Source organism: Bubalus bubalis, chromosome 12 (assembly GCF_019923935.1).
Source record: "Bubalus bubalis isolate 160015118507 breed Murrah chromosome 12, NDDB_SH_1, whole genome shotgun sequence".
NCBI lineage: Eukaryota > Metazoa > Chordata > Mammalia > Artiodactyla > Bovidae > Bubalus > Bubalus bubalis.
Window position 1 is genome coordinate 79,818,937 of NC_059168.1, and position 72,089 is coordinate 79,891,025.

The 72,089-nt window shown below is 40.7% G+C and overlaps 1 long non-coding RNA gene across 1 annotated transcript; it reads right to left on the reverse strand.

Moving 5' to 3' along the window:
* Positions 1-5,401: 5,401 nt before the first annotated feature.
* On the reverse strand, positions 5,402-33,641 carry LOC123328611. Its single transcript, XR_006543539.2, has 3 exons — positions 32,560-33,641; positions 32,100-32,194; positions 5,402-10,705 (listed from the first exon to the last, which is right to left on the reverse strand). It is a non-coding gene; the product is annotated as an uncharacterized LOC123328611 (long non-coding RNA).
* Positions 33,642-72,089: the final 38,448 nt, after the last annotated feature.

A 72,089-nucleotide genomic window follows, 5' to 3' on the forward strand; every position in this document is an offset into this window, starting at 1 on the left:
TAATTCTCAAGTTCGGTTTACCATAAAATAGATTCACATGAGTTCTGAGTAGCTGGGAAAAGAAGTTGAAAAATAAAGTGTATTCAGTTTTACCTGGGTTGGTCTTTTAAATGGCCCAACACAACTTATTCAATGCCTCTGCAAGGGAGTATGGATTTTACCACCCAGGAAAAAGCCAGGTCTCTGGACACAGAACACTTTCTAACTCAGACTCTCTGCCTTTCAAGTAGGCAGGAAGGACCACCTCATTCCATCCTCAGCGTTCTAGGATCCCGTGGTTGGTCTCCAAAATCACCAGTACAAATTCAACTTATTCACTTGTTTAACAAAGATTTACTGAACAGGGACTGCATGTCACTTGCTGGGGACACATTAGTGAATAAGGCAGGCTTACTCTCCCATCTCCTGGAGTTTATGGCACACCAGGCAGGAGCTAGAGGATGCTGTGGATCCGAGGGCAGTAGGGATCCTTTTGCATTCTCTGTTTTTATACTTAATCTGTAGCTCTGCTCTGGTCTCCAAACCAGGACTGGGCTCTGAACTGGCTAATAGGCTCTTCTGTCCCTGCAAGTGTGGATGAGCACACGAGATGAGTAGCATGGTGGCTAATTGCCTTTTATTTTTTTTCCTCTGAGGCGCTGCTGCTGTGACCTCTCTTCCTTGGAAAGCTGGATCTGCCAAGTTCTAGGGAGTTCTATGTGGCATCAGGGGAATTTGGAATGAGAAAAACCTGTTTTCCCCATGTTACCAGAGACCCCCTCCTCCCTGACTCATCTGTAAGCCATGTGGCTCCTTAAGGAGATCTGTCTTCTGTTCTCATCCAAGGTGATGCTCAAATGGTCAGGACCCAGAGAAAGCCAATGCAGTCATGGCATAAAGAACCCCTTCTTTAAGGGCTGGAACTGGCAATGCTATTAGCCATGGGGCAAAGCAAGTTCCTCCTACCAACCAGAATGTCAACTCTGTCTCTCTGATGGTCTAACTTCTGTTCTAAGAGTCTGTGCTCCTGCCTCCAGTGGAAAGTTTTTCCTAACACCAAGCTCACTCCTAGCTTTTATTTGCAGCCTTCATTGAGATCTGCTGCATTCTGCTTCTTTTTGCAGTAAGACTGCCAGATGCTTGTCTCAGGTCTTGTCCCTTACAACACGTTATTGCTGTTTAGTCGCTAAGTTGTGTCCGACTCTTTTACGACTCTCCTGGACTGTAGCCCATCAGGCTCCTCTGTCCATGGGATTTTCCAGGCAAGAAAACTGGAGTGGGCTGCCATTTCCTTCTCCAGGGGATCTTCCTGATCCAGGGATTGAACCTGTGTCTCCTGCATTGGCAGGCGGATTCTTTATCACTGAGCCACTAGGGAAATCTTTACAACACATGAAAAGAACAAATATGCAGAAAATTCTCTGTGACTTCAGTGGAAGCCACTAGACTGTACTTTCTTTAGCAGGAGGCAGGTTAGTACAGTACTTCCCTGGTGGCTCAGTTGGTAAAGAATCCACTTACAATGCAGAAGACTGCTTGCAACGCAGGAGATACAGTTTCAAACCCAGGGTCAGGAAGATCCTCTGGAGAAGGAAATGGCAACCCACTGTAGTATTCTTGCCAGGATAATCCCATGAACAGAGGAGCCTGGCAGGCTCTAGGTCATGGGGTCAAAAAGAGTCAGACACAACTGAGCAATTGAGCATATATACACAGGCTAGTATAATGCTTAAGAGGGTGACCTCTTGAATCAGACTGCCTGGTCAAAATCCTGGCTTCATCACCTACCAGCTGTCTACTTTTTGGCAAGTTGCTCAGCCTTCTTGTATCTTTGCTTTCTCATCTCTAAAGGGGAAAGTAGTACCTACCTCTACCATACTTGCAATAATTGAATTATTTAACGCATGACAAGTATATAGAACAGCACCTGACACTTCAGTAAGCATCGACAAAGTTATTATTATTCTTACTTCTAGGGTTGAGACACCTCGAAGTAGTTTCTCACAGAGTTCTAGATGAATAGATGAATAGATGAAAGAACTTGGAAGTAATTTGATCCCATCTTTCACCGGAACTTCATGACTGACTGGTAAAAAGATAACAAAGCAAGATTAAGGTTTTCAAAATATCTTAAAATCCTTTGTACCTCTTCAAATATCAGCTTATGAAAAAGAGCACAATTGGACCCAATAGAATACTTCCTCTTGAAGCCTTGGGTCACCATGTAAGCACTTTGACTTTACAGAGCCGTTGTGCTATACAGGTGAAAAGGCCATACGGAAAGGCCCTGAGACTATATGGAGAGAAGAGGAGGAGGGAAGGAAGGAGGGAGTGAGGGATGGAGAAAGAAAATGAGAGAGAGACAGAGAAAGAGCGACAGAGATGCTCTAGTAAGCCCCCACTGGCTTTGGACCAGCTCCTGCTTTCCCAGCTCCTGCCTCTAACTTCCCCTTGCCAGGACTGTCTAACCCATCTCTCCCCAAATTCCTGACCTTTGAAAACTGTGAGATATAATAAAATGGGTGTTGTTATTTTATGCTACTAGGTTTCGTGATGATTTGTTAAACACGAAGAGATAACCAGAACAGATTTTTATTTCTCAATCGGAATCTTTCTTTACTCTCTCTTTTTTTTTCTGTACACAGGAATGAGTTCAGAAAGGAGACGGCTTAGAGTCTTATTAGAACTACCACCTCTTTCTAGAGTGTTGGCACATTGATTCTTACCTGTAAGAATTCAAAGAGTGTGTTTTTACCCCAACAGAAGAAAAACAGAAAATGCTGCTTGCTTTAAGTATAATGCCATTGAATCATGGTTTATCATTGAGAAAAAAGAGAAAAAAAAAAAAAAAAAACGATGCTGTAGGACCCTGTGAAAACTGTCATGTATGTGCAGGTCCTGGACTCGGCTGGGCAGCTGGAGACACCTCCTTCTCACGTGCCCACTCTCCCACAGGCTTTGTCCCAGGGTTCCCAGGGAGGTTCCGACGGTAAAAGTGAACCGCATTCCTCCTCGGACCACTTCCCAGTTTGACAAGCTCCGAGGAAGCAGCACATAAAGTGGTACAGGAAATGCAAGACATCTGTACTGGAGCCTGGGAACACACTTTCCCCGGTCCCCTTGCTGGTGTGGTCCTGGCATGGAGCGGGGCCTCTGGAGAAATGAATTAAAGCAACAAGTCCAGTGGAGAACATGGGATTCCACTTCCATTCATCTTCCTTATTTTGCAAACACCACATTCTGCAAATCCCATGCCAGTAAAGCTCTTGGATCAGCCCTCAAATTCTTCTGGATCCTTCAGGGAGGAGATGTCAGGGCTGGCCAAGAATCTAAGTGGAAACTGATGACAGAAGCTGACATTAATCAGCTACACAGTATGTTCTTCCCAGCAGGTTTCTTCCAATAAATCAAAGGCCAGCAAATCCAAGGGGTGTTTAGCCATGAGAGAGCAACTGTTTGCTGTTCTCTTTCCTTGCTAAAGATGATGAATTTAATGTTTAATTGAATCCAACACTGGTGGCCGTGGGAGTGTTTGCAGTAGGTGTTGGGTCCACATACCACATACGGTCCCATTTCCTCCCGGGCCAGGGGCTTTGGGCGAACATCCCCTGCTCCACATGGCTCATCGTTTATATTGAAGTTTTCTGGCCAAACAGAGCCACCACCCTATCTAGTGATCTGAAACAGACTCACTCTTTCAAGTTGGAATCCTCGGGCTGTTTTGGTGACCAAATAATTCTTTTCCTTCCTCTAAGACCTAATTAAGGTACTTAAAGATATTAATGTAATAATGCCTGTTTAAAATCCAGCGAGGGCCAAGCTCTTTCAACATCAGCATGTGCTGGAGGGGTAAGATGCAGGACTTGGAGAAGGGGAGAGTCTTGGGTCTGAGGCCATGCCCCACCCAGCCTAGCTGTGCCACTATAACCACTTCTTAACCTCTCTGAGCAGCTTTTTGTTATCTTTAGAAAGGATTAGATCGAAAACCATTGATTTGTGGTGAAAATAAACAAAAAAGAGCTGTGGAAAGGCAGTTCTTATACTGAAAAATTACTTTGGCAAAGTAGGATTTCTGTGATTTGCCCTGTTAATAATATTTGCCAAAGAACATGAAGAAATGGAGTGACTCTTGCAGCAAGAAGCTATGCAGAAGTAATAGACCCTTGCTGAGAAGAATAGAGAAGCAAAACTCTCTTCTAGGGTAAATATCTTGATGGAGGTAACATATTTATCTCCAAGTCGAGGCCCATAACAGACCTATCCTAGGCCAATAAATGGCAAATCTGTGGAGAAAAATTCCGCTGATTGCAGCCAGATCACAACTTGGATAATTAAGGCAAGTATTTCTTGGGCATGAATGATAATTAAATTGAAAAGTTACTTTGCATGGTTTTGGAAAGTAGACTGATATGTGTCTGAAATTTTTCAACTTTTACTCCATAAAAGTCTTGACTTTGGCAAGAAAATGAATATGAAGTCTGATATTCTGTATTTCCTTAATAATTGCCAAAATAAGACACTCAAAATTACTTATATTTACATTTTTCCAAAATATCACTTTTGTTATTACTTTAAAATCCAGAAATAAGCTGGGTAATTATCATATTTATCTTCATATACAGAAACTGAAGTTCAGATAGGAAAAGTGATTTGTCCCAGGTCCTGTAGATATCTGTTGGCAGAGTCCACTCTGGGACCAGCTTTTCTGAATCCTCTTCAAATCAATCTGTGCATTATGCTTCAAATGGTCATCTTATTTGGGCTTAATTGCCTAAGATGATTTTGTGACATGCGTCAAAACTGTTAAGAATTTCATCGTAGACATCTCACGAAATGGTATCCAACTAGCCTGTATATAGCTGGTAACCACACCTAGACATATGTTTATGAAACTGACTACGGATGCATAAGATTCTTGCCCCATTCACTTTCTTCTCTGAAAGAGATGGTGTCATATGTGTCCATATAAAGATTTTGAAGTTGGAACAAATTCTTGTTGGATCACTGACTAGCTGTGTGACCTTAAATGAACTTCTCTCTGGATCTTGATCTCTTCTTGTATAAAATGGGGCTTATATCTTTTGGATTAATTTTATTGGTGTATAGATGCTTTGCAATGTAGTGTTAGTTTCTGCTGTACAACAAAGTGAATCTGCTCTATGTTTCTATCAGTTCAGTTCAGTTGCTCTGTCATGTCTGACTCTTTGCAACCCCATGGACTGCAGCACATCAGGCTTTGCTGTCCATCACCAACTCCCAAAGCTTGCTCAAACTCATGTCCATTGAGTCAGTTATGCCGTGCTTACACATCTCCCCTCTTTTTTGGATTTCCTTCTCATTTAGGTCTCTAGAGAACATTGAAAGGGCTTCCTTGGTTGCTCAGAGGTAAAGAATCTGCCTAGAATGCAGGAGATGTGGGTTCGATCCCTGGGTCATGAAGATCCCTTGGAGAAGAGCATGACAACTCACTCCAGGATTCTTGCCTGGAAAATCCCATGAACAGATGACCCCTATGGGGTCACAAAGAGTCAGACGTGACTGAATACTCACATAAGCATGCATGAACATTGAAATGAATTTCCTGTGCTGTACAGGTAGATTCTCATTAGTTGTCTCTTATTCACACAATATCTTCAGTTTATATATGTCAATCCCAATATCCCAATTTATTTCACTCTCCCCCCAAATGGGGTTAATATTACTCAATAGGGTTGATGTCAGATGAAACAAGCTAACGTAGCCTAGTGTGCTCAGTCACTCAGTCATTTCCAATTCTTTGAGACCCCATGGACTATAGACAGCCAGGCTTCTCCTCCATGGGATTTCCCAGGCAAGAATACTGGAGTGGTTTGCCGTTTCCTCCTCCAGGGAATGTATGCTTACCTCTTTATAATCATCTGAGTCTCAACTCTAGATTCTCCTCCTCAAGAAAGACCTTTTCAGACCCTAGTAGCTAAATAGCCTCTCCCTCAGCATCCATTGCTATTAATGCTAGCATCCTATTTTCCTTTTTTGGGAAAACTTTTCATTACATGAATTTATAGAATTAACTTATTTGTTAATGAGTTTATCTTTTGTCTTTCTTTTTAAAACTGCAAGTTGCAAGAGAGGAGAAACTTGACTCTTACTGCTTCTCAAGGACAGCAAGATATAGTTAAACACCCAGTCAGGGGATGCTGCTCACATTGTATTAAATGTTAAAAGCAGCTCCTTATCTTATATTAATACAGTGCAGTCTCTTTGGTCCTACAAGTGGCAGCCTTGCTGCTTTGCAATCAATGCTTAATAAATCTTTCTGTGCACAAAGTAAGTGTACAATCATAACAGAAATTGTATATTTCTTGCCAGGGCCTATGATAAAGCCTGGAAATGCAGTGACGAATAAAACATAGTCTCTGCTTTCCATACTATAGCATTGAAATTCTTGATTCCTGTAACGTGGTTGTAAGATACAAATAAAGCAAAATAGCTAGCTTCATAAAACTTTCTATTTATAGAATCCATTTTGAAAAACATTTTACTATTTTGCATTGTTTAGCTTTACCATGATCATCAAAACTAACATGATTTCCTGCAAAGTTCTGTGCTGGTCACTGTCAGGGTACAGAAATGATTTAAGTATGGTCCTGTATTTGCCATACTCTAAACAAATATTTTCAATTTTCAGACTCAGAGATGATAGAAGATTTTGGTTGGCTGATGTCTAGGATACAAATGTACCAAACACTACAGGCTGAAGCAGCTATTCCATCCATAGGCCACCCTCAGCTATGACCTGGTATACAAAAGATCAGTGTTTGCCTCTTTCTCCACACATCTACAGCAGATACAACATGAACAAGGAGGATTCCAGACCAATGGGTAAGGCTAACGACAGGCTTAGGGTATCTAGAGACTAGCTTTGCAGTTCTTTAATCCAAACATTGCTTGAGTGAGGGCAGGATGTTGTTAGCAGTGTGTGTGTGTGTGTGTGCACGCGCGCTCAGCGGCTCAGTCATGTCTGACTCTTTGCAACCCCATAGACTGTAGCCCACCAAGATCCTCTGTCCATGGAATTTTCCAGGCAAGATACTGGAGTGGGAGTGTCATTTCTTACTCCAGGGGATCTTCCCAACCAGGGATTGAAACTGCGTCTCCTGCACTGACAAACAGATTCTTTACCACTGTGCCACCTGGAAAGTAGAGGAGAATGTGTTTTTTCCTATTAGCAGAAGGGAGTGTGTCTGTGTGTGTGTGTGTGTGTGTGTGTGTGTGTGTTTTCCCTACCTCCAGGTGGATATTTGCCCACATTGCAAAATGGGTACCCTGCCATTTATTGATTAATTCTCTATCTTTCACAGAAAGGCCAGATCCTCAAAAGCCATGGACACAAAATTCTATAGAAATATCACATGAACAGCAACAAGGGCTGTTGTCAGGATATGTGATGCCTCCCCAATATGGTGCCATAGTCATTCACACTGTACAATTTACATCAGTGAACACAGGCCACACCACTCTAGATTCCAAGGACACAATCAAGAGCATTGAGAAACAGAGAGATGAAGTCTTGAGGGGTATTTTAATGCTTCACTTAAATTCTAATCCTCTTTCTCTGTTCTCTAGTGGTTTTCCACCCAAGCCATTTGTGACTCTAAAGCAGAGGTCTGTTAGATCTTGGTTGTTTCTTGGCCCTTCCTGACATCAGCTCAGTCCAGGTGTTACAATCTCAATTAATCTTTCACTGGTTTATACAAGGGCCTCAGATACCATCCTATCCCACCGTTTGACTACAGATGAGGATTTGTGAGGAAAAACTTGGCTCCCAGAAGTGGCACTGTCTTCTAGAAGACAGAACTGCTTGAACCAGGAATGCGAGAGACTTCTACTTTCTGAAAAGATAAATGGAGGTGGAGAAGGAGGATCCTGAGGAAGAATCTGGAGGCTGCATGAATACCCAACATATAGCAACTCATAGATTTACTTATAAGTCATGTAAATTTATGTAGCAGTGAGTGAGCATGCCAAGCAAATGAACAGGTTCACAGGTGCTCCTGGGTTGAAAAGCAGAATTTAAAAAGGACAAAATTCCCTCACTTCCTCACCCCCCACACTATCACCATCATCATCCTCATCTTATACAAACAGTCAAAAAACTATCCCAAGAGGAGTTCAGATACTGGTACAGACAAATTGAAAATGTAATTATGTAAACCGAGACTGCTAAGGGGGGACAATCAGGGATGATGTCAGATTAGCGAAATAGAAAGATAGCAGAGTTGTCAGAGGAAATCTAAGATATTTCTAGAAACAAGGCTTGGTGAGCCAAAGGGAAATTAAATGAATATGCTGATGTTTACTTTCCCAGCTTTTCATAGGAAATCGAAAGGCAAGTGGGGAAAAGGTGAGTCTATAAACCATTATCCACTCAAAGCCTTGATTTAAAACACTTGCTTTCAAACACACTAAGGATTCAATATCTAGTTGTTAAAATTTGCTTGGTGAATTTTTCTCATAATTTATTTAAAGAAAATACCTGGAGGAATTGGCAATGTGCCAAACAGGAAAAAAGAGTCCATCATGAAGGCATACTGTTGGAATTTTAGGGGCTACAAGCCAGGGATTTCCCTACCCACAAGTGTTTCTTCCCCACCCCGACCGTCTTCAGCCTGAAATGGCCGAGGGCTTGGATTTTAGGGACCACAGAAAACGTATGCTCTGGTACTTGGCTTCGGAAAATTCTGGATATATTTTCATTTGTAGGTCACCATTTTATTGGTGGAAAAGTCAGGACAGGGATGATGTAGGCAAAGCTTCGTTCTCCTTGGAATGCCCTAGAAGCACAATGCTGGATGAGGTTCCCAAGTACGTGGCCTCTCTGGGTAACATGGAGTCCTGGTGCTCCAGAAAGCAAGAGCCACGCTGGGAAAGAGGAATAGCATGACCGACAACAAGCTTGGCTCAGAGTAGAGATGTGTTGCCCTTCCACTTACCCCCAACTCTGTCATCCATGCATATCACTTTCCCGATTACCCGTGGGTCACAGAGTCTGCCATTCAGACAAGTTTTCAAAGTCCACTCTGTCCTGGAGCCCTGAAGTCCACTTTGTCCTGTGTTGGACAAAACACAGGAGCCCAGGGGGCACCACTGGGTGGGAAACATGGTCCTGTCCTGTTGGGCATACAGGTCAGGACTCTGCCCTGTCAAGCACCCAAGGAAGGAAGAAAAGGAAGGATCAGAGAATTGTTTAGGAAAACAGATTGAGTGAGTAAATCATTGCAGCTAAAAGAACTTTGAGATCAGCAGTTCTCTCCGCTGCCTCTCATTGGCTTCCCTAGAGGGAAGCCTCCAGGGACTTCCCTGGAGGGACGTTAGCCCTCAGGGTCACTGCAGTGTGTGGGAGTTGGGGTGGGGTGGGTGGCTACTCCTGGTCTCTGGATTTCACCCATCACTGCCGGTAGCCTGGCTTGCAGAAGAGAGGAAGAGAACGCAAAGTACCCTCTGCAGAGCGTACAGTGGTCAACCTCAAAGACCACCTGAAGGATGGCTAGAAGTGGAAAGGGAACAGAAAGAGAGAAGAAAGAAAAGATAAAAGTAGCATCTACAGTGGTAAGTGGAAGAGAACAAGCTTGCCTCTTCTCTCCAGGACCTGCAAATAGTGAAAATATATGCTCTATCTTCTCAGCCTGAAGTACAGTTACTAAGACCTTTCAGTCTACTTTCTCTACACTGTGTTTCTCTACACTCACAACCAGCCTGCTCTAAAGACAGCCTTTGTGATCCCATTTTATGAATTAGTACCCCGAGGCTCAGAAATGTTTAGGAATCTCTGGGGATACATAGCTCAGGAGGAGAAAGAGGGTCATGCCCCTCAGCGGTCAGTCATAACAAAAGGACGGGATGCACGGTCATTGCCCCGAGACATATTCCCAGCTCAGAACTCTCCGAGAGCATCCAGGGAAAGAAAGATACATGATGAGAGGTCTGTGGCAAGAAATCTGGAGGAAAAGGCCAAAGAGATCAGAGGTTAAGAGGAGAGAGGTGTGAAGGAAAGAAAACACACCATCCGCAGCCGCCGTCTCTACTCCACTGTGTTTCACTTAATAGACTGTGTCCTGAATCGGGAGATGGATGAGGGGATAAACAACACCCACGCAGGCTGACTAAGGCCTCAGGGACTTGGCTGCATGGAAAAGAGGCAAAAAGTGACTCTCACCCGAGCCTTGCAGAGGTGAAAGGAAAGGAGAGTGCCTAGGGGACCATCGGTCTTGGCCAGAGAGGGCAAAATGAAGGTTGGGACAGACCAGCTCCAGGGCAGGAGTAGTGGGAAACAAAGAGAACGAGCAACAGCTGGGGCAGGTGTCTCCTCCTCATCCGTCGCTGGCCCTCGGCCCCTGACGAGCCTCCCCTACGCCTCACGTTCCAAGTGAGTCAGTGTCATCATCGCCCTTGCTGTGTATTCACAGGCCTGGAGGAAGGGATCTGGCTGGAACATGGAAGGCCCCTTTACACATGAATCTGGCCCAAAATGCACCCCAAATGCTTCATCCTTCGCAGCTGTCCGCACCCACAGGATTCTAAGAGCTAGAATGTCTCTCATGCTCTTGCAAGTTCATTAAGTCCATTGGTTGTTCACTGCTGACTTCCATGTTCAGAAAACATTATTGGGTAGCAGGTACCTTGCTAGACATGAAGAGTGTCGCAACTTGAAGGTCCCAGTCTTTTGGGAGAGCACAGCCTGGTGGGCCTGCAAGGCAAGTCGACAAACAGCTTTGACTTAGTGAGATAGATTGGATGGGAGGCAAACACTGTTTAGGTCTGCACTGAACTTAGTTGGAGGGTGAGTGGTGGGTGGGAGGAGTCTGTGGCAGTCTCAGGCTGGCCACATTCCTCTAAGAACCAGACTGTACCCCAAGGATCACTCGACAGTACCCAGGTGTGGCCTTTATCCTCATGACACAAGACAGCTAATAGAGCTCCAGCCATCACCTCTTCATTTTATAATGTAAGCATGAACAACAAACTCAGTGGGCCTCATCCTATTTGATAGTCCTAGTGTCTTCTTTCATGCTTGTCTTTATCAGCATTTATTCGTTCATTCCCCCAAATTTAGTGTTTCTTCAATGCCCTATTCTGAATATTCTAAATGCGGAGCTTTATATTGTATTAGGACTTCCCTGGTGGCTCAGACGGTAAAGCATATTGTATTATAGGAGCCATCATTGTATTGGATCCATCCATTGTATTGGATCCATCAACTCTCATGGTCCATTATCATTGTACAAAAGAATTTCTGTCATATTTGAACCCAATCCACTCCCACCTCTCAACTCACACAGATGCACACAGACACAAACATTTGTTGAATTATACTGAGGGACCATGGAGATTTGAAGCTCAAAGACATCATAAAGCCATTTGCAGAGTTTTTAGCTTGTTGAAAATCCAGCTTGACCATGGGATTAGACAGTAAAGTTACTGCGGAGGAGGCTGAGTGACAGGGGAAGGGCCTGAGGCCCCCTACTTCGGCCCTGGCACTTCCCTCATCTGATGACTTGACATCAGACTCGATTATGGTCATGGGCTTTGAAAAGATCTAGTCCAACTTGAGGATTTACCTACAGATTTATACTCTTTCTCCATTCTGCTACTGTGTCTCTCTGCTTGGTGAGAGTGAGCATCCAGCCTGAAAGGTTATATTGTCCAAGTGCTAAATGTGAATCCAGGCATTCAGCAACCCTGAGCCAGGCCCTTATAAAGTTGTGTGATTTGAGATAAGGCCCTTCACTGTTGAGCCTGCTTTTTATAAAAACAGAGATGGTAAGAATCCCTGCCTCCAGGTTTTTATGAACATTAAATGCAAATAAGTCTGGCAGAGCCATGCAATAAAATGATAGTTTCCTTTCTTTCCCTTTAAAGGGGTTTTCTCTTCCAAAATACTTGCATCCTAGGAAATGGGGATCCTCTGATAAAAGGGGAAGTAACTCAACCACAAAATCTTGGTGCCGGCCTGGATTTGAGGAAGCCTCCATAACTAACAGCTCAAATTTCCTTCTCTCTTGGCTGACAGAGTTGGAGGCCAGAGCCTGATATTTATCTCCCTCCATCTGTTTCTCTGTGCAGACTTATTATAATGGGATGTGTCTATTCCAAAACAGTGGTTCCTGCTATACAAGTGTGCAAAATATTTCTCCTAATTTCCTTGTGCTTTGTTCTCAGGCTTCCAACTGTAAAATCAAGAAGTGCTAAAAAGACAGTTTCTTTCTGAATTCTCTGCTGCTGCCTGGGGAGAGCAGAGCCTTGAGGCAAGCTATGGGGTAGGGATGTTATCTCCAGAGACCTCCCACACTCCCCAAGTCCCCAAACATCCCTCCAAACCCACCCAGCCCCCCCAGCTCCGAGCATACTTGGTTTGAGTCAGAGGAAACTTCATAGACATCTGAAAAAATCGAATGGACCCAGATATCCTCCAACCTCACTGCTTCCCAGGAAACTTTATTCCTATGGGCCTGAGTCTGTATTTAGAAACTGAATGCTTTAGACTGAATTTTTCTAGGTCCATATATTGAAGCCCACCCAATATGGTGGTTTAGGAGGTGGGGCATTTGAGACGTAATTGGGTTTAGATGAAATTATGAGGTCTTAGTTCAGATTACAACAACAAATTTCTGAAGACTGGGCGGTTTACACAACAAACATCAATTTCTCACACTTTTTGGAGGGTGGGAAGTTTAAGATCAAGGGGCAGCAGATTCAGTGTCTGGTGAGAATTTACTTCCTGGTTTGTGGATGGCCGTTTTTCAGTTGTATTCTTACATAGCAAAGAGCAAAGAGAAAGAGCAAGTGCCTTTCTTGTGCCTCTTCTTATAAGGGCACTACTTCACTCATGAGGGCTCCATCCTTATGACTTAGTTACCTCCCAAAGGCTCCATCTCCTAATACCATGACACTGGGGGTTAGGATTTTAATGTATAAATTTTGCAAGTAGAACCCAATTATTTAGTCTACAACACAATCTGAACTAAGACACTAAAGAGGTCTAGAGGCTCAGTTAGACATTTATATCCTTTATATACAATTTGTATCTTTTTGTTTAGGCTTCCCAGTTGGCTTAGTGGTAAAGAATCCACTTGCAATGCAGGAAATGCAGAAGATGTGAGTTCGATCCCTGGATTGGGAAGATCACCTAGAGAAGGAAATGGCAACCCATTCCAGTATACTTGCCTGAGAAATCCCATAGACAGAGGAACCTGGCAGGCTACAGTCCATGGAGTCACAAAGCCATTCCTTTCTCCAGGGTATCTCCCAACCCAGGGGTCGAGCCCTACATGGCAAGCAGATCCTTTACCATCTGAGCAACCAGGGAAGCCCCATATCCTTTTATATGCTTTTATTTATATGCTTTTAGGAAATGCATAGCTCAGCCTAGAAGCCCAGCCATCCTGGCTGGTACAGCCTGATCTTTACTGCAGGGCCTAGAACCTAACATTTTGGGGGCTGTGTGGGCTGCCGTCTATGGGGTCGCACAGAGTTGGATGCGACTTAGCAGCAGCAGCAGTCTACAGGTAGTAAGCTCCTCATAAATGACAGAGATGATCTTCTTTTAAAAAAATATTTTCCTTTCCATATATTTTCCACAATTACTCTTGCTCCAGGAGAAAAATAAACCATGAGCATGGTTTTATAGATATATCTGCAATTTAAACCTCAAAGTAACCCAGTGAAATAAATATTGTAACTCCCATTTTATAGATGAAGAAACTGAGGCTTAGAGGAAATCTTCTTCCAGATATTCAACTAGTAAGTGGTGGATATAACTGAAATATAAATGAAATTTTCTCTACATACAAATATCCTATTACCAGTGTGATCTGTTTCAGATTGTGTATTCAGAATGCTGAAGTTTCTATACACATCTGAAAAGCATGACTACTCAAAAAAGTAATTTTCACAATTATCTTTTAGTGACATCCCAGGACCACAGAGGCCTGATTGCATATTCATATAAATATGTCTACTTAATTCCCTTTAGATCATTCAAATGATAACCACTTTTTCTTTTAACTTTCCACCACACCATGCTTATAGCATTATCATGGCATCTGTAACACTTGAATGCACTTATTTTATTATGTGACATGTGGAGTTAGAAGAACATTCCACACAATAGGAGATCTCCTTGAGAGCGGGAATCATGACTTAGTCACCAATGTCAACACCATTCTCAGGTAACCCAGGCAGGGGCTATTGCCCCAGCTTGCTCATGAGGCAACCTCGTACTTTGGAGTCACTTCCTGGAAATTTTCTATGTCCCCTTTCAGTGCCAAAGATCAGTTCATTTCTGATCCACTGGGGAAGATGGAGACGTCCTGTGTCCACATGGTCAGGCCCTGGTTCTAGATTTCTAAGAGAGCCTGGGAAGAGATAGCTCCCCTTGGTTGGCATAGTATTTTTTTCATGAAATGACGTGAGACTGTGTGGCCATAATCTGCTGAGATGTTGATATTGGTGTCTTAAATAGTTTATATAGAAAATTATTTTCCCAGAACCCAGCATATTGAGAAGGTAGCCCTGAGAGTTGTATACGTAGCTCCCAGGCACAATGCATCTGTTCAATAAATACTTGTTAAACCAACAAAGGAATGGATAAAATGGTCTATGATATTTAAAATTTTAAATTAAGAACATTTAGAATTTTTTTCCTGATTATGGAGTTGGCATTAATTTGCAGCCATTCTCCATAGACACTCCAGTGTCAGAGTCCAGTGAATCGCTCCCAGACTTAAGTTGACAATTGACAACATTGGTACCAACTGGTCCGTTTAGACAGTCCATGCCCTCTTCTAGACTTAGCACAATTCTCTGGGTTCCGGACATCAATGTGCCTGTATCCTAGACACATTCAATGTCCTATATTTCTCAGTCATGGAAAACTCAGCATCTCTCAGCAGCTGCCCTCCCCACACACCTACCATTATAGGGTCACCAGGGCCAGGAGCTCCCAAAGAAGAGAAAAACAGCCTGGTTTATCTAAATCTTGTGCAGAGTTAAAATGACATTTTTTTTATTATTATTATTACTCCTCCACTGATGTTGAAAATGAAATCTTCAAGACAAATGACTTTTTGGGCAGTGGGAATTCCAGCCCCAAGAGACAGGCAGAAAATAAGCTTTCTGTTGTGAGGGTTGAAGCCACTGAGACTGTGGTATCTGATTGGCTTATGTGGTCTATTTTGAGTGAGGATTGACAAGAGCCTTATGAGGAATCATCATGTGATTCTGTGAAAGATACCGCCCTTATTTCTTACTTTACTACGTGATTTCCAAAGAAATTGGGCCTGTTGTCAAAAATAACATGCTTCATATGAAATACAGATTTATTGGAACTTGGGTAAATAATTTATGATCTTGGGTTTGTGCCTTTAATAACCTATTATCTGAGAGGGTGTCTGAAAGAGGAAGGCCTTATGGCTAGGAGCCAGTGAATTACACACATGACAGAGGGGGAGCCACTCATTCCTTTCAAAGAGACAGCTTGTCCTCATATTTGTCCTGAGCCACTGTATGCAGTACTTCAATAAGCACTGAGTGTATACATACAAGTGGGACCTTGAGGCAAGGGCATATAATCCAATTTCTATGACATGAAAACATCATGAATCATTTAAATGGATATTCACTTGACACCATAAGAATTCAGTTCCTAGTAGACAGATTCTCAGAAATTTCCAAACTTAGGGTATTTAGGGCAGGGCCCTGAATATTGGGTATGTTGATTGGGCATTTGGAATTGAGGAAGGCATTTGAGTAAACAACATGAACAAAATAATAGAAGTGGGAGAACACAGCACACAAAGGAGACAAAGCAGGCAAGAAGGTGAGAAGAATTAAGAGTGGATTAGGAGTTAAGGCTGAAAGAGCAGATTTGATGATCGTATTCTTCTTTCATATTTCTATTTAAATAACTCATTGACTACAATAGCCCAACATCCTTCCGGATAATTATTGACAATGTCTCAAAAAGATAATATATTCCACCCCAGTGTGTATGCATGCACAATATATATTTTGTGTTAGTATCTGTGTGTGGCTGGCAAGTGTTTGGTGTGTGATGTGTACATGAGGGGGTATGGAGGGAGGTGCTAATGTAACATTTGGTATGTGTGTGTTGAGTTTGGATGTGTATATATAAACATATAAAATATATATTATATATATATATAATATATATATGGGCCTTCTAGGGTAGCACAGCCCATGATGGAGAGACCCCAGCTACTACATATGTCTCCAGACAGCCTTCCTTTATTGAAAGACCATTAGTCCATCTATGATGTTGCAAATAGTGAGATTTCATCTTCTTTCATGGCCTTGTAGCCCAGCTGGTAAAGAATCCACCTACAATGCAGGAGACCTGGATTTGATCCCTGGGTTGGGAAGATCTCCTGGAGAAGGGAAGGGCTACCCACTCCAGTATTCTTGCCTGGAGAATTCCATGAACTGTCTAGTCCATGGGGTCGCAAAGAGTTGGACATGACTGAGCAACTTTCACTTTATGGCTGGACCTTGGCGGTATTCTGCCAAGTGAAAGAAGTCAGGTGAAGGAAGACAAATACCATATGATTTCACACATATGTAGAATATAACAAACAAACAAAATAAATGAACAAACTAAACCAAACAAAAACAGAGACACAGAGAACAGAGTGGAAGAAGCAGATGGAGGAGGGTGAAATGGGTTAAGGGGATCGATCATATGGTAATTGATGGAATCCAAAGTTTTGGTGGTGAGCATGGTGTAGTGTATACAGAGGTAGCAATGTAATGCTGTACACATGAAACTTATAAAATGTCATAAACCAATGTTACCCCAATAAAAAATAAATTTTCAAGAAAGAATAGAAAGAATACATTCATATAGGTTTATGATCAACAGTACTTTTCTATCAGGGATTCCCCAGTGGCTCAGATGGTAAAGCGTCTGCCTGCAATGCGGGAGACCCAGGTTCAATTCCTGGGTCGGTAAGATCCCCTGGAAAAGGAGATGGCAATCCACTCCAGCACTCTTGCCTGGAAAATCCCATGGACGGAGGAGCCTGATTTATATCAAAAAGTTCACAGAATAATAAAATCTGAAGGGAATTAAAAAGAAAGATCACTGGGGAAATAATCAGCTTTGTAAAGGGAAATATAATAGCTTCTTTCCACACTAAGGTATAAATTATTTAATATTTATACTAAAATCAGAGAGCCAGAGGCAGCATCTAGTGATCCGGCCAAATTACTTTGCTTTAAATTTGTGGAAAACAGTGCTAAGACAGCAGTTCAGGTACTAACAAAAAGACTTACCGAAGCTTTGCTTTTGAACCCAAAGGTTATTATAAATAGTTCCTGTTCCCAAAGAGTTTACTAACTAGTTAAGGAGGCAAAAAAAAAAAAAAAAAAAAAAAAAAAAAAAAATCCTAGTGAAATACATAAGGCAAGTAAGGGTTGAGATGAAATACAAGCTTTATCCTGTAGGAATACAGAGGAAGACACAGGCTGGAGACTTAAGGAATATGACTTGAAATTTTTAAGTTGTCTATAGGTCGAATAGGGTTTTCAAGTTAGAAAAGGGGTGGGTGAAGGAAGACGCTTCCAGGATGAAGGTGTCAAAAATGAACAAAGCCTGACCAACACTACTTAATATCCTAAAGACAGATTTTTAAGTGGACACAGTGGTAAAGAATCCGTCTGCCAATGCCTGAGATGCAAGAGATGCAAGTTTGATCCCTGGGTGGGAAAGATCCCCTGGAATAGGAACTAGTAACCCACTCCAGTATTCTTATCTGGAAAATTCCATGGACAGAGGAGCCTGGCATGCAGCAGTGAATGGGATCACAAAGAGTCAGACACAACTTAGTAACTGAGCAACAAACTATAGAAAGTAGAATCAGGGCTTAATTGAGGAATATTCTCCTTCCTTCCTCAGGATCAGAGGCCTCAGACTATTTCATCCCCAGTTAGATTTCAGAATTGTCAGTTCCATGGCAGATGAGAGCCTTCATTCTGCTCCTTTTCACGTTGCAGTACTTATTATGGCAATCCTGCCCCCTTTCTATGATGGCATGATGCCCTTTTAGTACACGAGTCTTTGGATCAAGAGAAAACAATGAACAAACCTAAGGTAGAGGCTGTCATCCATGCCCCTGTGTCCTGGAGGTTGACACACTTGCGATGAATGAACGACACACTGGGTTTTCTACTGTGGGCGAGAGAAGTACTTTCCATGTGGAAACAAAAGTGAAGCAATCATTGCATGAGTAGAAGGGCAGATGTGATTGATATTGTTAATATTGACCAATACATGGTCCTTTTCTGCTTCCAAGCCCACATTGGGAGTTGTATCATCCTCCTTGCAACAGAAGAGGGCCATGTGACCATTTCTGACCAAAGAAATATGGGCAGAAGTAGCAACTGTCCTTTCTCAGCTGAAGCAGAGAAAAAGCCCATGGAGAAGTATCCAGTCTCTCTTCTTTGCTACCGCAAATACAAAAGGTCACAGTCCCCTTCTGTCTTGAGTTGAACAAGCCAGCTGAGCAGAACAACACACCTTTGTTGTAAAAAGCCCTGAGATTTGAGGGTTTTGTTACTACTGCAAAATTTAAAACTGCTTTGACAAGTGCAATGACCATTCCATAGAATTTTTACAAAATATAATTACTCACCCAACTCAAGCTAACCCACTCTACTCCAAATGGATTAAAAACCCTTTTCTTCTAGGTCCCTCTGCCTTTCTCTTTACACTTATCTTTGGCACCACAAATGTAAGTCAGAGATTGTCATGGACTCTGAAGTATTGACTTTGCTTTCCCACCCTCTTTGATTTAACAAATCCAATCTTCTGTGCTCATGTTAAATCGGAGAATGCTGCAATCTGAATCATTAGTTTATAATTGAGAAATAGCGAACAGGATTTGCCAAAACCAAGAAAAGCGGCTGATTGAAACATAACTCTTTTGGCAGGGACAAAGCAAATATCACTGTGATCAGAGTGGGCAAGAAAGAATACAGTGTCTCCTATTCCAGGAAATTGACGGAACATAGATGACAGTCTCTGGGACCTCAGAGTACATTGGAGTGGCCCTGCTCTCAGGGCCTGTGTCTGGGGTACATGGAATAAAGTTGTGGTTTTGAAAATAAAGGGAAAAACCCAGGACAACTCCATTGTCCATCAGTTAAGCAATCACATAGTCAATGTATCTTTATTACTTATTTTGTGCCAGTACCAACAATATCAGGCTCCCCTCGTGGCTCAGCAGTACAGAAGCTGTCTGCCAGTGCAGGAGATGCAGGTTCCATTCCTGGGTCAGGAAGATCCCATGGAGAAGGAAATGGCAATCCACTCCAGTATTCTTGTCTGGGAAATCCCATGGACAGAAGAGCCTGGCAGGCTATAATCCAGGTGGGCCACAAGAGTCAGACAGGACTTAGTTACTAAATGAACTAATGATTAACAATATCAGCTGACCAAAAAAGATGATGTAAAGTCACAAGGATATTTTTCAAACTGAGTCAAAGGCCATTTTCATCCAGAGGACAAAATGGTTTACAAAGACCTCTTTGATTATTTATTCAATGAACTGCAAATTTCTCCAAATAAATAAATAAGTAAATGAGACAGTTTCCTTCACACTCTGGAAATTCTGAAATTTACTTCCAGCACCTATTAATAAAAAAAATCAAAGGAATTGTACTCCATTCAGTGCATTAGCAAAGATCTGGATTGCTTGAGTCAGCAGTCAACTGGCAAAAATTTGTATGATAATGTGGTGACCTCACCAACCAAACTCAGTTCCACATCCACAACCTAAAAGTAAGTGGAAAAGCGGAGGCTCATTCCATCAAAGCCAATGAACTGATAGACACAGGGAGCTGTGAGGCTGTTCCCCAGAGTTTTGTACCATGTAGTGGCCCATCTTATCTGAGACTGGGACCTCACCTGAAGAAAACAAATTGCTTAGAATGGTTACATGTTTGTGGGATGAAGCCACTGATGTTTCTTTTTTCTGCAGATTGAACACCCACTCACAGATTGCACCTTCAATAACCCCCTGCTGGGGTCCTGCCTCTGCTCTAGGTAGTGGAGAAGGGCACCAGCTTAAAATTTATAAACAAGACATACAACTTCCAGGGGCCATTGTGAAACAATGTAGCAGGAAGTGAGAGGCCTGCTACAATAATTCCTATTTCTGTAAGGACAGTCTGTTGATATTAGCTCCACTCTGCCAAGGCTACACCTCCACTTCTTGTGCAACTTGCTGGTCACTGGGCAGGATTGAATCCCCCTCTATACTCTGGGTATTGAAACGTCCCTTGTCATTCATTGCTCAGCACCATGACTTCTGATCTGATCTGATGACACTTCTTCCATGTCAGTTTCCTTGATCTCCTTAGTCAGAATTCTCTGACCCTTTTCCGGCATTCGTCTACCTTTCACCAGTTTTCCATATTTCTGTTTCATCCTGCTAGAATGTATGCTCCTTTGAAGAAGTTTCCCTGGGCTCTGTTTGTATCATTTTTGTGTTCCAGGTGCTGCTATCTGAGCTCAGTTAATAAAACAGGAGTGTCATTTTTTTTTCCTTTGGAGACAAAGGGCTTGAGGTTATCTAAGGCTCTTGGGTGGATTAGATGCCAAGTCATGAGAGGTAAGACAGGAGTGGTTATGAGGCAAAACAGTCTCAAAGGCAGAGCATTTGGCTCCATCACTTTCAAGGTGAAAGTGGGGATAAAAGGCAGGTGTTGGGACAGGAAAGGGAAGGTCTCAGATCAGAGACCGGCAACTCCAGGCAAGTCAAAAGCAACAGCGACAAAGGTGGCCATGGAGCGTTTGGCTCTGGGACAAGGTGGGAAAGCAGTGGAGACTAAATGTTCTCAAAAGGCCCCTCCCTTTTGACAGTCCTCTTATGACACCCTAACAAAACAAGGTCACTTCCCTGAGCAAGGTGCCAAGTTTCCACTCACTGACAATTGATGCAAAAATATGCTCTTGAGGTAAGTGAGCCTGTAAGTTCTGAGATGTCTGAGATGTAGGTTCAGGAGTTGCCACTCTACCCTGGCTCCTCACCCAGAGGATATTCCTGCTGCCTCTGAGGAGTCCCTGCCCCACCCCACTGGGCACCCAGGAGGAAATCTCTGCCGAGTCACGTGTGCCTGGCTTTGTCCTACCGCTCACACACCTTCCCAGCTCACCCTGAATGTGATTATTTACTACAGTAATTTGATACTTTAATGATTTGCTTCCATAATCCTAAAAAAATACTTAGACTACTTACAGGTTCAAGGCTAAGTTTTGCATGGTATTCATTTACTCCCCAATCAGAAGTAAACAGAATTGTCTGTGGATCTTCTCATGTAAAGAGATTGAATGACATGTGATAGATACAGATACAAATAGATATATCATGAAGTGAAAGTGTTAGTCGCTCAGTCGTGTCTGAGTCTTTGCGAACCCATGGACTGCAGTATGCCAGCCTCCTCTGTCCATGAAATTCTCCAGGCAAGGATACTAGAGTGGGTTGCCGTTCCCTTCTCCAGGGGATCTTCCCAACCCAGGAATCAAACCCATGTCTCCTGCATTTCTGGCAGATTCTTTCCTGTCTGAGCCAACAGAGAAGCTCAAGATATACTATACACATCAAGAAACTGGCTCTACTGACCGCACTCTCCCCAGACTACCAATTCCTCTGCCCTGGTCTGTCTTCTAGCACCAGTCTGGGAAATGTGTCCTCCGGGCCTCCTGTCCAATTATTACTCCTTGGGATGAGCAGAACCTAATTAACCCACAGATTAGTATCATATTTCCCACCCAGAAGACATACTAACACCAACAAAGTTACAAACATGGTGCCAGTTTACCTCCCCATGGGACCTCTGATATACTGATCATGTTGTAGATAGATTTTATTTGGAACCAGGCAGTGTCCTGGAAATGATCACCTGCAGCAGAATTCCTTGTTGACTCCAGTTCACCTTCACTAAGTAAGTGTTGAACAAATATTTAAAAAATATTGGCTTAATGGGGAGCCAAATTGTTGGTCTATGGGGAGAACCTCAGTCTGGCCCTGGAGATAGGCTCCTTTCCTTGAAACAAAGGAAAAGGCCATGGGTCACCAGCTCAGATGCCCTGCTCTCTACCATCCATAGGATTATTTCTCTTTGCCTCTTGTCACTCCCTCTAAATATCTCTAAGTCCCTTTCCCCACTATTCTTCCCTCTGCCACTGATTTCCAGCTGGTGAGTTCTGACTTGGAAGGAGAAGATGGATCCCAGTCTCAGAAAGGATGCTACTCCCAGGTACCCTGACTTGTCGTTCAAATGCACAGAAAATCTGGTGAAACAAACATGCAGTGAGTCCACGTTCTTTCATATTCCTAGCTTAGTTTCACAGAATAGTAACTGAGCGCCAATGATGTGCAAGGCACTATTAGGACTTGAGAATTATATCCTTATTCCTGAGCATAAACTCTAATATTCTTACTTTTTTGCAGCTTCATTCAAAAAGTACTGATGGATGCCTGTTCTATGACGGGCACTTGGCTGAATTTCCTACTAATCCAGATTTCATTCCATTTCCAAAGCAGGAGCAGTTACAGTTTATAGAACAGGCTTATTGAATCCACTTATTAGAAACTGAATCTATTAATGAAAATGATTTCAAGTATCAATGACAGAACCCAATTCAATGTCAACTTAATTTTCAGTTGTAATTTAATTTTTAACTGAAATTGGGAGAAAAAAAAAAAAAAAGACAGGGAATGGAGGAGATTTCTGGAGTAGATTTCAGACCCAAAGGAAAAGTGGCAGGAAGAAGGCAGTTCTGAGAATCTCCTGCCTGGGAACCCTGTACCCTGAGACTCTTACTTCTGCTTCTTTCTGAACATTGGTTTCCTTCTCTTTCCTTTGGTAACATGCATGGTTATCAGACATTAGGTTCATGCCCTTAACTCATCTCTAATAGGAAGGAGAGGAACTGTCTCTCTCAGTGTCAGGGTGACATATCCCAGGAGAGGACTCTGGACACATTTAACCACCAGCCCATCTGAATCACTGTGACCACGGAGATGAACACATAACTTATGTGGCCACCCATGGCAGCAGAACAAGGAGGCAGGCTGCCTCCTTGACAGTCCACCATACCCCGTGTTTGGGGTTGAAGAAGAACGGTTCTACAGTAAGGTGGTTGGGTTTCTGTGGGGACTGCATTTCTACAAGAAGAGGGAAATGTACAGTGTAAGCCAAAATAACATGAGTCTACACCCTGACTGTGTTAATTCAGGTCCTCTGAGAATCAAGAGCCAAGATAGGAATAGGTACTCAAGAGATTTCTGGGAGAAAATTCCAGTGAAGAAAAAGGGGAGAAGGAACAGCAGCAGGCAGGGGCTTCTGCAGAGTGCGATGCTGTTCTGATACTTTTGACAGAAGAGAGAAGATGATGGTGGGTTGAGTAGGAAGAACTTCGGACTCCAGTGCAGCTGGGTGTGCTGGGCAGTGAGGGGAGCCCCTGGGCACCTTCTGCTCATAGGAGAGGAGTCCTGTGTTGGGCAGGAAGACCCTAATATGTTCAGATGTTTTCTGTGAGTATCCCTGCAAGAGTGTGGCATTGGCAAGAAGGCTGTGGTGGAACCTGAGTGTGCAGCCCCCATTGGAAACTTCCTTTTTGAGGGAATCTGAGCGTGTGCTTCCATGGTAGCCATGATGATGCCCAGAGAAGTCCTGGCCCCTGCTCAAGGTGGATGACATGGTTTGTGCAGTGATGAAACCAGAGGTCAACATTCTTCCCTCCATATCTCTTAAACTTCCCATTGTACCACCCTTCTCCAAAGAAGATGCTCTTGTTGCCATGGTGTCTGCTTATCTGGCCATACTATTGATTTGCCTTAAGACAGCCAAGTACTATCCTGGGAAGACTCTTCTTCCCAAGACTCAAACCCACTCAAGAAGCTAGTAGGGGTCCAGTCTTTAATACTCTGAGTTTCCTTGGTGGTCCAGTCTTTAATACTCTAGCCTTCCACTGAAAGGGGTATGGGTTCAATCTCTGACCAGGAACATAAGATCCTACATGTCACCTGTACTTAGTCGTTCAGTCGTGTCTGACACTGTGAAACGCTATGGACGGAGCCCACCAGGCTCTTCTGTCAATGGAATTCTCCAGACAAAAATGTTGGAATGGGCTGCCATGCCCTCCTCCAGGGGATCTTCCTGACCCAGGGATCGAACCCGTATCTCTTTATGTCTCCTGCACTGACATGCCACCTGGAGTGGCCAATTTTATTTTATTTTTTTAAAGAAGCCAGAAGGGAAACCGGTTCAGCCAAAGCAATAGGAATCATGCTAAGTCTCCCTCAGCTGGAAGGTGACATGAGAGCATGTTAAAAATGCACCATTCTTTAGCCTGATGTTACCATAAATCTTGACATTTTGTCCAGCTAGAACAGACTGTCCAGAACCATAAAACAGTGACACAAACAACTTAATACTGTTCTGCTTAAAGCCCCATAGGCATATTCTTCCTAAGCACAAAATCTTCCATCCAACTTGTCTCCACCATAGCATTAGATTTATAAACTTCATAATACCAACTGGTTGGACAGCAGGAAATACATCAAGAATGACACAACCACCTGCAGAGATGAACATTCTGGAATTTGTTCCTCCACTGAAGCGGGAGCTGAATTCATGTCCACCGGTGTGGCAGAGCCACGGCCCTGCCCTGCCCATCAGCAAGGGTGGAAATCACATTAACCAAGTGCATGTGTTGACAGGAAAAAATATCATCCTTTGTTTTATTTGTTGGAATGCAAAGCATGAGAAGAAATGCCTTTGTGGTGTCTAGCCAATTCCCCTCATCTCTAAATATACCTGAGGCCTGGAATTGGTCAAGTACATAAATCATAGAATACTGAAGTAGTCACTGACCCTAAAATCAAGCAGTTTGCCATTTTCCAACCATGAGCTTGTGGTGCTTTGAGAGAATTCGTTGCCTTATGACCAGGGTTGAGGATGGAAAACATCATCATGATAAAGGAAATAAAAGAAAAGTGATGCTAGTCTACATGCAAACACACAGCTATGCTTTACTTATTAAGTGGATATATCCATTTATCCAGAAAATGAATCCTTCCAAAAATATAGATATAGTTATCATAAAAGTCAATCAAGAAAATGGATGCATTTATGGGACACATGTGTGTGCATGTGTGTGTGTGTGTGTATGTGTCAGTCACTCAGTCATGTCCAACCCTTTGCAATGCCACAGACTGTAGCCAGAAGTTCTCTAGGTAAGAATCCTGGAATGGGCTGCCATTTCCTTCCCTAGAGAATCTTCCAGACCCAGGAATTGAACCCAGGTCTCTGGAATTGCAGGCAGATGTTTTACCGTCTAAGCCACCGTGAAAAACCCCTGTGGGACACATGGACCCATCTGTTTAGTACTATTTAATACAAGCAGTCTTGCATTATCTTGATTCCAGGTTGAGAGTCAATTATAGAATGAAATATAGAGGGGAAATTTCAGGGTAAGAAGTAACGCAGAGTGCTGGTTGGTTGACTGACTGGCAATGAAGCTGAAGGACAAAGCAATGTTCAAAGCAGATACAAGAGTTAGTGTTTTTGTTTTCTTTAGCTAAATACCCAGAAGTGAAATTACTGGATCCCATGGTAGTCCTATTTTCATTTTTTTTGAGAATCTCCATACTGTTTTCCATAGTTGCTGTGTCAATTTACATTCCCACCAACAAAAAAGCAGTCTTGTTTTCTCATATTTTCATGAGTACCAAATAAAGCATAGGTTACTATATAGATATAAAAAATACAAAAAAGTTCATGTGCTTTCTATGTTTACTCTTCTTAGGATAATTGCCCTAAACATTGGTTAGTGTACACACACACACACATAAAAGGTAATTTGGTATCAACACAAGTCAGGCTGCTCATGGAAAATATCCACTAGATTATGAGCTTCGGGGGGAATGGAACTCAGTCTTAACATCCATGAACCTCTGGTTCCTGTCTCAGGGAATGACACAGAGCATGGCCTCAGCAAATGTTTGTCAAAGAGAATTTAAGCCTACTAGGTTAGAAATTATTTCAAAATATCTTGGATAGTTATATATCTGAAATAATTGGCACACGTTTTTTAAACTCAAGAGAGTTTGTTGAATGCAACATAGCCTTTTGGTACTACTGTAACCTTGGAAAAATTACTTAAACTCTCTGTGGTTCACTTAACTCATTGGTAAAATAAAGACAATAATATCTTCTCCTTAGAATTATGACTAGCTCATAACAAGGATTTAGAGAACAATGCTTGGCACATAGTATGTACTCTGTAAACATCAGCTGTATGATTATTACTAGAAATTTCAGTATTCATAGCAGTAATTTTATCACTATTAGAAGTGACAAGGAGTGTTGAAAGGCTCAGAAATTAATGTTCTACAATATGTTCTAGATCTTATTATTATTAAGACCTTGTGTTTATTTTTCACTAAAGTATAATTGATATACATCATATTACTTTCAGGTATATATATGTGTGGTCTCTCTCTCTCTCTCTCTCTCTATATATATATATATACATACCATATTTTCTTATCCAACCCCCTCCCCTCTGGTCACAACCAGTTTCTTCTTTGTGTCTATCTTACTGCTTTGCTTATTTATTTGTTTTGGTTTTTTAGAGTTTACATATAAGTGAAATCACACAGTAATTGTTTAATCTAACTTATTCCCTCTAGAGGCTATTATTCAGCCATAAAATAAATTTTGTCAGTTTTGATAACCTGAGTAAGCCTAGAAGAGAGTCAAAGTAGGTAAAAAAGATGAATAGCTACAAACTTCCAGGTAAAACACAAATGTCATGGGGATAAAATGTGTGGTATAGGGAATACAGTCAATAATATAATAATTTTGTGTGGCGAGAGGTGGTATCTAGACTTATCACAGTGACCAGTTTAAAATGAGTGTAAATATCAAGTAACTGTGATATATACCTGAAACTAATATGATATATATCAATTATACTTTAATAAAAAAAACAAACATAAGATCTTAATAAGCAATAATATCTAGAACTTATTGCAGAACATTAATTTCTGATCATTTCAATACTCTTTGGCACTTCTAATAATAACAAAATTACTATCAGGGGTACTGCAATTTCTGGTAATAATCATATAGCTGATGTTTACAGAGTACATACTCTGTGCCAAGCATTATTCTTTACATCTTTGTTATGAGCTAGTCATAATTCTAAGGAGAAGATATTATCCTTATTTTATCAATGACTTAAGTGAACCACAGAGAGTTCCAGTAACTTTCCCAAGGATACAGTATTACCGAACAGCTATGTCACAATCAACTAATTCTACTTCGGTTTAAAAACTTGTGCCAATTATTTCAGATATATATATATAAATAAAACTATCCAAGATATTTTGAAATAATTTCTAAACTAGCAGGCTTTATTTCTCTTTGACAAACATTTGCTGAGGCCATGCTCTGTGTCATTCACTGAGACAGGAACCAGAGGTTCACGGATATTTAAGACTGAGTTCCATTCCTCCTGAAGCTCATAATCTAGTGGATATTTTCCATGAGCAATCTGACTTGCTGACAATACCAAATTACTCTGTGTGTGTGTGCATGTACACTGACTAATGTTTAGGGCAATTACCCTAAGAAGGATAAACATGGGAAACACATGTGCTTATTTGTATTTTTTGTATCTATATAGGTTAATTCCATTTCACTTTTATATAGTAACATATGCTTTATATGGTGCTCATAAAATATGAGAAAACAAGAGTGTTTCAGGGAAGAAATGGAATAGAAAGACTCTTGAAGAAGGTTCCCTAGACTCACCACTGAAAAGACATGCTTGGCTAAACTAGAGTGTGTGTGTGTTCTGGCCTAGAGCACGCAATGTCCCTCTGGTGTGGGTTTTTGCCACAGAGTAAATGGCAGGGACAGAGAAGGTGATGGCACCCAACTCCAGTACTCTTGTCTGGAAAATCCCATGGACGGAGGAGACTGGTGGCACTCCATGGGGTCGCTAAGAGTCGGACATGACTGAGCGACTTCACTTTCACTTTTCACTTTCATGCATTGGAGAAGGAAATGGCAACCCACTCGTGTTCTTGCCTGGAGAATCCCAGGAACAGGGGAGCCTGGTGGGCTACCATCTATGGGGTCGCACAGATTCGGACACAACTGAGGCAACTTAGCAGCAACAGCAGCAAGGGCAGGGAAAAAGTAAGAAGCCACTTGAGCTAAAAGAAAGGAAGGAGGGAGCTATTTCCTCACTTTGGACATAAACTTGGCTGCAGAAAGGCCATGTATGCATGCACAGTCTACACTTTTGACAAGAAGGGAGCGTTCTACACCAACACAAGAGTGTCTTAAAGGTCTGGAACAGAGGTTTCTACCTGAATCCACGGTTCTCCCCACGGTTTCCTTGGGTTCTAGAACTTGGTTGAGAAAAAGTCTCACTTTTTATTCCCAATAACTTTAACTGAATTGTAGCATGTCTTTGCATTATAAGTGTAGACAGTAAACCACAGGAGTATTAGCAATATTTGTGACTTTTCACCAATAGAAATAGGATACTGCCCAGTTGCATGACAGTTATTACAAACATTTCAGAATTCTTTTAAACTTAATAGTTGTTATTATCCTAAATGTAGATCACACATGATCACATTCTTCCCATGTAATGTTGCCAGATGACTCTCACGCAACCCACAGCCAGGCGTCATCAGCCACCAACTACTGGTTTCCCAGACATCTGCAATACATTCTGTCTCTACAATGGTTTGTTGATCAATATGTGGAAAGGGATGAGTCATTTTCATGATGTGTTACTGAATGGTTTCTGATATAAATGGTATCAAAGATGGTATCATAGCCAAATATGAGCTCATTGATCACAAAACTAAAATCGTGAAACGTTGGAGTGTAACTCAAAAATCCATGGAGATTTCTGGTATTCCTTGATAGACTATCCTGGCCTTGTAATACCATCGATGGCAGCCTTTACTCTAAATACCTCAATATATCTTTGTGAATTGGGATCTCTACACTTGTAACCATCGAAACAAAAAATCAACATTGACTAAACATCCAGCATGACACATGTGTTGCCTTGACAAAACCACCCCATAGTTCAATATCTTTATTTGAGGAAAGAAACAGTGGCCTTGAATTGGACCTCATACTAATAAGCTTATAAAAAATAAAATACACTTCTAACTTGCTTATGTTCTAAATGTATTGTTTTGCTATTGAATACGTTAATGCCAATACCATATATTTTAATTTTTAAAGATTATTGTAGCTATTTAAATTAAGTTAGTTTATTTTGTGGTCTTTTGCTTTTATATATGGCTTATTTTAAACATTTAATTTTTTTCTTCTAAAAGTTATTCATAGGATTCAACAGGCTGCCAAAGGTATCTGTGGTATAAGAAAAGTTTAATAACCCCTGGACTAAGCAATATTACAGTGACTAGGAAACCAGGAGACAGAGTAGTCAGATATGCTTGAGATCTACCATGGAAATGGCTGATTTACCATCACCTTTCAGCTGACTGTGTTAGTGAAACGTCAGCTGCTATAACAAACAGCCCCCAGATTTCAATGGCTTGGAACAATATAAGTTTGTTTCTTGGAGGGGACAGTACTGGAAAGAGTAAAAAAGTCAGCATAGAAACCCTTGCCTGTGCAGGATGTTAATGATTTAGGATGATGGAGCCTCTGCCATTTTAGCACATGACTTGACAATTTTCCATGATACTGACTCAGCCAACTGGAAGAGGAAAAGAGCATGGAGAGGTACCAGTGGAAGGTTTGTATGGGCCTTCCACTTGATGGCTAGAACTCAGACGTACGGCTGCACAAAGCTGTGAAACAGTAGAGGAGGTAGGGCTGGTAAACATCTAGCCAGGCTTTCCCCTTGTTTATCCACAAATTATAGACAAATGGTGCTAGACTACTTGGAGAGCTTCTAGGAAATTACAAATCCCTGATCTACGGACTAAGAAGTTCTCAGGATGATAGTTAGGACTCTAATGGAAAGAATAGTGTAGATTGGATAATACCTTTATTAAGGAATAACACTGCTATAGGGAACAAGGAGGAAGAGCCAAGGCAAGAAACTGACAAAAAGAATGAATAAAGAATAGGCGGTTACAGGAATGAAGGATGGAGTTCCAAGTAGGAGGCAGCAGCCAAAGGCATTGAGTGCCCTTAGTGGGCACACAAGATATTAAAGACGACACGCACAGATCTGTGACTTTGGTAGCTCATTAGTCCAGGCCGAGATGTATATCTTACTCTTTCTCAAAGAAACCTGATACAGCCGAAACTCCAGGACAGGAACTCTGATAGTGCTGCAGGTTTTTTGTTTTGTTTTTCCTTCTAGTTCAAAATACTGGGTATTATGACCACTGACTAACACATCAGTAATGAGGAGATCCTGGTTTTGGGAGAACAGGGTGATTTTGCTTTGGAAACACTGTGCTGTCGGCATCTCTGAGACAAGGTGCAGCTCTGTAGAAAGGATAAGAACTCAGAAGAAAGGCTGAGTTTATAGGCTACACAGCATGTTTATGTCCTCCTACGTGTGGTGGGCTATGGGAATGAACAAGATTATCCATCTAAAATGTGTGGTTGGAGAAAAGAGAGAGTCTTCTGTGTGATTCAGATAAAAACTATTTTTCATATAAAGTGAAGGTCCAGGCTGGAGCCTAGACGACTTGACGAAAAATGGGAAGGTTATTAAAGTAGGCCGGGACTTTTGAAATCTCTGTTTTAGATGTTACAGCTATTGTACAACTCCTTTTTTTTTGTCCTGCCCTTTTTATTTCAAAGAATCCACTAGAGAAGCAATGGGAAAAGTTGGTCTGGGTATTAATCCTCTCCCACTAATGTGTAATTCTGTTCCCTTTTGACTTCCATTTCCTGGTAAAAAGCATCAGTTCCACTGCAGGCAGTCCCTGCAGTGTTATTACTTCTCTTCTTGGCTCTTTTATCTCTAGATAAGACACAGCATCCCCCTTAGATAGCAGTCCTGCCTTCAGTCTCCCTGTGGACATCTTCCTTTCCACCAGCCCCGAAATGGACACTTCATGGAGGAGGAGAGAGTCTTGCACAATCACAATCAAACGTATGACTTATTTTTAAACTAACAAACAATCCTTCTGACTCCCTCAGGAGACAAATTCTAATATTTCCAAAGGAAAGTAGAGTCAGTGCCATGGGCTGGCTCCCTGGGATGTACTGTAAATAGCCTCCAGACCAGGAGTAAAGAATGCAGCTTGGTTGGAAGAAAGGAAGACAAGGCCCAGAGAAATGACCACGCTGGCTTGTTGTTTTTCCAAACATGCTCATATTGGCACAGCTCAGCCTGATGTCCACAGAACACACTTATCGCCTCACACAGCCAGGCTCTGTCATGTGGAATCAACTGACATCTGGGAGCTGTTTCATGTTTCTCTCCTTCATCTGCCCTCACTCAAGCACTTACTCAACCAGTTACTCAACCACGCATAAAGAGAAAAAGCAGTGATAATCAGGTTGCCTTCTATACTGCACTGCACATCGTAAAGCTCTATTAAAATAAAGAATGACATCACTCACTAGCAAATGTACTTCCCAGGTTGCTCTTAATTTCATTAAGGAGAAGGATTCAAACAAAGAGAGCTATGAAAATGTTCAAGATATGAAATCTTGGGGAAAGTCATAAGACAACATCTTAGGCGTTTTTTCATCTCTTTCTTATGCCATGTCAGGGATTGGGAGGGAAGTAGTTTCTAATCATACATAGGACGAGGAGTCCAGGGGTAGAGGAATGAGTCTTCCAGCAAGCAAGAATACTGGAGTGGGCAGCCTTTCCCTTCTCCAGGGGATCTTCTTGACTCAGGGATCGAACCTGGGTCTCCTGTATTGCAGGCAGATTCTTTACCATCTGAGCCACCAAGGAAGCTCCAGTTATTAATCATTTTCTAATGTGCATGCATAGGAGGAGGGCTTGGTGCATAGAGGGGTGAGTCTTCCTGTTAGCAAGAAAGAGAATGGAAGGAGTATCCCAGGAGTCTTCTCACCTGATTCAAAGTCAACCATGATGGTGGAGAGTGGTCCGTATTGCAGTCAACATAGGTTCTTGTATCATCTGCTGGTCTCCCAAGGAAGCCACGTCCTGGTACAGAAATGGGTTGGTTCAAGGATTTGAACTTTAAGAATTAGGCTGAAAAACTCTATTCCACTAGCAAATATCCTAAGTCAAGCTTATGCTTCCTTCTGTGCCTGACGATGATAACCAGAGAACGACCTCAATGGCTATTGTTTTACTCACACATAGAAAGTCACATACAGAATTTTCTCCAAGAGTCATTTAAAATTGCTCCAATTCTTTTAAAATTCTTTACCAAACTCTATCCCAGTAAATTTCAAGGAGTAATTTAGACTACTTTTTCACCAAGACTGAAGCCATCAAGGTTGAGTTTCTTTTGATTCTTTCTATATATAGCAGACATTTGTGTGGCTTCTCAAGCATCACTTCACCTTTAAAGGAAGCACCGCTTCTCCTTCAGGGCATAACAAGACCCTCCAGTAATCCTCAGACCATCACCTCCACCTTCAAAAGGCCTTGCCCAAATAACTATTCTCTCTCCTTTCTTCCATTATCTCTCCTTTCTTCCATTCTATCCCTCCTGCATTAATCATGGTTTTAAATTTTATGATGTTTTGACAGCCCCTCCCAGGGTTGGCTAATTCCTAGAGATAAAAAGCAACTTGCCTGCAAACACATTTTTCACATGCAAACCAACCAATTTCATGCCCATACACCCAGCCACCTCCTTCATTTCACTTTCACACACCAAGCAAATATTCCCTCTGCCCTAAATCAACACAGGGCCAGGCACCAGATAACCACTGCTGTATCCCACAGCCCACCAACATTATCCCTACAGCGAATCCTGAACTGTTTCCCCTGGCCTGCTCTAGCCACAGAAAACCCAATAAATGCTCTGGGCTATGCTTTCTCCCCACTGCCTCTGGACTAAGCCTGGCGTTTCCTCATGCTGCCCTGCACTGTGTGGTGTGACCTTTTGTCTTGAAAATTGTAAGAAGCTTTCTTTTTTCTCCCCAGTGACTTGACCCCTCTGTGTCATCACTCAGTCCCTCTGCGAAATAAAATTCCACAGCTTCATTTGAATACAACTTTCTCTTATTCCCATTTTTCTCTTCTCTCTCCCTCTTTGGTTGCTTTTCTCAATTTATTTTACATATTTCACTTGGAAATGTGATTGTTTTGGCAACAATGTTTTAAAAAGTCTAAAAACTGAAGCAATACAGAACAATGCATGGGAAATCTTATGATCCAGAGAAAAACACTGCTAACCTTCTAACGTATATCTCTCTAGACATATCTTGTATAAATAAGTATATATATGTAATATTTTGAATAAAGGGGATAGTACCAAACTTCTTTCAATAATATGCTAACAGCTTTACATTTCAATAAATAAGGGTCTAAGGAGATCCAACCACTTCATTCTGAAGGAGATCAGCCCTGGGATTTCTTTGGAAGGAATGATGCTAAAGCTGAAACTCCAGTACTTTGGCCACCTCATGCGAAGAGTTGATTCATTGGAAAAGACCCTGGTGCTGGGAGGTATTGGGGGCAGGAGGAGAAGGGGACGACAGAGGATGAGATGGCTGGATGGCATCACTGACTCGGTGGACGTGAGTCTGAGTGAACTCTGGGAGTTGGTGATGGACAGGGAAGCCTGGCATGCTGCAATTCATGGGGTCACAAAGAGTTGGACACGACTGAGTGACTGATCTGATCTGATCTGATGTTATCAATTTTAGTAACAAAAAAATTTTAGGTATATCACAATTTACCTAATCTATTATATATTTCACTGCTTCTATTTTTTGCTGATTTAAACAATAATTAAGTAAACTTCTTTATTCACTTAGATTTTTACATTTGCATATTTATCTTAGTATAAATTTCCAGAAGTGGGTTTGGTAGGTCAAAGGATACATACCAAATCAAACATCAGAAAATATGTCATTATTTATATTTAATTCCCACTCCAGTAGTATATGAGAGCAATAATTTTCCAACTCTTCTTAAAAGAATATTTTCAATCTTTTTAACTGAATCGCCAATTTAGCAGTAGGTAAAAAAAAATACCTTATTTTATTTGAGTACCTTTAATTAGGATTAGTTTTCTTTTATATAAAGTATATATTAATTTGTATTTCTATTTTATAAATTACATTCTTCACCTATTTTTCTAATGGCTACTCATTTATATTCTTAATTATTCTGTAATGCTCTTTATGTATTTAAAAATCAAATCAATGTCAGTTATATAATTGATAAACCAGTTTCCCTGATGGCTATTTTTCTTCCAATCTTATTATTACATTTTTTCATATAGAAGTTGTAACTTCTAAGGCAGCCAATTTTGTTGATATTTCCCTTTTTGGTTTCTAGCTTCACTGGAGTTCTTCAAGTTTCTCAGCCACTACATTATAAAATGTCCTCAGTGGTTTCGTTTCCTGTCACATCTTTGATCCTCCTGGAGTTTCTGTTGAGCTATAGAGTGAGTGATGACCTCTTTTCCATCCTCTTTCCCTTTATTTTCTACCTGCAGAGGCATTTCTGTTCAGAAACCCAATGTTCATCTAAGACCCTTCCCTTCTCTTTGTCCCACACATCCAGGTAGTAACTTAAATAGCCCTCATGAACTTCAGTGGGTTTTACAAACTTTATGAAATATTTCCACACGTATGACCTCATCTGAGCCTCTTCACAGCCGGGAAGGAAATAGGTGAGCCCTCCTTCCCGTGTTGCCTTTATTAACACGTGTTCAGGTACATGCCGGGGAGGAAGAAGAGGAAGCCTGAGAAGTTGTGACTTACTCCAGGAGGTTCCAAGAGTGAGAAAAAAATGAAGTTCATCCTAAAGCCCATCTCATCCCTTTTATAACAACACATCAACTCTGAAACCTTATCGATCCAGCTGTTGTAAATCTGCCCTATCTACCCTGTTTTCCCTTCCAAATACTCCAGTTGACATTTTTATTATCTCTTACCTGCATCTTTTCAGACACCCCACGTCCCACACCCTATCAATATACACAAGGTTTTAGATAAATCTTCCTTGGGTTCTGTTTGCCTGTTTAGAAAGCCTTCAACATACTGAGTAGGTCTTTGCCGGGCACATAAAGACCTTCAAGATATGGCCTCAGCCAGTTTTTCACGTTGTCTACATTTATTCTTCTCCAGGGACTGTGGGTTTCAGGAACATGAAGGATTTCCCAGTCCTCGAGCCTGCCTCATACTGCCCTATATCCACGCCTTCCTCAGAGACTATCCACTGTCTCTCCTTTCTCTATGTTTTCCCAGGTGGCTCAGTGATAAAGAATCCACCTGCCAAGCAGGAGATGTGGTTCAATCCCTGGGCCAAGGATATCCCCTGGAGAGGGAAATGGCAACCCACCCCAGTATCCTTGCCTGGGAAATCCCATGGACAGTGGATCCTGGATGACTACAGGCCATAAGATCATGAAGAGTCAGACATGATTTAGTGACTAAACAACTCCTTTCTCTCCTTGCTCCAGCCTAAATCCCACTGCCTTCATGAAACTCTCCCTGGAGCCTTCCAGTGGACATTTTCTCTTTTCGCCCTTTAACTTCCCACAATCCTTTATCAGGGTCTCTCTCATGACTCACAATTCTCTACTTTATAGCCTGTGCCAGTGTCTTAATTTTCTTATCAGACTGTCAGCTTCTTGAGTTAATAGATTGCCTCTTCTTTAAATTTTATCACCCCTCTCCCAACACTTAGAAAAATGACTAGCACAGGTAAATATTTGAAAAATAAAGCATTTAGTGACTGAATGTACAGATGTAAGAATGATGGAATGCAGGGATAAAGTGAGTGGGTGACTTTGGATTATTTTGGGAAGCCTCTATATTGGGAAAGGTTTTCTCCTTTTATCTCTTTTGCCTGCCCCAATGCCCACTAGCACACACTCTTGGTAACTTAAGTCTGAAATCCCACCAGTAGAAGACTGTGATTTCCATTTATTACTTTGATCTGTGCAAAATGTTGATGTCCTAAGAGTCAGAAGCCCACATTTCTCAGAGAAATGCTTCATCATCTACGACAAGGGTCCCCAACCTCAGGGATCTAATGTCTGATGATCTGAGGTAGAGCTGATGTAGTAAAAATGAAATAAAGTACACAATATATGTAATGCACTTGAATCATCCCAAAACCATCCCCTCCACCCCATTTCATGTAAAAATTGTCTTCCACGAAACTGGTCCCTGATGCCAGAAAGGTGGTGGTCTATGATGAATGAAAGTTTTGAGAAGGGGAATTTCCCCAAAGCCTAGGGATGGTTGCATATGGAATGGAATAGCAAGCCTCATAAAGGCCACAGAAGAGAAGCAGAAGGAAAAATTGGGCCAGTTTGGAGGAATTGGCCATGAATACAAGAGTCTGTCTTCTTTCCAACCCTGTGGCTTGGTTTACAGCCCTCAGAGTTCCGCATAGGAACCTTTTCTTCTTTATGTCTCACCCCTCACCTGTGACAGCTCAGCTGCCCTCTGGGGAGCTAAGGTTTAGGGTCTGCTAGGCTGCCCTTGAGACAGCACAGCCTGTCACACACCCCTACTGACCCTCTGGCCCAGGGAAGTCCTCGTTCCCGACAGGGACATAATGTCTCAGAGAGGAGAGGAACAGCCATGGGACACGTGGAAAGGATGGTATGTTCAAAAAGAAAACTGGCCAACAACACCCTCTCACCCCAAAGGCAAGGCATCACTTTAGAGAGGGCTGAGTGCCAATTTGTTAGAATTGAATAAATCAGATTTCTAATGTTTAGTAACAGATGTTCTGGCTACAAGTCATGAAATCATTTAATATTGCTTTATGCTCCGGTAATAAAAAAAAAGTCATCTGGCTCCACTTGGCCCAGGTTACATATCTTCCTCAAAGGGTCAAAATGATTTGATGCAACTCTTGGATCAAAAGGCCTCATGCTCTCTGTTTGTTACAGGCTGTGGACGGGGTTTGCTCAGAAAACAGGGCAGATGCTGGCATCATGTATCCAATGGCCTGAGATGTGCCCTTGATACCCCCCAAAACTTGCTCTAATTCTGGGTCTTGAAGAATCTGAATGCTCTCCAGAAGGCTCACTTTTTCCATCCTCCACATATCTCACACCTGGCAGTGTGAACATCCTAGGAAGGTAAAAATAGGTTGACCAGCTATCCTTGATGTGACTGGCAAAATGCCAGAGCTTTATCTCTACAGCCCTGAAGGGGAGCAAATAACTAGGAACGATTTGGCCTTCTTAGAACAGGCTTTGCAGATGGGTTTGGACTCATCTCCTGAGATGGGGAGCAAGGGGGAAATGTGCCTGATGAAGCCTAATAATAAATCAGGCTTCAACACAGATAAACGGTGAAATTGCCAAGATGACTCAAATATTGAAATAACCAAGTTAATCAAAAAGATCTAAAGAAAAGTGTGATAAATAACAATACAGTGATTCCTTACCCTTGGAGAAAATCTAAGGGAAAAATCAAACAAAGACAAGCTCGGGGATCAAAGATGGAGATGGCCTCATTGGAGCACCATTCCAGAAGCAAATTGAAGGGAGATAAAGGGGGATCCAAGGGCTATAAAAAAGGAACCATTGCTGCAACTTCTCAAAGAGAGTGATAATTCCTTCCTAGGAAGCTTGATGTCAATACTTAGTAAAATAAATGACAAATGCTGAGCAGCAACATAAACACCACGTAGGATCACGAATTGTAGAGGAGGACATGACTTGGACTCGGAGGATACTGGAGGCCATGGTGCCAAGTAAATCTTACAGTTAAATCAACACACACACACACACACACACACACACACACATCCAGAGGCTTTGGCAGCAGGTAGGAGAAAGGCAGACAGCAGCCTGGGAGATGCTTCTGAGGCCCCCTTCCTGCTAGCCCAAGTGGTGGCCCATGATACCTCTCCTGAGAAAGCCCCTTTCCCTGATCCTTGCCCACAAATGAAATCTCACGTTCAGGTCCTCACTGCATTCCTGCATGGAGATGCCCAACCCTATATCCACTGTGTTAGATTCTCTGGACACAGATACCTCAAGTGTTTGCTGGACTTTTAAGCAGCTGACAGCTTATCTGGGGAACTGAGATGCAAATAAATGAGCATACATACTAAAGTAGAATTGTGCCCAAAGGCATGGTGAGAACCCAGAGGGGAAGTGAACATCAGGCACAGGGTCTAGATTTGTACAAAGATGCCTTGTTACCCCAGAGCTATGTTGGTAGTGGTGGTGTTCAGTCGCTAAGTTGTGTCTGATTCTTTTGTGACCCCATGGACTGTAGCTGACCAGGCTCCTCTGTCCATGGGGTTTTCCAGGCAAGAATACTGGAGTGGGTTTGCCATTTTCTTCTCCAGGAGATCTTCCTGACCCAGGGATCAAACCCATGTCTTTTGCATTGGCAGGCAGATTTTCCTTTGGCGCTGAACTGCCTGCAGATCTGTGGAGAGAAGTCAATCTGTGGTTCTTGCTCTCGGGCTCCTAGATCAGAATGCGTATCAAGGCAGTAAGAAGCATGGATGGAACATCATTCTATGGTCATCTAGATAAAGCACAGTGTCCGGGTTTCCTGAAACAAATCTGAGGTCACATGGCTCAATAAAAAGGTCCTGGGCTGGTTCAAGATTCCCATGATGCTGTGAAAGGTTTAAAAATGTTGTTGATTAACAGAGCACTTTGGTTTTTGAGGGGAGACTAAAGGCAATAAGTAATGGTGGTGCCCAACCCAGCAAGATGAGAAATGTCTGAGAATCAGAGTGTCAGGGCTCAGAAGGATTCAATAACTCAACTCCTTCAATGATAGATGGGGAAGCAGAGACTCAACCAGGAGACCTGAATTCCCATGGTCACAGTGCTGGTAGGTGGCAGAACAGGAAGTTAGATCTAATCTGGTCATGGTTCCTCGAGGAGAAAGCATCCTCTCCTACTCACCTTTCCATTTTAGGAAAATCTCTCCGAGCTAGCGGAAATGCAAGGGTACCATTTGCTCTGTTTGGGTAATGTTCACTGTAGTAATCAAGCTCTCACTTTCTTTACCAAGACATCTTGCTTTGAACCTGTAGCCCACGGTCTAATTCTCTCTGTGCCATTTTATCAGGAGCAATGAGGAAGTTGGGGCAACTTCTTTAGAGAAGAACAGAAACCAAGACAAGAACCTTGAGCTGAGATGGAGTACTAAGAGTCAAGAGGCTGGCACTGGGCATGGCGAGTGGCTGACCAGAGCTCCTGGGCATTGATTTAGAGAAAGACTTGGGGTCCACTGGTGGCCCCTGCATTAAATTTCTGCTTCTGCCACTAAGCGTGTGAGGTCGGGCAAGTTTCTTACTATTTTTCATTGGCTTTAAAGGCCCATTTTTTCCTATACTTTAAAATCTCTGAAATTTTGATGCACCTTGCTACTGATGAAGGTATCAGAGATTTTTGTCTTCCTTGGGTGACGTCAATTGTATTTAAGGTTTGATAACATTGCGCAGTGTTTCTGAGCTGTTCATCTGTAAGATGGAAATACTAAAAACTGTTTTGAAATTTATAAGGGTCAAATTAGATGATGTTTAAAAAGAGAAGAAAACATTTAGGAAAGTATCCTGTATTTAATAATGGTCTCAAATGGGAAATGTAGGTATTGAATGATAACTCCCTCATCTGAGTCATCTGAGTCACATTGTCCCCAGCCCTTGGTTCACAAACAAGATGACCTGATAAATGCATGGGGGCTACTCTGTAGTTACTCTGCAGCATGTGGGATCTTCTGGGACCAAGGATTGATGCTATGTCTCCTGCTTTGGCAGGCAGAGTCTCCACCACTGAGCCATCCAAAAAATTTTTTGAAAATTATTTGACAGATTTATTATAAAACATAATTATTATTGAAATAAAGTTTACCAGAATAATGATTTTAAAAAAGATGACCTGGGAAAATTGAATAATACAGATACCTAATATCTATATATGGCTTGTTTGGTTCAGACCCTGTGCCAGTTGGTAGATGGCCCTGTGCCTCAGGACGCTTGTAAGCAGTGTGGACGATCCGATGGCGAACAAGATGGTGAGCTGGGACTTTTTGGCTTCCCTGGTGGCTTGGTGGTAAAGAACCCATGTGCCAATTCAGGTAGATGCAGGAGGCACAGGTTCGATCCCTGGCTCAGGAAGATTCCCTAGAGAAGGAAATGGCAACCCACTCCAGTATTCTTGCCTGGGAAATCCCCATGGACAGAGGAACCTGGCAGGCTTATAGTCCAATGCAGTCACAAAAGAGTTGGACTCAACTCAGTGACTAAATAACAACATGGGTTTTCCTTCACTTCATTTTGCAGCACTCTGAGGGTACAGTGAGCTCCGTACCTTTTGAAGATCACACAGTTAACAGCAAATCTCTGATTTCCGTTATTTCTCTGTGATAGTGCCCCATGCTTTCCACCACCAAGCAGATGAGCTGAGAGTTGACTACTGCACACTCAAGGAGACCCCTGTACTTTCTGTTGTCTGGAATCAGACCTCTTCCTCTGGGTTCTAGTGTAGGTGGACAATAGGCTTTTCTATTCATCCTAGGAAACCGGATTAACATGTTGGAAAAGGTGTCAGGAGCTGGAGGAGAACTACCACAGGTGTTACAGAAACGAGTCCTGCAAACATGTCTAATCCTGACTCGACCTAAGACCCTTCCTCGCTCCTCCTGGTGCAAAGCCCCAACCATGACAACCTCACATAGAAGCGAAGGCAGTGGGGAAACACCATCAGGGTCTTGTTACAATGGTTTGAACTCAAACAATCTCCTGATGGCTTCTCTGGGCCGAGGCCAACGGCAATGGTGTGTTCTTCACAAGTAGTCTTTTCCCATTTCTGGGACTCCCCGAGGTGTATTCAATAATGCGCTCCTCATTCTGCAGCAGATGGAAAAGTGTTTAAAAAGGTGCCAGGTTTATTTATGGAAGCATGAGATTGAATTTAAGAGATGTGCTTGGCCAAGATGAAATGTGAGCGCTCAAAACAGGAAGTGTATTTTACTGCCTATTTATTTTATTGCCGTATCAGCTGCCCGGAGCCGGAGAATCCTTCCTCTCAGGAATTATTTATTTTCTAACTTCTGAACCAGAACATCTTGACCATCAGCATTTACGCTCCTTGCTGCCAGATTCCCAACTACAAACATGTGCCTTGCTGTCATTCAGAGGGGATCCACTGAGGTTTCAGGGAAAAACATTTGGCCTCTAATAGTTTGTACTGAATCCTTTTTTTTTTTTTTTCTTTTAATGTAAGTGGAGATGTTTCAAACAAATTGAATCAAAAGGACAAAAGATGATACAAATCTTAAAATAGCTCTTAGAATGCTAGAGGAATTCTTGAATGTTCTCATTTATCTCAAAATATCAAATACTCAGTATTCTGTCCTTACCTTTTAATGGGGAGTTTCTCAGGTGGCTCTACTTGTAAACAAACTTCCTGTCAATGCAGGGATGGAAGAGATGTGGGTTCAATCTCTGGGTCAGGAAGATCCCCTGGAAGAGGGCATGGCAATCCACTCCAGTATTCTTGCCTAGAGAATCCCATGGACAGAGGAGCCTGGCAGGCTACACAGTCCATAGGGTCCCATAGGACTGAAGTGACTTAGCATGCATGCACACACCATTTAATGGGTATGAAGAATTTCATGGAAGAAAATGAATGTCTAGTCATTTGGACATATTGCTATTTATCTGGTGAGAATGAAGTCATGGACCCTAATTTAGTGACTTGTTCAGAGTATAGTTCTCCCCTCCTGCACTGATACTTTCACCACTTTTTTCAAGAGTTGAAAGTTACTACTCTAGTCTTCATTAAAAAGGCCGATAATAATTTGTCAGAAACAACATTTGATATTTGAAGAAATAACCTGATGCACACAAAAGCAAGAACGAAAACTCCGGAGGAATGAAATATACATGAACAAAAAAACAGGCTCTGAAAGCAAGCATGAATATTGTGTTAAAAAAGGAGGGGCAGAGCTTCTCTGTAAGAGTTTTAAGGAAAAGCCATCCCAGCCTAGTCCACTAGAGTCATCTAGACCATCTAGTCTGAATGTTTTGGAAAAGGTATCTTTTCTCACGTGGGTTTTACCTGCACAACTCAAGCTGCTGGAGAAGCCCTCAGGCAGAAGACGTGTTACAATGGCGCCACCTGCTGGATACTCTCTGAAACTTTTTTTAAATCTTGTCTTTCTCCCACTAAAAACTTTTCAGTGACTCCATATTGCGGACGGAAAACGAAATCTTAAATCCCTGGCGTTGAACGCCGTTTCTGATCTCACATAAGTTTATTTTCATGTCTCGTGTCCTGATAGCCCCTTGCATGGGTACTCTGGTGACACTCCTCAGGATAAGTTCAAATGTTCTAACTCCTCATTCACAAACCCAGGATTAATTCAATGCGTAAACCAGAGGAGCAGCTTGGCAGAATAAAGCCGCAAGGTATGAGGTGCCCACGTTATGTGGAACACCCCAGTGCTCCTAACAACTGAAGACTGAGTTTAAACAGGAGAAAAGTTAGCAATAGAAAAACAGATGAAGGACACGAATACACACAAAATACACGTTAAAGTAAATATCAGAAAGCAGATGGATAAATTCACAAATGATAAAAAATCCAAATGAAAGTCAAGCAATATCATGTTTGTCCATCAAGTTTAAAATGATTGTTTTTAAAATGATGCTGTGCTGTATTGTGAAGGTCTAGAAAATAAATCATCGCCTAGGCTTTTGCCAGACAGCACTTCTGAAAGGCAATTTGTAAATGTTTGCCGCAGGCCTTAGAGTATGAATGAGTACACTTTAGTCCAGAAATTCTATATTAAAAATTATCTTTAGGCTATTATCACAGTTTTGTCCTAGGATATATTCCACTAGAATGATGGCTATCATGGAAGCATTAATTGCAACAGATAAAAGTTTGAAAAACTTACATGGCAAACCTTAGGAGATTTGTTATATTCATGTGATAAATTTAAGTAATCCCTGCAATTAATATTGTGATAAAATTATTTATTATAAGTGTATTATTCATATATTATTTAGTGAAAAGTAGAATACTGAAACTCAACATATTCTGTTTGATTCTACTTTTTAAAATATGTGTATAAAACAGTAATTGCATAATAATACTCTAAAATATGAATGATTATTAGTAATAAAACTAAAATAAATAAATAATAATGATGATGATCCAGGTGGCAGAAACATGAGTACCCTTTATTTTCCCCAAATTTCAAAATGTATTGTTAAGAAAGAAAATGATAGAAACCTAATGAAAGCAGGATTTATATTAGGTTGGATCTGTGCATAGTTTTTTACTAACTTCAGCTTGCCATAATTTTTGGTTTTGGTTAGTGTCTAGTACAGTTGGTATCTCTGGGATGCCTAATAATTTCCTCTCTACCAGGTCCAATGTGGGTGAGGGTGTGAAGAAATGGTGCCTGAACAATGCCAGATAAAAACTGTAACTGAACAAAGTGTTCTATAAAGAATCTTACCCACCTCTATCAGGAGCCATAAAAATGCTACATGCTGCAACTCTATAATCCCATTATAAATATCCCATCTAAATGGCATACTTCCCATAAAAGAGGAAAACTATTCATGCTCAAAATGTTTATTACTGAGAGCATTAATATCGAAATGTTTGAAAACAATTTCAATATCCAATAATAGAAGTTTAAGTGAGTCCTAGGGTATGCATTCAATGAAATTTTCAGTAGCCATTAAAATAATTCTTTTTAAAATTGCATAGCAGGATTTTATGCCCAAGGCATAAACGTTAAGTGAAAAAATAAGTAGCATAAGACATATGTGGCTTCTTATGATTTTGAGTATACAAAAATCAGTCTGCACATCATGAAAGAAAAGAAGAAAATCTGGAAAGGAAGGGAGAACAATTAAAAGTGTCTTGTATTTCACAGTTTTTTTTCAAAATAAAAGTAATCTACGTCCTTTTTAGATTGTAAGTCTCTGCCCAGGATATGAGGATAGAATGCAAAATCCATGGTGGTCCAGTATGATGGAAGCTGTGAGAATCTGAAGGTGTGAGGAATAGCAGAAGCACTTCGTCTCCACAAACAGCTTGCTAGGCAAGTCTGCTCATGGAAAACTCCATGACTATGGTGACTTTCTCCAAGGATGTTTCTGCTGGGGGGAAAAAAAAGGCAACTTTTTAGCTCTGATGTTTCAGAGAAACATATAGGGCTCTGACCTTCTACCCCACACTCTATTTAACTCAATGAGTAGAGGTTTTACAACGGGAACTTGGATCTTCAGTTTATATAACTTAATCCCTTGGTAATTTTCTCTTACAGAGACACCCTATTTTGTCGAGCAGTAGACCAACTAAGTGACCCGGAGCACATGGATCCAAACAAGGAAAGAGAGATTTAAAGAAAGAGACAAATTGGCCTTTAATTGAAGGAAGAATGAGCCAACTCAGTGCAGCCTTCTCTGAAATAGCAGATCCTCTAAAGACATGCTTCTGCTCTCAAAGAGGTTGGCCTGGCAACTCGCTTACACACTCCGCTTGGGGAAACTTCTTTTCAGCACCAGCCAAAATGCCGATCCAGGTTCTTTTTGCCTAGCAGCCTTGAAAGCTTGCACACATTTAGAGAAAATACTTTCAAATGACTCCGGAGTTCTGCTTTATGTTTTCTGTTCCTTTGAACTTATTACCTCTTTACAATGTCTTGGACTATTAGTTTGGGAACATTTAAAGTTAATGACTATATGGAAAGTAAAACAACACTTTGATGTAGCCCAAGTCATTCATTTCTCTCTTTCATACACAGGAGGTTATAGAAGGCTGGGTGATGCCAGATCAAGTCATTTCAGGAATAAATAACTTATTTGGGGGTCTATATGGATGGTTGCTCAGGGGGAAAAAAAATGGATGGATCAGCTCTGGAGTGTCTAAAGGAACTGGAGCTATGATTAATGAGGGTCAACTTTAAAACCCAAGCACACACAGATAGGATTATTTCACACAGAGAGTGGAGTCTGTCTGACCCAGGCTACCCCAACACAGTCCCCTGAGGTACGTCGATCACAAATCTTGTTAGTTTCAGGGATGCACTGACGGCAAAAAGAGATACAGAGAAGATGTCCTTTGGCCATAAGCAGACAGTACTTCTAAAAGTACCATGCAAACGCAACGATGATGGCCATTAAAGGAAATCGGCAAGTGTTTCTAGAAAGTCAGGGTTGAAGCATTCTGCTAGGGTATCTTTCACTTAAGCACATCATGCTCTTCCAAATAATAGTCATGGCTAGCACATTTTTTGGTTGGCTTGCTCCTTATTTCTTTAGGTAAGAGCTTGAGAGTTAGCTACTGGATGGATTTCTCTGTGACATGTAAGAGGCCTAGAAGTGGAGCCAGGAAATCAGAGGGAGAGGGAGACCTGCTTATACTACGTGTCTTAGACAGGGCCCCAGTCTGAGTTCATTGAAGGATAAACAGACCCTCTTCACACAAAACTGCCTTATCTCCGTGAATAAACAGCAAAGGACAGTAGACCAGGGATAGAGCTTCTGAAACATGAGAGACCCAAAGGGCATTCAGCAGAAAACCTAAAACACCGTTCCTTCTTCCCCTTGACAAAGCAGCTAAACACGTATTTATGTTTGTTAACAATTGTGTTAGGGTGTGTATGAAGAACATGGGTGCCTTCTCTCATAGAGTTTACACTATTAAAGGGCACAGTTATTATATTTAAGCATTCAGAATAATAGACAGCCTTGCATTCATTATTCAGTCATTGAGCATATATTTGTTGAGCATCTAATGCATGCTTAAGACTGATCTAGACATGGAGATTCAATGAGGGAAACACAGATAAGGTCCCGGTTCTTGTGAAATTTATGTTCTAGTGGGAGGAGATAGACCATACAAGTAGTAACAAATTGAAGATGATTTTAGTTCTTCAACGGCAATGGAGAAACTAAAGCAGACAGATCTGATTGAGGGCAAGTGAAGGCGCGCTTCCCAGGTGGCACATTGGTAAAGAATATGCCTGCCGATTTAGGAGACACAAGAGACTTGGGTTGATCCTTGGGTCAGAAAGATCCCCTGGAGAAGGAAATGGCAACCCACTCCTGTATTCTTGCCTGGAACATTCCATGGACAGAGGAGCTTGGTGGGCTATAGTCCATGGGGTAGTAAAGAGTCGGAATCGACTGAACAAACATGCACTGAAATTGAAAGTGAAGTCACTCAGTCGTGTCCGACTCTTTGCGACCCCATGAACTGTAGCTCATCAGGCTCCTCTGTCCATGGGATTTTCCAGGCAAGAATACTGGAGTGGGTTGCCATTTCCTTCTCCAGGAGCTCTTCCCAACCCAGAGATTGAAACCAGGCCTCCTGCATTGTAGACAGGGGGTATTTGAGGTAATTTTATTTGAGGGTAACAGAAAGCCATTGGAGAGATCAAGAGTAACATAGTTTATGTTTCAAGACATCACATGCCTGCTCTGCAGAGAATGAATGGTAGAAGGGAAAGGGTAGAAGAAGGGAGACGAATTCGGAGGATATCATGATGCTTCAGGACTAGACATTCATGCTGTTCTGGAATGAATGCTACTAGTGACCTGGACAGAGCCTGGATACATTAGGCACTGCAGCTGCAGAACCCCATGGAGAATCAGGCAGTCGTGCCACATCCTGAGATAGGAGAGGACGGGAAGGAACTGGCTGGGAAATACCAACATATTTTTGGGAGAATGAGAATTGTGTGACTTCTGGGTTCAAGTGGTTGAGAAGAGTTTCCTAGAAGAAATGAGTCTGAACTGGACCTCTAAGAATGGGTAGAGTTTGAATATGTATTTAAGGATGAGTTGTTGAGATTGATTTTACAGTGCTACTTGAAAATTTTGCATTACTTCATCAACTATTCATTAGTGCTGGATTTTTTTTTTTTTTTTTGCCACACCAAATGTACTTCTATGTAATTTTTTCCTCCAATTAAATCTTCTAATTTTTTTCTTAAAGTAATATTTTTTAAAATAAACATTATACCAAGGAGTTGATGGGATGGATCTCTGTAAACCCTGGATTGAATTGTTTGAACTCCATCAGCTACTCAATTCTGAAAATCAGTGCTGGGTAACTTTATAAGATTCCCTTCCCTAAGCCAAATATTCTGTTTAACTATCTTCATTTTTCCCAATTGATTATAAGTTCTTTGATAGAGAGAGGAAAAAATAGTTTTTGTTTGCTTTGCTATTGTTCGGGGGAGCTGTAGGACAGACCCATGTGGGTTTCATCAGTGCAGTCTGCATTCTCATAAGACTTGGAGCCAGGGACGAGGAAGCACCAGCAGGCCTGTTGAACCAGTGATTCTACATGGAGCATCTCATGGTCTAGATGTCTGGGTTTCAACCTCTTGATTCCACTCTGTGGAGAATGGAATGGTGACTCCCCAGTATATATACCCACCTGTAGCCTGTCAATATGAGCTTTTTTGTAAAAAGAGTCTTCCAAATGTGATTAAATTCAGGATCTCAAGAGGAGATCATCCTGGATTACATGGATGAGGCCTTCATCCAAAGACAAGTGTCCTTAGAAGAAGAGGAAAAGACATAAACAAAAAAGTTCACGTGGAGACAGATGCAGAGCTTGGACTCACATTGCCACAAACCACAGATTACCCAGAGCCATCAGAAGCCACCTAGAAGCAGGAGGAAGTGAGGAAGGATTCTTGCATAGATTCTCTGAAGGGAGCACGGCCTGCTGACACCTTGGTTTTGAACTTCTGGCCTCTAGAACTGGAAGGCAAAGTTTCTTTTGTTTTAAGCCACCAAGTTCATGGTAATTTATTATAACAACCCTGGGAAACTCATACAGTCTTTATACCCAGCTCAGTTGAGCTCTCAGTGTGGACCTTCTGGACCAATCTGTATCCAGCCGGGATGGGACTAGGAGTGGGGGATGAGTGAGTTACCCAGGGCACAAAGTGTTGGGGGAGCTCACTGACTCCTCTGTCTCCCACCCCAGCAGACGTGGAGGTTATCCAAGCTAGTCCCCACGGGGAGTGAGCATTCAGAATTCAACTAACTGTATATAGTAAAAGTGATGGGATGTCATTCACATGTGTAACCTATTTTCAGGTATATTTTCAACCAAAGAGGCTTAGACATTCTGATTGGAGTCAGAACACCACAGAGAGCCCCCAGAAATATACATAGTGACCTCGTTAGAGACAACAGACTCCCAGGGGAGCCTGTTGAGACACCTCATTTTGAGAAAGGGGAAAAGCGAAACAATCTCAGGCTGACTGGTGATGCTAATGCCATTCCTCTTGATTATCTGGGTGTGCAAGAGATAGATGGTGAGGGGGAGAGCTGGCAGAAGAGCAGGAATCTCTGAGTGTGAGAAAGAGGAGCCCAGACAAGAGTTACAGAAAGAGAAATTCATAGACAAAAGCCCAGCAAATACAAAGCATCCTCAGCCAGAGTGGTTATCGGTTCAAGCAGTGACTTGATCCTGATTTGTTCTCTCCCCGTATCTGCTCCCTAAAGAAATATGCATGGTAGCTGATTCCCATTTAAGCAAATTAAACACACAAGTCAGCCCCTATTTCTAGATGTTTAAAAAGTCAGAAATTTATTTAATTTTCAGTGGAGCTAAAGTTGTTTTTAAACCAATTTGTGTTTTATTAATAGCTACCCAAGGGGAAAAAAAAAAAAAAGTTCACGTTCTCTTCCTGAAGGCTGCAACTAGTTAGAACAACAGTAATACATGAAATGAACGAGATGATCTAATCTCTGATTATTTCATCCAAAATGTTAAATGGCTAAACTTTTCAAAGTCAACTTCCAAAATGCCTTCAACTGGATGATCAAGAAGAAATACATCCTCTGCCCTTAATTCCATGATTAAGTGAGAGGAGGGAAGTCCCTTATCTTTTGCCTTCAGTTTATTTTTACAAGTTCTTATTTTATGAGGAGAATGTGTACAAGTCACTGTTGGGTCAGATCATCTTTGTCCAGTGACGTGAGTTTTCAAGTTGGCAGTGACCCCCGGAAAGTCTCCTGAAGCTAAACTGCTCATTTATAGAGGCGGCACCAAGCCCCAGTATGAGGAAATCACATGTCAAGGCCATCAGTAAGTTAGAGAAAAGGAAAGCTGGTTGGTCGCCTCCTTCTGCTAGCATTTTATAAGGTGTTTTATCTATGTTTTCTATTTTAAATTGCCTAATAGTCACCTAGGAGGCGAGTGTCATTGTTGTCGTTTTATAAGTGATAAGAGTTAGATTCAGAGCAAAATATATGTTGCTTAGCAGCCCATCTCTCTCTCTGTAATTCTTTCCTCCTCATGTCTCCTTCTGCTCATAAAATTAAAAATCAGTTTGTAAGGAAAGCAGTCGTTGAGAAGGTTCCCGCGACTCCTCCCTCCTGGTTTTTACACTCCTGTGTAATGTCCTTCTCCTGAATGCAGATGGGACTTGCCTCTAACTAACATATACAGTAAAAGTGATGGGATGTCATTCACATGAGTAACCTACATTGCACAAGACTCTGTCTTGCTAGAAGACTGACTCTGGAAACGTTCTCCCTTACTGGCTTTAAAGAGGTAAGCTGCCATGTCGTAAGAGGGTCTCCTGGAGAAAGTCACACGACCAGGAGCTCCACATCGCCTCTATGAGCTGAGAGTCGTCCCTGGCTGACAGGCAGCAAGAAGCCAGGATCAGTTCTACAATCGCAGGAGATGATTTCTTGCACCAACATGAGTGAATTTTTGAAGCTGATTCTTCTCAAGTTAACCCTGCATATGAGACTGCAGCCTGATGTATATATTAATTGAAGTCAGGTGAGACCCCAGTGCAGAGAATCCAATTAAATCATATCTTAAATTGATCTACAGAAGTGGCAAAATAATAAATGTGCATTGTTTTAAGTCACTAAGTTTGTGATAATGTATTATTCAGCATAGAACATTAATATCGCTTTTGTTACAACTCAGGTCCTGTGATAGGAGCTTGAGATTCAAAAAGTTTAGTAGGAAACTGTCTCTACCTTCAAGCTGAGGGTTGGGAGGGATAGATAGGTAAATATCATATAATTCTAATGCAGGGGAATACATTCTATAACCTTTCATAAAGAAACGCTTATGACAGTGAACAGGAAGAATAAGGCAAGGAGTCTTCCAACAGTGACCACAGACCCCAAGGTCTCCTCTCTCCATATCTCAGCATTCTCTCAGAACTTTCATTCCCACTGATATGTGAGGACTGATGACAACCCAAACTAACACTTTTATTCTTAGTGAGAAATAGCAGAGGATGTGCCCACCAATATCTATGTGTTTCTTCTCCTTTTGGGCAGGCAGTGTGGTAAATTTTGCCCCATAGTTGGACGGGCCACGTCACCGAGTGCTGGCCAGTGGAGCTGATCTAGTAAGCTGCCCCACTTCCATGACTGGCTCCTAAAGTCCTCTACCAGGTCCTTCAGACAGAACTAATTGTCTCCAGGCAGAACGAGAGGATCTGGTAGAAGATTGCAAAGCCCTGATTGATGGCAGGATCCTGGGTTCCTAAGCCACACTGTGAAAGGATGCCCAACACACAATCAGTCTTACCATGGGGTGAGCAAGAAATAAATATTTATAGTGTGTTAATCCACTGGGATTTTTTTTTTTTTTTACTTTAGTTAGTCTGTAGGAGAATTAAATTTTTTACGGCTATCAGTGATAATTAGAAGAATTGGGTCAATTGATGGAGACCTTTCTCATCGTTGTGTTCAGCTGTCCTTGAGATCCCCAATATCCTAGAGTTAACCCCCAGGTAACATATTGATCCCATGGGGCTCTGAGGATGAGGGTAAAGGTATGGGTGGACTCTGCAGAGGAGCACAGACTTTCATGACGATGGTACGGAGGCAGTAGCAAGGCCAATGTTCCAAGATTTCCATAGGCATGGCTTCTCCTCCCCAGCAAGTCGGGTTCAGACTGCCCAGTTCATTTCTAGCTGGTTTATAGGACCATACTTCAGGGGAGAAGGCCTCTTCCAAGGGCTATTATAAATTCTGGGAAAGAGGCCAGAATGCTTCATATTGTAATGGAAAATAACCCTTCCACCCTCAATGTACACATTTTATTTAAAGGTGTGAAAAATGCTTTCCCAGCTTCAGCCAGGAGCATTCAGGTCTCCACAGGGACCTGGGTTAGGGGGTGGGGAGGGAGCAATGATTAGGTGAGGGAGAGAGGAGTGCTCCCTACAGCAGTTTCCAGGGGAGCAGCAAGCTTGTAGTCAGAGGAAAATAAGCCTCGACCTCCAGTCTGACTCACGTTATGTGTTTCAACCTGGCCCTGTTGCCCAGAAGTTCCAGTTCACACTGGGTCCAGGACCGGGGGAGTTGAACACAGGGGGACCCCTGCTGTGGACGTGGAGTTTAGAAGCCATAGTGCTGCCTTCAGAGGCTGATCCCATCACCAAGCTAAGGGCAAGTGAGGAAAAGGTGACCTGGTGCAGGTTAGCATTTGGACACAGAAGAAGGAAATGGCAACCCTCTTCAGTATTCTTACCTGGGAAATCCCATGGACAGAAGAGCCTGGAGGGCTACAATCCATAGGGTTCAAAAAGAATCAGACGTGACTTAGGGACTAAACAGCAGAAGCAGATGAACACTCACAGATTCTCAAGTTTGAGAGTTGTCTAGAGAGTCTAAAACCAGATAAGGCTTTTTGAAGAAACAAAGTAACACAATCACTGACTGGTGGGTGTGTAGTAGGTGAAGAATCAGAGAAGGCAATGGCACTCACTCCAGCGCTCCTGCCTGGAAAATCCCATGGATGGAGGAGCCTGGAAGCCTGCAGTCCATGGGGTCACTGAGGGTCGGACACGACTGAGCGACTTCACTTTCACTTTTCACTTTCATGCATTGGAGAAGGAAATGGCAACCCACTCCAGTGTTCTTGCCTGGAGAATCCCAGGGACAGGGGAGCCTGGTGGGCTGCCGTCTATGGGGTCGCACAGAGTCGGACACGACTGAAGTGACTTAGCAGCAGCAGCAGCAGCAGGTAAAAAATAATTCTTTTGCAATTACACATCCTTATTCAATTACTTCATTATTGTGTTTCTTAAGTGATTAGGATTATACCATTTGGAATAATGGTTTCCAAGAGACTAGATGATTCAGTTCAGTTCAGTTGCTCAGTCATGTCCAACTCTTTACGACCCCATGGACTGCAGCACACCAGGACTCCCTTTCCATCACCAACTCCAAGAGTTTACCCAAACTCATGTCCATCAAATTGATGATGCCATCCAGCCATCTCATCCTCTGTCATCCCCTTCTCCTCCTGCCCTCAATCTTTCCCAGCATCAGGATCTTTTCAAATGAATCAGCTCTTCGCATCAGGTGGCCAAAGTACTGGAGTTTCAGCTTCAACATCAGTCCTTCCAATGAACACCCAGGGCTGATCTGCTCTAGGAGGGACTGGTTGGATCTCCTTGCAGTCCAAGGGACCTTCAAGAGTCTTCTCCAACACCACAGTTCAAAAGCAGAAATTCTTCGGCTCTCAGCTTTCTTTATAATCCAACTCTCACATCCATACATGACTACTGGGAAAACCATAGCCTTGACTAGACGGACCTTTGTTGGCTAAGTAACATCTCTGCTTTTTAATATGCTGTCTAGGTTGATCATAACTTTCCTTCCAAGGAGTAAGCGTCTTTTAATTTCATGGCTGCAATCACCATCTGCAGTGATTTTGGAGCCCAAAAGAATAAAGTCAGCTACTGTTTCCCTATCTATTTGCCATGAAGTGATGGGACCGAATGCCATGATCTTAGTTTTCTGAATGTTGACCTTTAAGTCAACTTTTTCACTCTCCTCTTTCACTTTCATCAAGAGGCTCTTTAGTTCTTCTTTACTTTCTGCCATAAGGGGGGTATCATCTGCATATCTGAGGTGATGATATTTCTCCTGGCAATCTTGATTCCAGCTTATGCTTCTTCCAGCTCAGCGTTTCTCATGAGGTACTCTGCATAGAAGTTAAATAAGCAGGGTGACAGTATACAGCCCTGATGTACTCCTTTTCCTATTTGGAACCAGTCTGTTGTTCCATGTCCAGTTCTAACTGTTGCTTCCTGACCTGCATACAGATTCCTCAAGAGGCAGGTCAAGTGGTCTGGTATTCCCATCTCTTTCAGAATTTTCCACAGTTTACTGTGATCCACACAGTCAAAGGCTTTGGCATAGTCAATAAAGCAGAAATAGATGTTTTTCTGGAACTCTCTTGCTTTTTCCATGATCCAGTGGATTTGGCAATTTGATCTCTGGTTCCTCTGCCTTTTCTAAAACCAGCTTGAATGTCTGGAAGTTCACGGTTCACATATTGCTGAAGCCTGCCTTGGAGCATTTTGAGCATTACTTTACTAGTGTGTGAGATGAGTGCAACTGTGCAGTAGTTTGAGCATCCTTTGGCATTTTAGATGATTATACAATAGCTAAAATAATAGGCAAAGCTTGTGTGACACAACAATGTGGCATTTGATGGGAGTTAATATGGTCATCTCTCTCTGGATCTTTTAAAATAGCTTTCAAAAATTTAAATGCATTGTTAGCAATGCTATGAGAAAGGAATGATATTTTTTAAAGTGTGATTTACTTTAGAAACACTAATTTGCCACTTTATTTTACCATCATTTGAATTAATATTGACATTTTCAAAGTTAATGACCTAAATTTGAATGATCTTTCTATACTTAGAAATAGCTTGTGCTGAAATCCACCCATCAACTCCACACAGTAGTTCAAGCCACTTGGGTCCTTGATACCTTTTTTTTATTCCTACTGATTTCTGTATCTAATCCATTAGCTAGTTCTGCTGGTTCAACCTCAAAATAGACTCCGAATCTGAGAATGTCATACCATCTTCTCTGGTATGATCCTAATGCAATTCACCCATATTTCTTTATATAGTCAGAAAATTCATTCTTTAAAAGAAACCAGAATGATCTTTAAAAAAATTTTTTTTTTTTTACCATGACTAACTTCTAATGGTTTATCATTTCTCTTAAAATCCCCACTTTGCCTCATAGCCTCTTACGCCCTGAAGACCCACCCTTTCCTAGATGTTGCTGCTGCTTCTGCTGCTAAGTCGCTTCAGTCGTGTCCGACTCTGTGCGACCCCATAGACGGCAGCCCACCAGGCTCCTCTTTCCCTGGGATTCTCCAGGCAAGAACACTGGAGTGGGTTACCATTTCCTTCTCCAATGCATGAAAGTGAAAAGTGAAAGTGAAGTCGCTCAGTCGTGTCCGACTCTTAGGGACCTCACGGACTGCAACCTACCAGGCTTCTCCGTCCATGGGATTTTCCAGGCAAGAGTACTGGAGTGGGGTGCCATTGCCTTCTCCGTTCCTAGATGTTACTCACTGAAATATAAAACAGTCCTCCTGTTATCCATGTGCACCTTTTGTTTAAGGTGTGTGTTGTGGGTTGAATCATGCGTGGTGCCCCACATTCTTTTGTTGAAGTCCGAATATCTAGGACCTCAGAATGTGACTGTATTCACAGAGAGAGCCTTTAATTGGGTAGTTAAGGTGAAATGAGATGTTACTGGTGCTCCATCATCCAACGTGACTGGTGTCATTATCAGAAGAGGCGACCAGGACACAGAGAACACAGACAGTGAGATGACTGTGTGAGGACAAAGGGAGCAGGCGGCGCTTCAAGCCGAGGAGAGAGGCCTCGGAAGAGACCAAACCTGCCAATAGCCCGATCTTGGACTCGCGGCCTCCATAATTATGAGAAAATTAACTTCTGTTGTTTATGCACCTCCAGTCTGTGGTACTTTGTAATGGCAGCCTAACTTATTCAACCTATCTTACTTTGTAATGACAACCTATCTGCTGCCATTAGGAGATAGATAGTTAGATAAATAGACAGATAGAAGATAGACAGACAGAAGATAGACTGAAAATAAATAGATGATAGATAGATAGATATGTAGACAGACAGAAGATAGATAGCTAGAAGAGATCTATTACAGGAATTGGCTCATGTGTTCTGGAAGCTGAGAAGTTCCACAATCTGCCGTCTGCAAGCTGCAGAACCAGGAAAGCCAAAGGTGTAATTCAGCCCAAGTCTGAAGGTCTGAGAACGGAGGAATTAGTGGAGGGACTGATGGTATAAGTTCATGTCTAAGTCTGAAAACCTGGGTGCCAGGAGCAGAGATTTCTGAGGACGGGTGAAAATGAATGTTTCTGATCAGACACAGTGAATTCACTCTTCTTCCACATTTTGCTGTATTCGCTCCCTCCAGGGATTGGACAATACCCACCTGCCTTGATGAGGACAGAGTTTCCTTACCCAGTCTACTGATTGAAACACTAATCTTGTCCTCAGATACTTTTACAGACACACTCAGAAATAATTGTTTGACTAGTTATCTGGGCATCCCTTAGCCTAATCAAGTTGACATATGAAATTAACCATCACCCAGCCCTCACAAACGAACTCAGTTTGAAAAATGCTTGCCATGCTTTAGCCAGCAGCATTCAGGTCTCCCTGGGGATGTAGGCTGAGGATGGGAGCAATGCTGAGGTGCTAAACTATCCTTATTCTATCCCAGCTCCTCTCAACCATGGATATCCAGCTTCCCTAGACTCTCTACTTTTCTTGAACTTACTCAGATCATTCCATTTTTTAATTAACAGTCCCTCTGGCTACATAACTTGACATGTGCATCTTCCTATTTTAATTCAAGTGCCAATGAGACACCCCACCTAATCACAATCAATTAGCCTTCCATCACCATTTTATTTTATTGCTTTTTAGTATTTATTTTCATTTATTTATTCATTTGGCTCTGCTCAGACTTAGTTTCGGCATGCAGTATCTTTAGTTGCAGCATGCAAACTCTTAAGTTGCCACATATGGGATATAGATCCCCAACCAGGGATTGAACCCAGGTCCTCTGCATTGGGAATGTGGTGTCTTAGCTATTGGATCACCAGAGAAGTCCCTTCCATCACCATTTTATATTTGTTTTCCTTCATAGCACTTTTCATTCTCGCATGTAATTGATGCATTCATTTGCTTAACTGGCTACTCTAAGTTTCACAAGAGCGGTGCCAAATTCATAAGTAGAAGCTCATTAAATCTTTTTTGAATGAATTAATCAATTTTTTATTAGACTCAAAGTTTGTCAAAGGCTTAGTTACAACTTATTTATCTGTTCTCACATTTTCCTAATAAAGTCTGTCACAGATTCTCAATAAAAGCCATATAAATTAAACAGAATCACACACACACACACACACACAGACACACACACACAAAACACAGTATGAATGCTGAATGAATGAATACATATAGCATATTTAAAGTCTTTTCCTTTATGGCTTTGAAGTGAGGAAGAAATATGTAGAGAAAGGGAAAAAAATCTGTTTTTAATAAACCAGAAAGGTCATGGAGCCCCACTGAGGTCCTGTCTCAGCCCTGTCCCAGTCACCAACATCATCCCAGAACATTCCTAGAACAGTTTGCTGATCATTCTTTAAAATTTGAGATTTATTAATTCCTTATTTCTAGTAAAAAAAAAAAAAAAAGGAATCTGAACTCTAGAGAAGGCCACTGATATGCTTGCGTTTCTTATAACCCCATATTCAAGTTAAGAACCTGTGCTGACTCTTTGGCTGTACCTGTACGCCCAGGCCACTTAACTTCCATAGAACCATTTCTTTGCTACTAACTTCCATCCTTTGTTTCAGTTCTCCATTATATTTAAACATAAATTTAATACACTCAGGTTTGTGGAATGATAAATTGGGTTTCAGTTCAGTTCAGTTGCTCAGTCGTGTCTGACTCTTTGTGACCCCATGAATCACAGCATGCCAGGCCTCCCTGTCCATCACCAACTCTCGGAGTTTACCCAAACTCATGTCCATCAAATCGGTGATGCCATCCAGCCATCTCAGTCTCTGTAGTCCCCTTCTCCTCCTGCCCCCAATCCCTCCCAACAACAGGGTCTTTTCCAATGAGTCAACTCTTCACATCAGGTGGCCAAAGTATTGGAATTTCAGCATCAGTCCTTCCAATGAACACCCAGGACTGATCTCCTTTAGATTGGACTGGTTATATCTCCTTGCAGTCCAAGGGACTCTCAAGAGTCTTCTCCAACACCACAGTTCAAAAGCATCAATTCTTCTGCGTTCAGCTTTCTTCACAGTCCAACTCTCACATCCATACATGACCACTGGAAAAACCATAGCCTTGACTAGATGGACCTTTGTTGGCAAAGTAAAAGTCTCTGCTTTTTAATATTAAAAAGTCTCTGCTTTTTAATATGCTGTCTAGGTGGGTCATAACTTTCCTTCTAAGGGGTAAGCGTCTTTAATTTCATGGCTGCAATCACCATCTGCAGTGATTTTGGAGCCCCCCAAAAATAAAGTCTGACACTGTTTCCCCATCTATTTCCCATGAAGTGATGGGACCAGATGCCATGATCTTTGTTTTCTGAATGTTGAGTTTTAAGCCAACTTTTTCACTCTCCTCTTTCACTTTCATCAAGAGGCTCTTTAGTTCTTCTTCACTTTCTGCCATAAGGGTGGTATCATCTGCATATCTGAGGTGATGATATTTCTCCTGGCAATCTTGACTGCAGCTTGTGCTTCTTCCAGCCCAGCGTTTCTCATGATGTACTCTGCATAGAAGTTAAATAAGCAGGGTGACAGTATACAGCCCTGACGTACTCCTTTTCCTATTTGGAACCAGTCTGTTGTTCCATGTCCAGTTCTAACTGTTGCTTCCTGACCTGCATACAGATTCCTCAAGAGGCAGGTCAGATGGTCTGGTATTCCCATCTCTTGAAGAATTTCCCACAGTTTACTGTGATCCACACAGTCAAAGGCTTTGGCATAGTCAATAAAGCAGAAATAGATGTTTTTCTGGAACTTTCTTCCTTTTTCGATGATCCAGTGGATTTGGCAATTTGATCTCTGGTTCCTCTGCCTTTTCTAAAACCAGCTTGAACATCAGGAAGTTCATGGTTCACATATTGCTGAAGCCTGGCTTGGAGAATTTTGAGCATTACTTTCCTAGAGTGTGAGATGAGTACAATTGTGGGTTTAATGACTGGCAAAGACTGGATAGATGGTCACTGATCTTGTTCCTCTTCCTGGCCACACACCTAAATCATATTTCTTAGTTCAAATAGAGAAAAGATGAAGCCACATCACTAGATTTTTGACCATGAATGTGAGTAGAAGTGGCATGTGTCACTTCTAGACTAAGAAAGAAAGATCTACAATAGTCTTTCTGTCATTCGTTTTCTCCATGGGAATCTTAGAAGCCAAGTTTGGAAGATAGTTCCATAAGATGAAAGATACATGGATCCCAAAATGACTTAATGGAACAGAAACCATGGTAAACAAGCCATTCATCAGAAAGGAAAACACGTTTACTATTTTAAGTCACTGAAACTTGGGGTATTGTCTGTTATAGGACTTCTGTGATACTTGTTCTCATTAATAAAGTTACTTGAACAGCATTTCTTGGGTTGACTCTATTCATTGTTTAGGATTATGATTGTTTTTATTTCAGTATATATTAAGAATCAATGGCAAGATTGAATGCAACTATCTTCCTATCATGAGTGATAGCAACATAATGAACCATAGTGATAAGTGTTTTAGATTACAAATGTGTATCTCCCCAAATTTTAATATTTTAAACATATTTGCATTTATAAATGCATATGCAGTTTCACAGAAGGGCTTCCCAGGGGGCACAGTGATAAAGAATCAGCCTGCCAATGCAAGACATATAATGAGATGAGGGTTCAATCCCTAGGGAAGATCCCATGGAGGAGGGCCTGGCAACACACTCCTGTATTCTTGCCTGGAGAATCCCATGAACAGAGGAGCCTGGCGAGCTACAGTCCATAATATCACAGAGAGTTGGACACAACTGAAGCGACTTAACACCATACATGCCAAGGCAGCAGATGCAGAAGACGTGGGTTCAATCCCTGGTTAGGAAGATACCCTGGAGTAAGAAATGGCAATATACTCCAGTATTCTTGCCTGAAAATTTCCATGGACAGAGGAGCCTAGCAAGCTACAGGCCATAGTGTTGCAGAGAGTCAGGACATAACTGAGCATAGCATTACAACAACAATACATTTAATACAAATTATGAAGGAATCCTGATCATCTTAAAGCCATTAAGAAAACATTTCCTGGCTGAAGCAGGAAAGACATGATGTTAAGATTTTTAAAGTCAATGGTACAGTGAAGGCAGACATGAAATGCTGTCCCAGCTTAATAGACTTTCTGCAGTGTTGTTAGAATATAGGATAAGTTCACACCCTTAATGCCAACAGCATGATGAATGGGCGTGTCTATAGGTCACCCTGTAGTTTTACCCATACACTTCTGTTCTACCTTGAGTTCATTCTACGGTTACCAGCAATCAGCTATTTTTCTTCTCAAAGCCACTTATAGTAGTTATACTTGCTATTATACTTATAAAAGTTTTATAATATTTTAAATTGTATATAAAATGATATAATGAGAATGAGAAAGGAAAGTTATTGTGCTTATGAAAACTGGATAAAGGAGAGCTACTAAAAAAATGTTGCACTGGGTATAGTCAATGTAAATATAAAAGATTGTGTGTGGGTGTAAGTGTCGGGTGTATGCTTCCTGTGCAATAAAACAACAGTTTTTATGCCTTAAAACAACAACCATTTATTTAGCTAATTATTCTGCAAGTGGATAATTTGGGTTTGGACTAATTAGAAATTCCCCAGACTAGGTCAGGTCTAGCTGATCTTGGGTGGGCTTGTTTCTGTGTCTATACTCAGCTGGTAGTTTGCCTCTGGACAGTTTAGATGACTGGGGCTTCTCTGCACATGGTCTTTTATCCATCACAGGCCAGCCAGCCCAGGCTTAACCGTGAGGTTGCAAGTTTTCAAAAATAGCAAGAAAATAAGCCCTAATGTACAAGTGCCTTTCAAGACTGTTTGCAACTTTGCTACTTACTGTACCCTTAGCCAAACAGACCATGTGGCCTCAGCCTGTTGTCAGTATGACAGCATTACCCAAAGGCAAAAATATTGAAAAAATGACAATAAACTTGAGTTGTAACTGCAATTAGCTGAACTAAAAGGGACAATTATAGGATTTCTTCACTTTAGTCGCTGCATATGTGTTTTCAATTATTACATTAGAAACAAAGTATTACACATAATATGGGAATAGTTTATACAAAAAAATATGTGTGTGATCTCTCCCTAAAATATACATTTTTCTGATAAAACAGCTACTGATCTTTATCTTGTAGACTTTGTCATGCATATTTGTATTCCGCCTCTACTATAACAAGATTTCTATAAGCAGGAATAAATCCATATTTGACAGAGAATATCAAGGAGACATATATATTTAAAATATTTTAAAACTATATATGCATATATACTTTAAAATAATATATACCATAAGTATATACAATGTAAGTAGTATATAAATAATTTAAGATTGTGATAATATCAATGTAATAATACATAATAGTAATAATACAGTAACATGTAATATATTGTGTTATTATCTTAAATTACTTCTGTACTATCACACAATGAAAATGCATGAGTCAAACTAAAAAAACACATTCACCAAATGAAAAAGAGTTGTTTTCAGCCCTTACTATATAATGTGACTTTACTAAAATTATACTTTTTACATTTTCTGTGTTTAGTTTTTCAAATTATAAGATTAATATGTAGTGGTTGAAAAGAGTGATACTGGTATGTATACAAATGTAAAATAAATTATCTCTCTACCACTGTCATATTTACAGACATATTAAATTGTTCCTGGTTGCTTTTTTGTTGAAATATAATCATACTATATGTATTAGTCAACAAATTATATTTTGTTCTTGTCAGTAAATGATAAATATCCCTGCAAGTCACTTCTACAGGTAATATGGAACTGCTAGTTCTTTCTAAACTGTTGTACATGTACAAGCCATTTTATATAAATAGTAGCAAATTCATGCTGCTTTTTTATTCATTTCATTCTATTTATTGTGATAAAATATATAGAACATAAAGTTTACCATCACTATTTTTAAGTGTACGGCTTAGTGGCATGAAGTGTATGGCTACATTGTTGTGTGACCATAGCCATCATCCATCTGCAAACTATTTTCACCTTGTAAATTTCTTCTTCAAATTTTCATCAAAAGCCTACACCCATCAAACAATAATTCCCATTTTTTCCATCCTGCCATAACCCAGAAATTACCACTTTACCTCTTGTTCCTGTGATTTTGATTACTCTAAATACCTCATATTTGTTGCTGTTGTTCAGCCACTCAGTCGTATCCAACTCTTTGAGACCCCATAGACTGAAGCACTCTAGGCTTCCCTGTCTATCGCCAACTCCTGGAGCTTGCTCAAACTCATGTCCAATGAGTCAGTGATGGCATCCAACCATCTCATCTTTTGTTGTCCTCTTCTTCTCCTTCCTTCAATCTTTAGCAGCATCAGGGTCTTTTCTAGTGAGTCAGCTCTTCACAACAGGTGGCCAAAGTATTGGAGCTTCAGCTTCAGGATCAATCCTTCCAATGAATATTTAGGATTGATTTCCTCTAGGATTGACTGATTTGATCTCCTTGCAGTACAAAGGACTCTCAAGAGTCTTCTCCAATGCTACAGTTCAAAAGCATCAGTTCTTTGGTGCTCAGCCTTCTTTATGGCCCAACTCTCACATCAACACATAACAATTGGAAAAACCATCAGTTCAGTTCAGTTCAGTCACTCAGTTGTGTATGACTCTGTGACCAGGCTTCCCTGTCCATCACTAAATCCTGGAGCTTGCTCAAACTCATGCCCATTGAGTCAGTGATGCCATCAAACCACCTTATCTCTGTCGTCCCCTTCTCCTCCTGCCTTCAATCCTTTCTGGTATCAGGATCTTTTCCAATAAGTCAGTTCTTTGCACCAGGTGGCCAAAGTATTGACTTCCTACTTTTACATATGGAAAAACCATAGCTTTGACTATACAGACCTTTGTTGGCAAAGTAAAGTCTCTACTTCTTAATATGCTGTCTGGGTCTACTTTTTAATATGCTGTCTGACAAAATGTGGTCCACTGGAGAAGGGAATGGCAAACCACTTCAGCATTCTTGCCTTGAGAACTGCATGAGCAGTATGAAAAGTCAAAAAGATATGACACTGAAAGATGAACTCCCCAGGTCAGTAGGTACCTAACATGGTTATGGAGAAGAGCAAAGAAATAGCTCCAGAAGAATGAAGAGGCTGAGCCAAAGTGGAAACAATGCCCAGCTGTGGTTATGTCTGGTGGTGAAAGTAAAGTACAATGCTGTTAAGGACAATAATGCATAGGAACCTGGAATGATAGGTCCATGAATCAAGATAAACTGGAAGTGGTCAAACAAGAGATGGCAAGGGTGAACATCGACATTTTAAGAATCAGTGAACTAAAATGGACCAGAATGGGTGAATTTAATTCAAATGACCATTATATCTACTACTATGGGCAAGAATCCCTTAGAAGAAATTGCGTAGCTCTCACAGTCAACAAAAGAATCTGAAATGCAGTACTTGGGTGCAATCTCAAAAACCACAGAATGACATCTCTGTTCATTTCCAAGTCAAACCATTCAATATCACAGTAATCCAAGTCTATGCCCCAACTGCTAATGCAAAAGAAACTGAAGCTGAATGGTTCTATGGAGACCTACAGGACTTTCTAGAACTAACACCAAGAAAATATGTCCTTTTCATCGTAGGGGATGATGCAAAAGTAGAAAGTCACGATATATCTGGAGTAACAGGCAAGTTTGGTCCTGGAGTACAAAATACCTCAAGCGTCTATCTTTTGAGGACTGGCTATTTCATTTAGCATAATATTTCCAAGATTCATTCATGCTGAAGCATGTGTCAGACTCTCTGTTCTTTTTAAGTATGAATAATATTCCACTGTGTGTGTATACCATGTTTTACTTTTCTATTCATCCATAGTTGGAAACTTGGGTTGCTTTCACATTTTGGTGATTGCAAATAATGTTGCTATGAGCTGCTAAGAAGATGGATGTATAAATATCTCTTTGAGATGCTGCTTTCAGTTCTTTGAGTATGTACCTGAAAGTGGTATTGTTGAATCATATAATAATGCTATTTTTATTTTTCAAGGAACTGTTATATTGTTTTGAAATTCAGCAGTTTTTCTAAAATAAATCTGGTTATTTGTGTGGGTGTATGTTTTCCTATCTGACTTCTTAGGCTGTAGCTTACATGGTTGTTTTTTCTTTTTATTTACTTCAAAATTTTTTCCTGTTTTTTTGTTTAACTATTATTTTTCTTCTATCCATCTTTTATTACCTTCTGGGATTTTTAATACTCACATGTTAGTTCTCTTGACTCTAGTTTTCAAGTTTTATATCTTTTTCTTCATAACTTCCATTCTCTTGGTATTTTTGCCTTGTATTTGAGATATTTCTCCACTTGATAAAATCAAGCTTCAACAATCACTGTTTGTGCTTTCAAGATATTCCTCAACATTTAAAAAAATTTAAGCAACTTAAGTTCATTAACATATTTCAAAGTTATTTATTTTATCCAACAGCTTTATCTTTATGAACTATCATTACTCTTTTTGATTGTTAAGCCTCCTTCTGGCTTCTAACTAGAGTATTCTATTAATCAGTACATACTAAGTTATGCTACAGTAAAATGTCAGTATATTTTTCTTTGATATCATATGTCTAATATGATTTACTGAATGGCTCTGATTCTCACATTGGTTCAGAAACAAGTATGACAGAGGTGAAACCATAAGTGAAAAGAAAACCAACAGAATAAGAAAAATATGTGCAATCTGTTTAAAGGTTAGTATTAAAAATATATTAAAAATTTATACAAATCAAAAGCAAAAGAACCAAATAACCCAATTAAAAATGGGCAAAGGACCTGAATATACCTTCAAATGAAAATATACAAAATGCCTACACATACATGAAAAGATATTCAACCTCATTAGTCATTAGAGAAAAGCAAATTAAAACTATTTCATACCTGTTTGAATGATCACCATCCAAAAAAGAAAAAGAAATAACAAACACGAGTGTGGATGTGGAGAAAAGGGAACACTGTGCACTATTGATGGGATTACAAATTGGCACAGCCACTGTGGAAACCAGTGTGGAGAATCCCAAAAAATTAAAAACAGAACTATCAGGCAACATAGCACTTTCACTTCTGGGAATGAATACAATCAAAGGAAAAAAGCATTACCTCAAAAAGATATGTGCACCCTTCTGTTCATAGTAGCTCTGCTTACAGCAAGCTAGATGGAAACAACTGAAGTGTCCATTAAGAAAAGCTGTGTTGTGCATACACACACACATATATATAACTATGTATATTCCATTGTGTATGTATGGAATATACATATGTGTATATGTACACACATACACATATGTATATTCCATACATATGTACACATATGTATGTACACATATACACATATGTGTGTATATGTGTATGTGTATATGTATTCCATACATATATGTATGGAATATACATATATGTACACAATGGAATATTATTCAGCCATCAGAAAAACAAAGAAATCCCATCATTTGCAACAACATGGATAGCCCATGAAGGCATTATGCTAAGTGAAATAAATCAAACAGGGAAAAACAAATACTAGATGACCTCACATATATATGAAATCTAAGAAAACCAGAAAATGAAAAGCCAAATCCATGAAAACAAAGATATCAGACTTGTGGTTACCAGAAGCAAAAGACAGGGCAGAGGAAGAACTGGAGGAACATGGTCAAAGCACAAACTTCCAGTCATAAGATAAATAAGTTCTAGGAATGTAAAATGTAACACGATGGCTGTAGCTAACCATACTGTACAATGTGTAGGAAAAATTAACAGAAAATACTGAGTTCTCATCAAAAGGAGAATTTTTTTCATTTTATCTTTTCTTCTATTTTTACTGCACCTGTCCCCTTCTTCTCCTGCCTTCAATCTTTCCCAGCATCAAAGTCTTTTCAAATAACTCAGCTCTTCATATCAGATGGCCAAAGTATTGGAGTTTCAGCTTCAATATCAGTCCTTACAAAGAACACCCAGAACTGATGCCTTTAGGATGGACCGGTAGGATCTCCTTGCAATCCAAGGGACTCTCAAGAGTCTTCTCCAACACCACAGTTCAAAAGCATCAATTCTTCATCGCTCAGCTTTCTTTATAGTCCAGATCTCACATCCATACATGACTACTGGAAAAACCATAGCCTTGATGAGACGGACCTTTGTTGGCAAAGTAATGTCTCTGCTTTTTAATATGCTGTCTAGGTTGGTCATAACTTTCCTTCCAAGGAGTAAGTGTCTTTTAATTTCATGGCTACAGTCAACATCAGCAGTGATTTTGGAGCCCAAAAGAATAAAGTCAGCCACTGTTTCCCTATCTATTTGCCATGAAGTGATGGGACCAGATGCCATGATCTCAGTTTTCTGATTGTTGAGTTTTAAGCCAATTTTTTCACTCTCCTCTTTCACTTTCATCAACAGGCTCTTTAGTTCTTCTTCCCTTTCTGCCATAATGGTGGTGTCATCTGCCCAACTTCAAGCAGGTGGCAAAACCCAGATTTCCATGTGCCCGGATGGAGAAGAGAATCTGGTATAAAAAACTAATAATGTGTATCTGATACTTTTAGCTAATTTTTGAGCATCAGGCAGAGTGCTGGTTTGTTATGGAAATACGCAGGGGAGGCTTTTTTGTTCTGTGACGTTTTTAAGCTCTTCTTGTCTTGGAAGTAGAGAGGATCTTCTACAACTGTTCAGAATTTCCTTAGCATCCTGGAGATCATAGAGAGATTGGGGTTGCTGCTGCTAAGTTGCTTCAGTCGTGTCCGACTCTGTACGACCCCATAGACGGCAGCCCACCAGGCTTCCCCGCCCATGGGACTCTCCAGGCAAGAACACTCGAGTGGGTTGCCATTTCCTTCTCCAATGCATGAAAGTGAAAAGTGAAAGTGAAGTCGTTCAGTCATGTCCGACTCTTCGGGACCCCATGGACTGCAGCCTACCAGGCTCCTCCGTCCATGGGATTTTCTAGGCAAGAGTACTGGAATGGGGTGCCATTGCCTTCTCCGAGATTGGGGTTATAGAACTCCAAAGGTAACACTGTCTCCAAGAGCTACCTCTCTCAGGCACCATGGCTGAGATTTTCCATGCAACTTCCCAGATTCAGAGAGAAAAGAGAACCACCGCAGTCCTCTGGCTCACAGCTTCCAGGGGCTTCCTGGCTGCCTCTCCAAGAGCTGTTCAGGATAGTAGAAGAAATCAGGCTGGAGTTGGAATTAGTATAGAGGCAAGGTATCCCCCCAGAATCTCCGTGAGACAATTTGACCAGAATGGCTTTTAAAGTCACTTGCAGGGCTTCCCTGGTGGTCCAGCGGTTAATACTTTGTCTATCAATGCAAGGGGTGTGAGTTCAATCCCTGGTCAGGGAGCTCAGATCCCACATGTCTCCTGGCCAAGAAACTAAAACATAAAACCGAAGTATATAGTAACAAATTTAATAAAGACTTTTAAAATGGTCCACACACACATTCAAAAAAAAAACATAAAATAAAATAAAATAAAGTCACTTGTACCAGAATGGATAAAGTTCATGAAGCACTGAAATACAAATGATGGACTATAAGTATCAGAAAAATAATGCTGTTGCTGCTACTAAGTCGCTTCAGTTGTATCTGACTCTGTGCGACCCCATAGATGGCAGCCCACCAGGCTCCCCCGTCCCTGGGATTCTCCAGGCAAGAACACTGGAGTGGGTTGCCATTTCCTTCTCCAATGCATGAAAGTGAAAAGTCGAAGTGAAATCGCTCAGTTGTGTCCGATTCTTAGTGATCCCAAAGACTGTAGCCTTCCAGGCTCCTCCGTCCATGGGATTTTCCAGGCAAGAGTACTGGAATGGGGTGCCATTGCCTTCTCTGAGAAAAGTAGTACTTAATCACAAAGTAATATAAATTTTAAAACGGTAAGATACCACTGTTTCCATTAAGTTAATGCATTTCTTAAACGTATAATATTTCTCATTGTTATTAAAAATGGTAGGGCATATATATGTATGTGTTGACATGAAAAGATGTCTACGATATTATGTGAATCAAGCAAAATGAAGGACAGTTTGTATCATAAGGCATATTAATACACTTTTTAAAAGGAGATCTCCATATAAATACAGGTATAGTTTTTTTCTTTTTCTTGAAAGATATCTAAGAAATGGTTATTACCTTTGGGAAGAGGAAATAGTGGTAATTGAATAAAAAGATGCTTTCTTTTTATGTATGCATTTTCTAGTGTGCATAAATGTTTTTTTGCTACTATGTTATGCATTTTTTTTAGTAAACTAATTTTTAGGGGAAAAATGGAAAAGATATAAATAAACGATTCTGGGAACCAAGAGTCTGTTTCTAACCATAGCTATGAAAAATTTTTTACAAGAAATTACTATGTATTTTTTTATACCTGTAAACTTGAGAAATCTTAAAAAAACAAAACCCTAGATATCATAATATTTAGCACTGGTAAAGGGACCAGAAAATGAAATACTCTCACTCCAGGTGAGAATGCAGGTCTTTTTCCATTTTCTTAAAATTCAATTTAGTGATGGGTAGCAAGAACATTGAAAGTTTTCTCAAGTATCCAATTAGCAGAAATAATCACAATTCCATTCTAAGATTCATGTAGAGTAATACCTGTATTGCAAAACTAATTATAAACAATGAAAAATCAGACCTACCAAAAGTTTAACCTAAGAAGGTGGTTACATTACCAACAATATCTTTAAATAAATGAACAGTATAAAACTATAGTTTTTCATAAGATTCTTCAATTGTATGATTAAAAACTTCAGTATTTAATGCTAATTGACAAAAAAATTTGTTTTATAGACAATATAATTTTTATTTAAAATACATAATATATGGAAGAAAATATACCTAATATTAATAACAATAGTCTCTGTGTTTACCTGCTTATTCAAGTCTATGTGTGTTTTTGCTTCTCTTATACTAATTTTTCACATTTTTCAATGATGAATTTCTTTTATAAAGAGAAAAATACAATATTTTTTAAAAAAATTATTATGTACTTAATAATGTACATCAAGTACACACATCAATTAAGGTCAACATTTAACTGTTATTTTCTGTATGTTAAAGGGCATTTTTGGCAAGGTAATCAATTACTGCTCAGCATTCTCCTCATCATTAGTTCAATCATGGCCATATTAGTTTGCAGTAATTTAATAGAAGTAATCATAGGGCACAATGTGGGGATGTATTCCACAAGGATATTGGCAGAAATACTGTTAGGACGTTGAGTTACATGATTTTTTTCTCTGTTTTAAAAATCTTATTGTATGTTGCCAGAATATTTATAACGAGTCAAATTTTATTAGAGTAGAAAAATGATAATATTTTAAAAGTTAATCACATTTAGCCTAAAGATAATCTTTATTACAAACATGCTACGCCCTAAAAAATCCAAAATTCTCAACTGGAAGCCTAGAATCATCAAACTAGCATCATAAATTATGCTATTTTTATTGATAAGTGCCAAATTAGTTAAATAATTCAAGTTTTCCGTATTCTACTAATATTCATTAAACACCATCTCTGTGGCGGTTCCAGTACTAGGGACTGGATGTACAAAAATGCCTTAAGGCAAAGTCTATGCCTTTGGAGGTGTCAGTCCAGTAAAAGAGGAGAACAGACAAACTGACATATAATTACAAGCTGCTGCTGCTACTGCTGCTAAGTCGCTTCAGTCGTGTCCGACTCTGTGCGACCCCATAGACGGAAGCCCACCAGGCTCCCCTGTCCCTGGGATTCTCCAGGCAAGAATACTGGAGTGGGTTGCCATTTTCTTCTCCTATGCATAAAAGTGAAGAGTGAAAGTGAAATCGCTCAGTTGTGTCCGACTCTTAGCGACCACATGGACTGAAGCCTACCAGGCTCCTCCATCCATGGGATTTTCCAAGCAAAAGTACTGGAGTGGGGTGCCATTGCCTTCTCCGTAATTACAAGCTACTTTGATTAAATAGAAATACATCTTAGAGAGACAACAAAGAAGGTAAACTTAGTGGTGGTTTAGCCGTTGAGTCATGTCCCACTCTTTGAGACCCCATGGACTGTAGCCTGCCAGGCTCCTCTGTCCACGGGCTTTTCCAGACAAAATTATCAGAGTGGGTTGCATTTCCTTCTCCAAATTAAGGGGATGGGGGCAGAGTTTAGGGTGGGGCTGGCAGCATGCTTTTGGTTAAAGCTGCAACCGGGGTGGTATTTGTTGGACGTCTTCAGTCTTATAATGGACTATGTAATAAGTATTTTGAAAAGCAGTAAGAGTTCTCTCATCTTTCTTAATTTTACTAACACAGCTAATCACTTGTTTTGAAAGAGACAGAAACATGAGTCACCTGGAATAAGATCCACTGAGTGGACATTCCCAAAACACCAGCCACTTTGCATCTCATTATTAAAAAAAAAAAAAATAGCTTCCAAATTCTAAGATAAAAGACGTTTACACAGAGCCAACTTCAGAAGACATAAGGAGGAAGCCGTGCCCAGTGCCTCTCTCTTCCTGAACAGGAGGCAGCTCTCTAGACCCATGACTCACTTCAGAGGGTGAAAGCTTTCTGGCCAAGGTGCTCGCATGAGGACATGGGAATGAAAGATGTTGGGTCCCCTTGGCTTCCCTCCCCGCTGTGACAAGTTATCCTCTTGAACTTACTGCATTTAAAGATGTTCTTTCTTATCTTCTGTAGAACATTTTACAACAGCCAAAGAGAAAATGTCTTCGACTCCACATTCATCAGTAGCTTGCTTATATGGAAAATTGTGTTTTATGAAAGGTGACTCATGTGTTTATGTAAGGATATCTAAGTTTTCATTCTGTGCAATGTGGCAGCGAATGATAAATCCGTTGAACAAATGTGTTTTTGCATTTCTACACATGTAACACATAGAGTTGCGACTGAGCTAGTAATTTACATGTTCAGATGTTTCATCTTTCCAAGGAATTGACTTCCTGAGCTGGGGCTCTGCTGAAATCTGCTGAGCCAAATTCTCCCAGTGCCAAAGTTACTCCCTCATAGGGTGAGACCCATTTGGAAGTTGCATTAACATTGCTTCAGGCTTCCAGGCAGTGACTGTTTCAAGAAGGGCTCAAAGCTACATTAGAAAAGTTAATACATCTTGAAATAGGGATATTTTTTGACTTGAAAAGAAAACATATATTAAGTTTTTTAAATGATGAACTGGAAATTCTCCTTTAAAAAAAAAGAAAGAGAGAGATTTGCTAAATTTTCCTAGTATGGATAAGACACTTGTGTGATTACCGAACTGGGCAAGATAACTTAAGAAGTGAGAAGAGAGGGGATGGGAGAGTAATTAAAATTCTTTCTATTCTAATTTAATTGCTTTCAAACTTAAATACCAGGTTTAAAAACAAGCAAATCCCCCCATATTTTTAAGTCACTCACTATGTTCCTAAAGGACTTAGCCTTGAAATCAATGAAAAGTAATATGAATAAGCAAATATGCATAATAGTTTTTCAGGAATTTCTGGGTCAAATTCCATTTTTTCCACTTACCAACTATATGCTTTCAGGGAAATTTCTTAACCTGTCTGGGATTTCAGCTTCTAAGCTAGTAAAATAGAAGTTGCATTTAGTAAGATAATAGGTGTAAAGATTAGTATTATTAACTAAATATTCAATAAACAGAGATATTTTGACATATTAACCCTGAGAAATGGAGCACAATGGCGTATTTTAAACTAATTATAAATATCTCAAGCATCAGAAACCCTCCAGGGAATGAATTGTATCAAATAGCTGTGGGTTTATCCTTTTAAGCATTCAAACTTTAAAAAATTATTATTATTTCAAATCTAAATCTTTCTAAAAATCTTTTGTATACTTTGGTTTTTCATAAGCAGAAGATATTCAATATAATCTAACATTTTCTTAGTAGTTTTGGATTATTAGATTGTCACTTTGTAAGCCTTTGAGGTTTGCAAAGCCACATTCTTATACTAATAATACATTGACATTTAGGCTGTGTTTGCTTTATATTGTTTAAAAATGTTTTTAGTGACAATGTGGCCTGAAAGAGTCCTTTTCTATTTCCCGAGCAGAAAATCTTCATTGAAAGCATTAAGTAGACACAGGAAAAATCCTGGATGTTATAAGATCAATTTTGGCATCTTTCTAAATAAAAATATTTCAGAGGGAAACAAATCATATAATGACAGATGAGCTGGAATTTAAACTTCCTAAAGTTTAAATCCTATTCCAGTCTTTCAGTTTAAAAAGATCACCATCAAATGGTAATCACCTAATTGATTTACCATGATACTCCTCCAAAAGTGACTCAATATAGTACATTACATTGATATGCATATTTAGAAATAATAAACTAAGTCCTTTTCCCATTAGCCCTATGAAGTTTTTATCTGAAAAATATTTTTTTATGTATTTTCTTTGCAATCATTCCCTGAAATTACATAGGATATACTTACACGTTAAAGAGCGAATAAAACAATTTTTCAATTTTTGTTTGTTCTTCTAAATATAAAATCCCTATAGTTTTCTTATGATGGGAATCTGACCCAATAAAATTGTTTCCAGAAAGAGGAATTTTCCTTACATTTTCCAATGATTTAATCAGAGCACATTGGTATATTTACTTCTGTGGGAGCCAGGAAAACCTGTATGGATTATTTCAGTGCCATAGAAATGAAAACTCGGAGTTTTCATCTAGAAATGAAAACTTAGAATATTTTACAATGATTTACTTACTATGTATGATAAAATTTTCCAACTTCAAGCTTAGCAAAAAGTAATTTAATTTCAACATTTTACTGAAATGCAAAGCCAG